Source organism: Aristolochia californica, unplaced genomic scaffold (assembly GCF_029961685.1).
Source record: "Aristolochia californica isolate CCGP_79_NKW_82.1479 unplaced genomic scaffold, dmAriCali1.0.hap1 SCAF_4, whole genome shotgun sequence".
Classification (NCBI taxonomy): domain Eukaryota; kingdom Viridiplantae; phylum Streptophyta; class Magnoliopsida; order Piperales; family Aristolochiaceae; genus Aristolochia; species Aristolochia californica.
Window position 1 is genome coordinate 16267932 of NW_027182103.1, and position 72089 is coordinate 16340020.

Here is a 72089-nt window from a genome sequence, read left to right on the forward strand (position 1 = left end):
TGTAGAAATGTAGAGAGAGAAAATTCCAGAAAGTGTCTATAAGTTTTAGGGATTGTAAACTCTTTTTAGTTTTAACATATCAGGTTCTGTAATCATCGGGAAAAGGGGGAGGCGTGGGATTTTAAACTGAGTGTTGACTCCCAATCCATAAGTCATTCCTTACAAAAATATAGCCTGATACTCTTCATAAATCACTTACAATCATCTATGATCGTTAGCTCAACTTTTTCTAAATGAGAAAAATAATGGCTTGTTTGACTCAGGTAAATATCCCACCGCACGTTCAGTTGTGAATTTAATGTTATTCTCATTAAAAGGTTTGGATCCATAGGTCATTCGTATCTTTAACATGTTTCAAGCATGCAAATCCATTTTTTTAAAACATGTGTAGAAAAATCTCTTTCTTATAAAATTCCGAGCTATTAGGGTTGAACTAGTCGAATTTCCAAAACTTGGATTACAAAAAAATTTTGTTCATTTGTGGTGAGTGAATAAATTTTCTTTACTTACATTTGTTATTGCTTTAAATTCTTTCCATTCATAAAGTCTAAAATTTTCATTTTGATGTGATCTATTTGCCTTTTCTCTTCTTTTTTTTACGAGATCAAGGGAAAGTGAAAACTCAAGTTTTTATTTAAGAAAAAAGTATTTCTAAAATAGAAATGCCCATTGCACAATTGTAGAGAGAGATAATTCTAAAAAGTGTATGTAACTTTTCGGGATTGTAAACTCTATTTAGTTTTTTTATTTCAGGTTCTACAATTGTTGAGAAAAGGGGGAGGCGGGGGATTTACAAAAACATAGCCCTTTACGCATGATAAATAACTTTAAAATCATCTATGATCGTTATGTCATCTTTTTTTAAATGGGCAAAATAATGGTTTGTTTTACTCGGGTAAATACCTCACCGCACGTTCACTTGGGAATTTAATGTTATTCTCCATAAAAGGTTTGGATCCATAGGTCATTTTCATGTTTAACATATTCCAAGCATGCATATCCATTTTTTATAACATGTGTAGAAAAATCTCTTTCTTATAAAATTCTGAACTATTGGTATAGAACTAGAGGAATTTGCCAAACTTGGATAACAAAACTTTTGTGTTCATTTGTGGTGTATGAATAAATTTTCTTTACTTACATTTTTTATCGTTATAAATTCTTTCCATGCATAAACTCAATTTTTTTTATCTATTTGCCTTTTATATCTTTTTTTGTTTATGAGATGAAGGGAAAGTGAAACTTAAGATTTTATTTAAGAAAAAAGTATACATCTAAAATGGAAATGTACAATCCACAAATGTAGAGAGAGATAATTCCAAAAAGTGTCTGTAATTTTTAGGTATTGTAAACACTTTTAAGTTTTTATATTTTAGGAACGGCAACCGTCAGGAAAAAGGGGGAGTTGGGGGATTTTTAATTGAGTGTTGACTCCTAATCCATAAGTCATTCCTTACAAAAATATAGCTCATTACGAATGATAAATCACTTTAATATCATCTATGATCGTTAGGTCAACTTTTTGTAAATGGGAAAAATAATGGCTTGTTTGACTAGGGTAAATATCCCACAGCTCGATCACTTGGGAATTTAATGTTATTCTCATTAAAAGGTTTGGATCCATAGGTCATTTGCATCTTCAAAATGTTTCAAGCATGCATATCCATTTTTTGAAACATGTGTAGAAAAAATCTCTTTCTTATTAAATTCTGAGCTATTATGGTTGAACTAGTGGAATTTTCAAACCAGGAAAACAAAAAATTTGTGTTCATTTGTGGTGAGTGAATGAATTTATTTTAGTTACATTTGTTATTGCTTTAAATTATTTTCATACATCAACTCTAAAATTTTCATTTTGTTGTGATTTTTTTTTTGTACAAGATGAAGGGAAAGTGAAAACTTAAGTTTTGATTTTAGAAAAAAGTTTACAACTAAATTGGAAATGCACAATACACAAATTTAGAGAGAGATAATTCAAAAAAGTGTTTGTAATTTTTAGGGAATTTAAACTCTTTTTAGTTTTTATATTTCAGATACTACAATTGTCAGGAAAAGGAGGCGGAGGATTTTTAAATGAGTGTAGACTCCCAATCCATAAGTCATCCCTTACAAAAATATATCTCATTACACATGATAAAACAATTTAAAATCATCTATGATCGTTAGGTCAACTTTTTGTAAATGGGCAAAATAATGGCTTGTGTGACTCAGGTAAATATCCCACCACACGGTCACTTGGAAATTTAATGCTATTCTCTTTAATAGGTTAGGATCCATAGGTCATTTACCTCTTTAACTTGTTTCAAACATGTATATCCATTTTTTAAAACATGTGTAGAAAAATCTCTTTCTTATAAAATTCAGAGCTATTAGGGTTGAACTAGTTGAATTTCCAAAAATGGATAAGAAAAATTTTGTGTTCATTTGTGGTGAGTGAATAAAATTTCTTTACTTAAATTTGTTATTGCTTTAAATTATTTCCATACAAAAACTCTAAAATTTTCATTTTGTTGTGATCTAAATGGGTAAAATAATGAATTGTTTGACTCAGGTAAATATCCGACCACACGTTCACTTGGGAATTTAATGTTATTCTCTTTAAAAGGTTTGGATACATAGGTCATTTTCATGTTTAACATGTTTCAGGCATGTATATCCATTTTTTAAAAAAATGTATAGAAAAATTTCTTTCTTATAAAATTCTGATTTATTAGAGTTGAACTAGTGGAATTTTCCCAAACTTAGATAACTAAACTTTTGTGTTCATTTGTGGTGTGTGAATAAATTTTTTTTACTTAAATTTTTTATTGCTTTAAATTCTTTCCATACATAATTTCTAAAATTTTCATTTTGTTGTGATCTATTTGGCTTTTATCTTTATTTTTGTTTACGAGAAGAAGGGAAAGTGAAAACTCAGGTTTTGATTTAAGAAAAAGTATACATGAAAATTGAAATGCACAATGTAAAAATGAAAAGATAGATAATTCCAAAAAGTGGCAGTAATTTTTAGGGATTGTAAAATCTTTTAGTTTTTATGTATCAGGTTTTGCAATCGTCGGAAAAAGGGGGAGGCAGGGGATTATTAACTCAGTGTTGACTCCCAATCCATAAGTCATTCCTTAGAAAAATATAGCCGGTTATGCATGATAAATCACTTTACAATCATCTATGATCGTTGGATCAACTTTTTGTAAATGGGCAAAATAATAGCTTGTTTGACTCAGGTAAATATCCCACCGGACGTTCACCTAGGAATTTAAAGTTATTCTCTTTTAAAGGTTTAGATCCATAGGTCATTTGAATATTAAACATGTTTCAAGCATGCTTATCCATTTTTTAAAACATGTGTAGGAAAATCTCTTTCTTATAAAATTCCAAGCTATTAGGGTTTAACTAGTGGAATTTCACAAACTTGGTTAACATAACTTTTGTGTGCATTTGTGGTGTGTGAATAAATTTTCTATACTTACACTTGTTATTGCTTCAAATTCTTTCCATAAATAAACTCTAAAATTTTCATTTAGTTGTGATCGATTTGCCTTTTATCTCTTTTTTTGTTTACTAGTTGAAATGAACGTGAAAACTCAATTTTTGATTTAAGAAAAAAGTATACACCTAAAATTTAAATGCACAATGCAAAAATGTAGAGAGAGATAATTCCAAAAAGTGTTTGTAATTTTTTTATATTGTAAACTCTTTTTTTTTATGTATATCATGTTCTGCAATCATCTAGAAAAGGTGGATGCAGGGGATTTATAACTGAGTGTTGACTCCCAATCTATAAGTCATCCCTTAAAAAAATATAGCCAGTTATGCATGATAAACCACTTTACAATCATCTAAGATTGTTAGGTCAGCTTTTTGTAAATAGGCAAAATAATGGCTTGTTTGACTTGGGTAATAATCCCACCGCACGTTCACTTGGGAATTTAATGTTATTATCTTTAAAAAATTTTGATCCATAGGTCATTTGCATCTTTAACCTGTTTCAAGCATGCATATCCATTTTTTAAAACATGTGTTGAAAAATCTCTTTCTTATAAAATTCTAAGCTATTAGGATTGAACTAGTTGAATTTTCCCAAACTTAGAAAACTAAAGTATTGTGTTCATTTGTGGTGTGTGAATAAATTTTCTTTACTTAAATATGTTATTGCTTTAAATTCTTTCCATGCATAAACTCTAAAATTTTCATTTTGTTGTGATCTATTTGCCTTATATCTCCATTTTTGTTTACGAGAAGAAGGGAAAGTAAAACTCTTGTTTTGATTTAAGAAAAAAGTATACATCGAAATTGAAATGCACAATGTAAAAATGTAAAGAGAGATAATTCCAAAAAGTTGCAGTAATTTTGAGGGATTGTAAACTCTTTTTAGTTTTTATATATTAGGTTCTGCAGTCGTCGGGAAAAGGACGAGGCAGGGGATTATTAACTGAGTGTTGACTCCCAATCCATAAGTCATTCTATACAAAATATAGTCCGTTACACATGATAAATCACTTTACAATCATCTATGATCGTTAGGTCATCTTTTTTTAAATGGGAAAAATAATGGCTTGTTTGACTCGAGTAAATATCCCATCGAATGTTTACTTGGGAATTTATTGTTATTATCTTTAAAAGGTTTGAATCCATAGGTCATTTGCATCTTTAACATGTTTCAAGCATGCATATCCATTTTTAAAAACATGTGTAGAAATATCTCTTTCTTACAAAATTCCGAGCTATTAGGGTTGAACTAGTAGAATTTCCCAAGCTTGGTTAACAAAACTTTTTTGGTCATTTATTTCCATAAATAAACTCTAAAATTTTCATTTTGTTGTGATCTATTTGCCATTTATCTCTTTTTTTGTTTATGAGATGAAGGGAAAGTGAAAACTCAAGTTTAGATTTAAGAAAAAAGTACACAACTAAAATTGAAATGTACTATGCACAAATTTAGAGAGAGATAATTCCAAAAAGTGGCTTTAATTTTTAGCGATTGTGAACTCTTTTAATTTTTATATATCAAGTTCTGCAATCGTCTGGAGAAGGGGGAGGTGGGGGATTTTTAACAGAGTGTTGACACCCAATCCAAAAATTATTCCATACAAAAATATAGCCCGTTACACATGATAAATCACTTTTTAATCATCTATGATCATTAGGTCAACTATTTGTAAATGGACAAAATAATGGCTTGTTTGACTTGGCTAAATATCCCATCACACGTTCACTTCAGAATTTAATGTTATTATCTTTAAAAGGTTTGGATCCATATGTCATTTGCATCTTTAACATGTTTACTGCACGCATAGCCATTTTTAAAACATTGTAGAAAAATCTCTTTCTTATAAAATTCCGAGCTATAAGGGTTGAACAAGTGGAATTTCCCAAACTTGGATAACAAAACTTTTTTGTTCATTTGTGGTGTGAATAATTTTTCTTTACTTACATTTGTTATTTTTTTTAATTCTTTCCATACATAAACTCTAGAATTTTCATTTTGTTATGATCTATTAGCCTTTTATCTCTTTTTTAGTTTACAAGATGAAGGGAAAATGACAACTCATGTATATATTTAAGAAAAAAGTGTACATTTAAAATGAAAATGCACAATGCACAAATGTAGAGAGAGATAATTCCAAAAAGTGTCTATAGTTTTTAGTGATTGTAAACTATTTTTATTTTTTATATATCAGGTTTTGCAATCGTCGAAAAAATCGGGAACCGGGGGACTTTTAACTAAGTGTTGACGCCCAATCCATAACTCATTCCTTACAAAAATATAGCCCGTTACGTATGATAAATCACTTTACAATCATCTATGATCGTTAGGTCAGCTTTTTGTAAATGGGGAAAATAATGGCTTGTGTGACTCAGGTAAATATCCCACTGCACCTTCACTTGGGAATTTAATGTTATTCTCTTTAAAAGGTTAGGATCCATAGTTCATTTGCATCTTTAACATGTTTCAAGCATGCATATCCATGTTTTAAAACATGAGTAGAAAAATCTTTTTCTTAAAAAATTCAGAGCTATTAGGGTTGAACTAGTGGAATTTCCCAAGCTTGGATAACAAAACTTTTGTGTTCATTTGTGGTGTGTTAATAAATTTTATTTACTTACATTTGTTATTGTTTTAAATTCTTTCCATACATAAACACTAAAATTTTCATTTTGTTGTCATCTTTTTGCCTTTTATCTCTTTTTTTGTTTACGAGATGAAGGGAAGGTGAAAACTCAAGTTTTGATTTAAGAAAAAAGTATACATCTAAAATGGAAATGCACAATGCAGAAATGTAGAGAGAGATAATTCCAAAAAGTGTCTGTAATTTTTAGGGATTGTAAACTCTTTTTTTTTATATATCAGATTCTACAATCGTCGGGAAATGGAGGAGGCAAAGGATTTTTAACTTAGTGTTGACTCCCAATCCATAAGTCATTCCTTAAAAAAAAATAGCCCGTTGCACATGATAAATCACTTTACAATCATCTATGATCGTTAGGTCAGATTTTTGTAAATGGGCAAAATAATGGCTTGTTTCACTCAGGTAAATATCCCACCGCACGTTCACTTGGAACCTTAATGTTTTTCTCTTTAAAAGGTTTGGATGCAAAGGTCATTTACATCTTTAACATGTTTTAAGCATGCATATCCATTTTTTAAAACATGTGCAGAAAAATCTCTTTCCTATAAAATTCCGAGCTAATAGGGTTATACTAGAGGAATTTTGCGAAAGTTGGTTAACAAAACTTTTGTGTTCATTTGTGGTGTGTGAATAAATTTTCCTCACTTACATATGTTATTGCTTTAAATTCTTTCCATACATAAACTCTAAAATTTACTTTTTGTTGTGATCTATTTGTCTTTTATCTCTTTTTATGTTTACGAGATGAAGGGAAAGTGAAAACGTAAGTTTTGATTTAAGAAAAAAGTTTACATCTAAAATGGAAAAGCACAATGCATAAATGTAGAGAGAGATAATTCCAAAAAGTGTTTGTAATTTTTAGGGATTTTAAACTATTTTTTGTTTTTATATATCATGTTTTGCAATCGACGGGAAAATGGGGAGCCAGGGGATTTTTAACAGAGTCTTGACGCCCAATCTATAAGTCATTCCTTACAAAAATATAGCCCGTTATGCATGATATATCCCTTTACAATCATCTATGATTGTTAGGTCAGCTTTTTGTAAATGGGCAAAATAATGGCTTGTCTGACTCGGGTAAATATCCCACTGCACCTTCACTTGGGAATTTAATGTTATTCTCTTTAAAAGGTTTGGATCCATAGGTCATTTGCATCTTTAACATGTTTCAAGCATGCTTATCCATTTTTTAAAACATGTGTAGAGAAATCTCTTTCTTAAAAAATTCTGAGCTATTAGAGTTATACTTGTCGAAATTCCCAAGCTTGGCTAACAAAACTTCTGTGTTGATTTGTGGCGTGTGAATAAATTTTATTTACTTACATTTGTTATTGCTTTAAATTCTTTCCATACATAAACTCTAAAATTTCCATTTTGTTGTGAGCTATTTGCCTTTTATCTCTTTTTTTGTTTACTAGATGAAGGGAAAGTTAAAATGTAAGTTTTGATTTAAGAAAAAAGTATACATCTAAAATTGAAATGCACAATGCAGAAATGTAGACAGAGATAATTCCAAAAAGTGTTTGTAATTTTTAAGGATTGTAAACTCTTTTAAGTTTTTAAATATTAGGTTTTGCAATTGTCGGGAAAAGGGGGAGGCGGGTGATTTTTAACTAAGTGTTGACTCCCAATCCATAAGTTATTCCATATAAAAATATAGACTGTATGCATGACAAATCACTTTACAATCATCTATGATCGTTAGGTCAACTTTATGTAAATGGGCAAAATAATGGCTTGTTTGACTCGGGTAAATATCCCACCGAACGTTTACTTGGGAATTTAATGTTATTATCTTTAAAAGGTTTGGATCCATAGGTCATTTGCATCTTTAACATGTTTCAAGAATGCATATGCATTTTTAAAACCATGTGTAGAAATATTTCTTTCTTATAAAATTCTGAGCTATTTGGGTTGAACTAGTGGAATTTCCCAAACTTGGTTAACAAAAGTTTTCTGGTCATTTGTGGTGTGTGAATAAATTTTCTTTACTTACATTTGTTATTTCTTTAAATTTTTTCCATACATAAACTCTAAAATGTTCATTTTGTTGTGATCTATTTGCCATTTATCTCTTTTTTTGTTTACGAGATGAAGGGAAAGTGAAAAATCAAGTTTAGATTTAAAAAAAAGGTATACAGCTAAAATTGAAATGCCCAATGCACAAATGTAGAGAGAGATAATTCCAAAAAGTGTCTATAATTTTTAGCGATTGTAAGCTCTTTTTAATTTTTATATATCAAGTTCTGCAATCGTCGGGAGAAGGGGCAGGTGGGGGATTTTTAACTGAGTGATGACTCCCAATCCATAAATCAATCCTTAGAAAAATATAGCCCGTTACACATGATAAATCACTTTACAATCATCTATGTTCAGTAGGTCAAATTTTTGTAAATGGGAAAAATATTGGCTTGTCTAACTCGGGAAAATATCCCACTGCACCTTCACTTGGGAATTTAATGTCATTCTCTTTAAAAGGTCTGGATCCATAAGTCATTTACTTCTTTAACATGTTTCAAGCATGCATATCCATTTTTAAAACATGTGTAGAGAAATCTCATTCTTAAAAAATTTTGAGCTATTAGGGTTGAACTAGTGGAATTTCCCAAGCTTGAATAACAAAACTTTTGTGTTCATTTGGGGTGTGTGAATAAATTTTATTTACTTACATTTGTTATTGCTTTAAATTCTTTTCATACATAAACACTAAAATTTCCATTTTGTTGTGATATTTTTGCCTTTTATCTCTTTTTTTTTTTACGAGATGAAGGGAAAGTGAAAACTCAGGTTTTTATTTAAGAAATAATATACATCTAAAATGGAAATGCACAATGCAGAAATGTTGAGAGAGATAATTCCAAAAAGTGTTTGTAATTTTTAGGTATTGTAAACTCTTTTTATTTTTTATATATTAGGTTCTGCAATCGTCGGGAAATGGGGGAGGCGGGGGATTTTTGACTGAGTGTTGACTCCCAATCCATAAGTCATTCCTTACAAAAAAATAGCCCGTTACGCATGATAAATCACTTTACAATCATATATGAAAGTTAGGTCAGCTTTTTGTAAATAAAAAAAATAATGACTTGTTTGACTCAGGTAAATATCCGCACATTCACTTGGGGATTTAATGTAATTCTCATTAAAAGGTTTGGATCCGTAGATCATTTGCTTCTTTAACTTGTTTCAAACATGTATATCCATTTTTTAAAACATGTGTAGAAAAATCTCTTTCTTATAAAATTCCGAGCTTTTAGGGTTCAACTAGTGGAATTTTCCCAAACTTGGATAGCAAAACATTTGTGTTCATTTTTGGTGTGTGGATATATTTTATTTACTTCAGTTTTTTATTGCATTAAATTATTTCCATATATAAATTCTAAAATTTTCATTTTGTTGTGATCTATTTGCCTTTTATCTCTTTTTTTGTTTACGAGATGAAGGGAAAGCAAAAACTCAAGTTTTGATTTAAGGAAAAAATAAACATCTAAAATGGAAATGCACAATGCACAAATGTAGAGAGAGATAATTTCAAAAAGTGTCTGTAATTTTTAGGGACTATAAACTATTTTTAGTTTTTATTTATCAGGTTCTGCAATCGTCGGGAAAATGGGGAGGTGGGGAATTTTTAACCGAGTGCTGACTCCCAATCCATAAATCATTCCTTGAAAAAATGTAGCCAGTTACACATGATAAATAACTTTACAATCATCTATGATCCTTAGGTCAGCTATTTGTAAATGGACCAAATAATGGCTTGTTTGACTTGGGTAAATATCCCACCACACGTTCACTTGGGAATTTAATGTTATTATCTTTAAAAGGTTTGGATCCACAGGTCATTTGCATCTTTACCATGTTTCTGGCATGTATAGTCATTTTTATAACATGTGTAGAAAAATCTCTTTCTTATAAAATTTCGAGCTATTAGGGTTGAACAAGTGGAATTTCCCAAACTTGGATAAAAAATTTTTTTTGTTCATTTGTGGTGTGTGAATAAATTTTCTTTAGATACATTTTTTATTTCTTTAAATTCTTTCCATGCATAAACACTAAAATTTTCATTTTGTTGTGATCTATTTGCCTTTTATCTCTTTTTATGTTTACGAGATGAAGGGAAAATGACAACTCAATTTTTTATTTAAGAAAAAAGTATACATCTAAAATGGAAATGCACAATGCAAAAATGTAGAGAGAGATAATTCCAAAAAGTGTCTGTAATTTTTAGGGATTGTAAACTATTTTTAGTTTTATATATCATATTTTGCAATCGTCGGGAAAATGGGTTGCCGGGGGATTTTTAATTGAGTGTTGACTCCCAATCCTTAAGTCATTCCTTACAAAAATATAGCCCGTTATGCATGATAAATCCCTTTACAATCATCTATAACGTTAGGTCAACTTTTTTTAAATGGGCAAAATAATGCCTTGTCTGACTCAGGTAAATATCCCACTGCACCTTCACTTGGGAATTTAATGTTATTCTCTTTAAAAGGTTTGGATCCATAGGTCATTTGCATCTTTAACATGTTTCAAGCATGCATATCCATTTTTTAAAACATGAGTAGAAAAATCTCTTTCTTCAAAAATTCATAGCTATTAAGGTTGAATTAGTGGAATTTCCCAAACTTGGTTAACAAAACTTTTCTGGTCATTTGTGGTGTGTGAATAAATTTTATTTACTTACATTTGTTAATGTTTTAAATTCTTTCCATACATAAACTCAAAAATTTTCGTTTTGTTGTGATCTATTTGCCATTTATCTCTTTTTTTGTTTACGAGATGAAGGGAACGTGAAAACTCAAGTTTAGATTTAAGAAAAAAGTATACATATAAAATTGAAATGCACAATGGACAAATGTAGAGAGAGATCTTTCCAAAAAGTGTCTGTAATTTAGCGATTTTAAACTCTTTTTTATTTTTATATATCAAGTTATGCAATCGTCGGGAGAAGGGGAGGTGGGGGGTTTTTAACTGATTGTTGACTCCCAATCCATGAATCATTCCTTACAAAAATATAGTCCATTATACATGATAAATCACTTTACAATCATCTATGATTGTTAGGTCAGCAATGTGTAAATGGGCAAAATAATGGCTTGTTTGACTTGGGTAAATATCCCACCACACGTTCACTTGGGAATTTAAGGTTATTATCTTTAAAAGGTTCGGATCCATAGGTCATTTGCATCTTTACATGTTTCAGGCATGCATAGCCAATTTTTAAAACATGTGTAGAAAAATCTCTTTCTTATAAAATTCCAAACTATTAGGGTTGAGCAAATGGAATTTCCCAAACTTGGATAACAAAACTTCTCTGTTCATTTTTGGTGTGTGAAAAAATTTTCTTTACTTACATTTGTTATTTTTTAAAATTCTTTCCATACATAAACTCTAAAATTTTCCTTTTGTTTTGATTCATTTGCTTTTTATCCCTTTTTTTGTTTACAAGATGATGGGAAAATGACAACTCTAGTTTTGGTTTAAGAAAAAAGTATACATCTAAAATGGAAATGCACAATGAACAAATGTAGAGAGAGATAATTCAAAAAAGTGTGTGTAATTTTTAGGGATTGTAAACTATTTTTAGTTTTTATATATCAGGTTTTGCAATCGTCGGGAAAATGGGAAGCTGGAGGATTTTTAACTGAGTGTTGATGCCCAATCCCTAAGTCATTCCTTAAAAAAATATAGCCCGTTATGCATGATAAATCACTTTACAATCATCTATGTTGGGTAGGTGAGTTTTTTGTAAATGGGCAAAATAATGGCTTGTCTGACTCGGGTAAATATCCCATTGCACCTTCACTTTGGAATTTAATATTATTCTCTTTAAAAGGTTTGGATCCATAGGTCATTTGCATCTTTAACATGTTTCAAGCATGCATATCCATTTTTTTAAACATGTATAGAAAAATCTCTTTCTTAAAAAATTTTGAGCTCTATTAGGGTTGAACAAGTGGAATTTCCCAAACTTGGATAACAAAACTTTGTGTTCATTTGTGGTGTGTGACTAAATTTTATTAACTTACATTTGTTATTGCTTTAAATTCTTTCCATACATAAACTTTAAAATTTCCATTTTGTTGTGATCTTTTTGCCTTTTATCTCTTTTTTTGTTTATGAGATGAAGGGAAAGTGAAAACTCAAGTTTTTATTTAAGAAACAAGCATACATCTAAAATGGAAATGCATAATGCAGAACGATAGAGAGAGATAAGTCCAAAAGTGTCCGTAATTTTTAGGGATTGTAAACTCTTTTTAGTTTTTGTATATCAGGTTCTGCAATCGTTGGGAAATGGGGGAGCGGGGGATTTTTAACTGAGTGTAGACTCCTAATCCATAAGACATTCCTTACAAAAATATAGCCCATTATGCCTAATAAATCACTTTACAATCATCTAAGATAGTTAGGTAAGCTTTTTTTAAATGAGCAAAATAATGGGTTGTTTGACTCGGGTAAATATCCCATCGAACGTTCACTTGGGGATTTATTTTTATTCTCATTAAAAGGTTTGGATTCATAGGTCATTTTCATCTTCAACAAGTTTCAAGCATGCATATCCATTTTTTAAAACATTTGTAGAAAAATCTCTTTCTTATAAAATTCCGAGCTTTTAGGGTTGAACTAGTGGAATTTGCCCAAACTTGGATAACAAAACATTTGTGTTCATTTGGGGAGAGTGAATATATTTTCTTTACTTATGTTTGTTATTGCCTTAAATTCTTTTCGTACATAAACTCTAAAATTTTCATTTTGTTGTGATCTATTTGCCTTTTATCTATTTTGTTTTTTACGAGATGAAGGGAAAGTGAAAACTCAAGTTTTGATTTAAGAAAAAAGTATACATCTAAAATGGAAATGCACAATGCACGAATGTAGAGAGAGATAATTCCAAAAAGTATCTGTAATTTTTTGGGATTGTAAACTCTTTTTAGTTTTTATATATCAAGTTCTGCAACCGTCAGGAAAAGGGGGGGCGGGGGATTTTTAACTTAGTGTTGACTCCCAATCCATAAGTCATTCCTTTCAAAAATATAGCCCATTACCCATGATAAATCACTTTATAATCATCTATGATCTTTAGGTCAGATATTTGTAAATGAGCAAAATAATGGCTTGTTTCACTCGGGTCAATATCCCACCGCATGTTCACTAGGGAATTTAAAGTTATTCTCTTTATATGGTTTGGATCCATAGGTCCTTTGCATCTTTAACATGTTTCAAGCATGCATATCCATTTTTTAAAACATGTGTAGAAAAATCTCTTTCTTATAAAATTCCGAGCTAATAGGGTTAAACTAGTGGAATTTTCCCAAACTTGGATAACAAAACTTTTGTGTTCATTTGTGGTGTGTGAATAAATTTTCTTTACTTACATTTGTTAATGGTTTAAATTCTTTCCATACATAAACTCCAAAATTTTCATTTTGTTGTGATCTATTTGCCTTTTATCTCTTTTTTTGTTGACAAGATTAAGCGAACGTGAAAACTTAAGTTTTGATTTAAGAAAAAAGTATACATCTTAAATTGAAATGCACAATGCACAAATTTAGTGAGAGATAATCCCAGAAAGTGTTTGTAATTTTTAGGGATTGTAAAATCTTTTTAGTTTTTAAATATTTTGTTCTGCAATCGTCAGGAAAAGAGGGAGGCGGGAGATTTTTAACTCAGTATTGACTCCCAATCCTTAAGTCATTCCTTACAAAAATAATAACCGTTATGCATGATAAATCACTTTAAAATCATCTATGATCGTTAGGTCAGATTTTTGTAAATGGAAAAATAATGGCTTGTTTGACTCGGGTAAATATCCCATTGAACGTTCGCTTGGGAATTTAATGTTATTATCTTTAAAAGGTTTGGATCCATAGGTCATTTTCATCTTTAACATGTTTCAAGCATGCATATCCATTTTAAAAAAACATGTGTAGAAAATCTCTTTCTTGTAAAATTCAGAGCTATTAGGGTTGAAGTAGTGGAATTTCCCAAACTTGGTTAACAAAACTTTTCTGTTCATTTTTGGTGTGTGAATAAATTTTCTTTCCATACATAAACTCTAAAATTTTCATTTTGTTGTGATCTATTTGCCATTTATCTCATTTTTTGTTTACAAGATGAAGGGAAAGTGAAAACTCAAGTTTAGATTTAAGAAAAAAGTATACATCTAAAATTGAAATGCACAATGCAGTAATGTAGAGAGAGATAATTCCAAAAATTCTATGTAATTTTTAGCGATGGTAACTCTTTTTAGTTTTTATACATCAGGTTCTGTAATCGTCGGGAAAAGGGGGAGGCGGGGGATTTTAAACTGAGTGTTGACTCCCAATCCATAAGTCATTCCTTACAAAAATATTTCCCAATATAGTTGATAAATCACTTACAATCATCTATGATCGTTAGCTCAACGTTTTCTAAATGGGAAAAATAATGGCTTGTTTGACTCGCGTAAATATCCCACCGCTCGTTTACTTGAGAATTTAATGTTATTCTCTTTAAAAGGTTTGGATCCATAGGTCATTTGCATCTTTAACATGTTTTAAGCATGAATATTCATTTTTTAAAACATGTGTAGAAAAATTCAAAGCTATGAGGATTGAACTAGTGGAATTTCCCAAACTAGGATATCAAAAAATATTTGTCCACTTGTGGTGTGTGAATAAATTTTCTTGACTTACATTTGTTATTGCTTTAAATTCTTTCCATAAATAAACTCTAAAATTTTCATATTCTTGTGATCTATTTGACTTTTCTCCTTTTTGTTTTTTACGAGATGAAGGGAAAGTGAAAACTCAAGTTTTGATTTAAGAAAAAAGTATATCTAAAATGGAAATGCCCAATTCACAAATGTAGAGAGAGATAATTCTAAAAAGTCTTTGTAATTTTTTGGGATTATAAACTCTTTTTAGTTTTTTCATATCAGGTTCTGTAATCGTTGGGAAATGGGTGAGGCAGGGGATTTTTAACTGAGTGTTGACGCCCAATCCATCAGTCATTCCTTACAAAAATATTGCCCGTTAAGCATGATAAATAACTTTACAATCATCTATGATTGTTAAATCATCTTTTTGTGAATGGGCAAAAAAATGGCTTGTTTTACTCGGATAAATATCCCACCGCATGTTCACTTGAAAATTTAATGTTATTCTCAATAAAAGGTTTGTATCCATAGGTCATTTTCATGGTTAACATGTTTCAAACATGCATATCTATTTTTTATAATATGTGTAGAAAAATCTCTTTCTTATAAAATTCTGAGGTATTAGGGTTGAACTAGTGGAATTTGCCAAACTTGGATAACAAAAGTTTTGTGTTATTTTGTGGTGAATGAATAAATTTTTTTTACTTACATTTGTTATTGCTATAAATTCTTTCCATACATAAACTCTAAAGTTTTTTTTTTTTTTTATCTATATGCCTTTTATACATTTTTTTTGTTTACGAGATGAAGGGATAGTGAAAACACAAAATTTGATTTAAGAGAAAAGTATATATCTAAAATGGAAATGCACAATACACAAATGTAGAGAGAGATAATTCCAATAAGTGCCTGTAATTTCTAGGGATTTTTAATTGAGTGTTGACTCCCAATCCATAAGTCATTCCTTAGAAAAATATACCTCGTTACGCATGATAAATCACTTTAATATCATCAATGATTGTAAGGTCAGCTTTTTGTAAATGGGAAAAATATTGGCTTGTTTGACTCAGGTAAATATCCCACCGCTCGGTCACTTGGGAATTTAATGTTATTCTCTTTAAAAGGTTTGGATCCATAGGTTATTTGCATCTTTAACATGTTTCAAGCATGCATTTCCATTTTTTGAAACAAGTGTAGAAAAATCTCTTTCTTATAAAATTCTGATCTATTAGGGTTGAACTCATGGAATTTCCAAAACTGGAAAACAAAACTTTTGTGTTCATTTGTGGTGAGTGAATATATTTTCTTTAGTTACATTTTTTATTGCTTTAAATTATTTTCATAAATAAACTCTAAAATTTTCATTTTGTTGTGATCTTTTTGACTTTTATCTCTTTTTTTGTTTAAGAGATGAAGGGAAAGTGAAAACAAAAGTTTTATTTTTGAAAAAAGTGTACATCTAAAATGGGAATGCACAATAGACAAATGTAGAGAGAGATATTCCAAAAAGTGTCTGTAATTTTTAGGGATTGTAAATTTTGTTTCGTTTTTATATTTTTGGTACTGTAATCGTCAGGAAAAGGGGGAGGCGGGGGCTTTTTAACTGAGTGTAGACTCCCAATCCATAAGTCATTCTTTAAAAAAATATATCTCGTTACGCATGATAAAACACTTTAAAATCATCTATGATCCTTAGGTCAGCTTTTTGTAAATGGGGAAAATAATGGCTTGTGTGACTCGGGTAAATATCCCACCGCACGGTCACTTGGGAATTTTATGTTATTCGCTCTAAAAGGTTTGGATCCACAGGTCATTTGCCTCGTCAACATGTTTCAAGCATGCATATCCATTTTTTTTAAAACATGTGTAGAAAAATCCCTTTCTTATAAAATTCCGAGCTATTAGAGTTGAACTAGTTGAATTTCCAAAACTAGATAAGAAAACTTTTGTGTTCATTTGTCGTGAGTGAATAAATTTTCTTTATTTACATTTGTTATTACTTTAAATTATTTCCATAAATAAACTCTAAAATTTTCATTTTGTTGTGATCTATTTGCTTTTTATCTCTTTTTTTATTTATGAGATTAAGGGAAAGTGAAAACTCAAAGTTTTGATTTAAGAAAAAAGTATACATCTAAAATGGAAATGCACAATGCACAAATGTAGAGAGAGATAATTCCAAAAAGTGTAGGGAATTTTTAGGGATTGTAAACTGATGTAGAATTTAGTTACATTGGCTTTTATACCTCTCAAGCGTACGATTCATTCATGTAATTTAGCAGGAAGCGAGGGTCATATCCACAGGGAGGACTGAATTTTGTGTATTCTTCAGTCAACTAGCCTTACCAAATATGATGAATTAATATGAACTAAACACTAATTATATCCTAAATTATCAAGCAATCATCTGGTTAACTACTTGCACAATAGGAAACGTCAGCTCTGGATTTTACGGTGATTCGTCCCTCTCTTGAGCGCCACGTAACCACGGATCCGATTTCTCAATCCTTGCATCTAGACCCTCTCGGGCGCATAGAGTGAAAGACAGAAAACGGATTAAAATACCAAAATCCAACCTAAATTATATTCCTACCCTAACTAGCTAATTTAATCAAATATCCGAAAAACAAATATTCAATAAACATTAATTATCAAATCAGATTCAATAAACATTCAAAACCTAAGTTCAAACTATATAAAAAATGAAATTCCAAAATGAAATGAAATTCCAAAATGATGAATTACTCCCCTTCTCCTTCCTCTCGCTCGGGCAGCAACTCATTCTCACGGGTGCTGCAATTTCCCAAAATCAATGGCTTCGGGTAGCAAGAGTGAGTAGCCGGAGGTAGAGACGACGTCGGCAAGAAAGGTTAGAAGCCGACAGACGGAGGTACCGTCCGGCGAAGAAAGAAACAGAACTCAAGTTCTCTAACCGGCTCTCTCGAGTCTCGGTCGGAGTCGGAATAGCTCCGGGAATGGTCGGAAATATGTAATAGACGTCGAAGGATGGTCGGAATGCGGAATTGGCACCGAAGAAGCCCTCTCGGATCACCTCCCAGCCTGGCGAGCAGAAACTAGCACTGTCGAACTCACCTCCACGGAGACTCTCTCGAGCTCTCCTCGGGTTTGTTCTCGGTTGTTGGACGGCGGTGGATGACGGTGGAGCGGCGAAAGACAGTGGCGTGGCGAACGACGGTGGGAAACTCCTCTCGGGTCTTCCCCTGTTTTCGGTCTACGGTCGTGCTCTGCTTTGGTCGATCCTCTCTGTTTTCTCTTGATGCTCCTCCCTCCCCTTTGACGCTCCTCCTTTTCTTTAATACCATCTTATTTTTTTTAAAACGATTTGCCCTAAAAATCACCTCCATTTCACTAAGGGCATTTTGGTAAATATCTCCTTCTCCACCAAAATTCTCTTGAAATTCCATAATTGAATCTATAAAAAGCGTTTTAGGAAGAAATAAACCTTAAAAAAATGAAATATATTTTAGGAGAGAAAAATATGCAATATCGACAGTGATTAATGCCAAATTGAATAAATGCTCATTTCAATTGAAAACCGATAAATAACCACCTATAACACAATTATAAAGGTTATTCTATTATAATTAACCTAGTTCTCATGTCAGAATATGGCATCTATCACACCCCCAAACCTAAATCTTTGCTAGTCCCTAGCAAAACAACAATCGAACCAAAATTAAGCCTAGGAAAACAAAATGCCACTTTCGTAGGGAGCACGATTGCATTTAGCGCATGCAACAAGTCGTTAAACCCCTACTCTACAGTAGTGGACGAGTTATGTCTCGTGAGGGTTTGCATGGTATTTACCCACAAAATTCATCTAAATCAATAATATAAAAAGAAAAACTGAAGAAAATTTACTCCTCATTAGCATATGACTAACACTTAGTATCGTAAAATATCTAAAAATCATATGAGATCTTGCGCAATTTGAAAACCGGTGTAAAATATAGCCTATTACCAATCCAAATACACTCATTGTTACTCCACCTGAACCAATGTTACCCATATGCTATTACTTCAACAGAACAAAGAGGCAACAAATAACAATAAAATCCTGGTCACATCACAATTAAGAGAAAATAGTAGAGTAAGCCTGTTGTCTGACAATCTCACAAAAGAAATATACCAATTTCGATCTTGACCTGTAACTTCTTTCAAATTACAATTCATCATCAAAGTTAAGGAAACTCATTGCTTCCAGATTTAAAACCATTTTACGCTATTACCAGCGCACTTTTGCTATTACCAGCGTAATTTTTGTTTCACTGAATACTTTTGGTATTACCACCATTTTGTATTCGTCTTCACTGCACATGCACTTATTTTTAAGTAACCGACTGTTCTGGTGCATGTCCCTGGGTTTGGCCAGGCTGTTTCTGAAGTTATCTGTCTTTTGCAAGCAAGAGCATTTCCATTTGCATTCATACATTACAACAAGGAATTTCACTGAGGTATAAAAAGGAATGAGTTCAAACAGGCATACAAGACTATTCAGACTAACATAGATCAATACTAGATTTACATGTTCTCGTTTGCAACTAAGTTCCAAGTCTAATGCACTAGTAAGTTATCCCACTGAATTCTCATGGATCACAACAAATGATATCAGATTTCTAATAGGCATATTCTACATAGTTTTACGAAAAATTTTGAAACACATTTGAGCAACTTATTTTAACTCTACTAATGTTAACCATGTACTACGAGGAGTAATTTGAAAACCATGAACAGAAATCAAAAGAAAATTATTGCTAAGACATAAAAGAGTCGTTTCCTCCCCCCAAACCTAAACCTGACATTGTCCTCAATGGGGAAAAGTTAAAACACCAGAACGACTACAAAAAGGAATAACAACTTAGCTAGTTATACTCCAGGAGGGTGAGGGTTAAGCTCCCTCAGGGCTCCTAAATTCATTGGTGGGACCATATGTGTTTGGTCATCAACAATAATACCGAAAAGTCAATAAAGACCCCCAGGAATGATACATAGTCTCCCTCGAAGAAGGTTTACTCGTATCAGCCGTACCCGTAGGTAATCATCTGTAGATGAAACCGCTATCCCTCATCACACTTTGAAGAAATCTCCGTGTGACTGGCCACTGAAGGCAGCAAGAATCACGCGTTGAACACAAGTCCTTAAGTTACTCACCATAAGGTTTTCATTCAATACTTCAAGATCGAACTGGTCAATCCCAGAACGGTTGTTTGAGTACAGACCTCTCAAACTAGGGACCAAAAGTCTAGTCATCGACTACCGGAACCATTTATGCTCTCAGCCGGCAAGAGAGTACCCTGAGTCCATGATGGGGCCGGCATCGCCGGGGGACCTCCAATCAATCAAGACCAGAGTACACCAAAGGTTATCCCAAATAAGAATGAATACACCAAAAAAAATGAAAATAAAATTGTAATGTACAAAGGGATAGAAACGTGGGGATTGCCCACGATGTGCTAAGTTTATAGTCGTAAGCCAGACTTTGACACATTCAAGATGAAATGACAGGTTCCTCCAAGAAAATCACCATCACCTCCTCCGGTGTGGGGACATTCTCAAGATACGGTTTGAGCCTCTGACCGTTAACTTTGAAGACCGACCCGTTTCCGTGATTGTGGATCTCAATAGCGCCATGAGGAAACACCTGTGTGACTTCAAATGGACCGGACCATCTGGATCTTAGCTTCCCCGGAAACAAATGCAATCGTGAGTTACAAAGTAAAACATTCTGCCCAACAGTAAAAGACTTGCGAAAAATAGATTTATCATGTAAAAGCTTTGTTCGCTCCTTATACAGTTTGGCATTCTCATAAGCATCATGACGTACCTCCTCCAACTCATTCGATTGCAATTTTCTCTCCTCACCCGCTTGAGTTAAATCAAAATTCAAAGCCTTAATGGCCCAATAAGCTCTATGCTCAAGCTCAACAGGTAGATGACATGCTTTGTCGAACACTAGGCGAAATGGAGACATCCCAATAGGAGTCTTATAAGCGGTTCGATAGGCCCATAAAGCATCGTCCAATCGAATGGACCAATCTTTCCTATCAAAGCGTAACCTCTCCAAAATCCGTTGGATCTCCCTATTAGAGATTTCCACTTGACCACAAGTTTGCGGGTGGTATGGAGTGGACACCCGATGAGTGATGGAATATTTCTTCAATAAGGTCTCAAATGCTCTATTAAAAAATGAGATCCCCCATCACTGATGATCGCTCTCGAGGTACCAAACCGATTAAAGATATTTTCTTTTAAAAACTTTACCACCACTCTGTGATCGTTTGTCTTACATGCAATAGCTTCAATCCATTTAGAGACATATTCAACAGCAACAAGGATGTATTGATAGCCGAACGAGACAGGAAAAGGACCCATGAAGTCAATACCCCACACATCAAACAATTCAACAATAAGAATGGGGTTAAGAGGCATCATGTTCTTCCTAGACAAACAACTAGTTCGTTGGCATTTATCACACACCTGAAAAAAATCATGGGCCTCTCTAAATAATGAAGGCCAATAGAAACCATATTGCAAGACTTTAGCCGCGGTCTTTCTAGCACCAAAATGTCCACCACATGCGTGGGAATGACAAAATTCAAGAATGTTGGCAAAGTCTTGCTCATGTACACAACGCCTAATGACTTGGTCAGAACACACCTTGAACAAATAAGGGTCATCCCAAAAAAAAATTTTGACTTGGGAAAAGAATTTCAACCGATCTTGTTTACTCCAATAATCAGGAATCTTATGAGTTACAAGAGAGTTGACTATGTCAGCAAACCAAGGCAACTGGGATACTTGGAGAAGTTGTTCATCAAGGAAGGAATCATTTAAAGGAAGGAATCCTTCCTGAGGTGCTACACAGATCCTAGATAGATGATCAGCAACAACATTCTCACAACCCTTCTTATCTCAAATCTCAAGGTCAAATTCTTGCAATTGCAAGATCCATCTAATCAAGCGAGGTTTAGTGTCCTTGATGGATAATAAGTACTTCAAAGAAAAATGATCAGTGAACACTATAACCTTTGACCCTAACAGATATGATCCGAATTTGTTCAAGGCAAACACAACAGCTAGCAACTCCTTCTCAGTGGTAGTGTAATTCAATTGAGCATCATGAAGAGTGCGGCTAGCATACTGAATGAAAAAGGGCATTTTATCCGTCCCAAAACAGCCTCCAATGCATAGTCAGAGGCATCACACATCAACTCAAAAGGCAAAGACCAAATAGGGGGTTGGACAATGGGTGCAGTGGACAAACATTTCTTCAGTGTCTCAAAAGCATGAATACAAGCATCATCAAAGGCAAAAGCAACATCTTGAGCAAGTAAATTCGTCAAAGGACGAGAAACTTTGCTAAAGTCTTTAATGAAACGCCTATAGAACCCAGCATGGCCAAGGAAAGAACGCACCCCCTTCATAGAAGTAGGTGGTGGCAGATTGGCAATTAGGTCAACCTTGGCTTTGTCCACTTCTACACCCCGCTCAGACACTACATGTCCTAAAACAATTCCTTCTTTTACCATGAAGTGGCATTTCTCCCAATTCAAGACTAAATTGGACTTAATGCAACAGGACAATACGAGTGAAAGATTGTGCAGACATGTATCAAAACTAGAGCCAAACACAGAAAAGCCATCCATAAAGACCTCTAAAAAGTCACCAATCATGTCGAAAAAGATACTCATCATGCACCGTTGGAAAGTGGCAGGCGCATTGCATAAACCAAAAGGCATGCGTCTGTAAGCATAGGAGCTAAACGGACACATGAATGTGGTCTTTTCCTGGTCTTCTGGAGCAATGGGAATTTGATTGTAGCCGGAGTATCCATCTAAGAAGCAATAAAAATTGTGGCCGGCCAATCGCTCTAGTACCTGATCAATGAAAGGTAGTGGGAAGTGATCCTTCCTAGTGGCGGAATTAAGTTTTCTATAGCCAATGCAGACATGCCACTTGGTGGTAGTTCTTGTGGGAATCAATTCACCACTCTCATTTTTCATTATCGTTATCCCCCCTTTCTTAGGGACAACTTGAATTGGACTCACCCAGGTGCTATCGGAAATAGGGTAAATGATTCCTGTCACAAGCAACCTGATGACTTCTTCTCTCACAACCTCCAGCATATGGGGATTTAACCTACATTGCATCTCACGTGAGGCTTTAGTCCCCTCCTCCAAATGAATATGATGCATGCATATGGAGGGGCTAATCCCTTTTAAGGCATCAAGAGTCCACCCCAATGCCTCTCTGTGTGCTTGTAAAACTTCAGTCAATTGTTCCTCCTGCTCAGTACTCAAATCAGAGGAAATAATGACTGGCAATGAGTTCATGGGCCCCAAGAACACATACTTCAACGTGGGAGGAAGTGGCTTAAGATCTAGCTTGGAAGTTTCAAGAGGTTTGTCCAAGTCAAGATGAAGATCCTGTGGATGATCAGTTGTGATAACCTCATAAGCTTCCTCCAACATGGGTACAAAATTGAGTAAAGAATCAACCTCTCGGAAATATGTTTCCTCATCAAAATAGTCCATGTCTAAAGATGTTATGCAAGACTCAAAAGATTCAAGAGTGGATTCGTCATCAAGCATAATAGTTTCTATCTTAAATGCAGGACTCAGATCATCAGACTCAAGTGGGTGGTGCCCGGTATTAAATACATTCAATGAGACCTTAAAATTTCCAAAAGACAACTCCAACTCACCACTTTTACAATGAATGATAGCATTAGATGTGGCTAAGAAGGGACATCCTAGGATGATAGGAATTTGGTTGGTCACATTGACTACTGGTTCTGTATCAAGAACAATGAAATCAACCGAGAACAGAAATTTGTCCACTTTTATCAAAACATCTTCAACTATTCCTCGTGGTATCTTGACAGAACGGTCAACTAGTTGAAGTCTGATGGGAGTAGGCTTCAATTCCCCCAAACCTAATTGCTGGTACACAAAGAAAGGAAGCAAATTCACACTTGCCCCTAAGTCAAGAAGAGCTCTCTGGATGGTATGTTCACCAATGACACATGAAATTGTGGGACATCCAGGATCTTTAACTTTAGGAGGAGTGTTGTGCTTTAGAATTGAGCTTACATTCTCAGTAAGAAAGACCTTTTGTTTAGCATATTGTTTTCTCTTCTGTGTACAAAGGTCTTTAAAAAATCGGGCATAGACAGGGACTTGCCTAATAGCATCAAGAAGTGGAATGTTAATGTGAACCTTACTAAACAGTTCCAACATTTCATGCATGCTATCTCCTTTCCTAGGTGGGCCCGATAACCTCTACGGATAAGGAGCTAGTGGGACTTGGTTAGGGATCTGCTTGGCTGTTGGTGGAGAACTTGGACCTTCTTCACCCAATGATGTGTCCCCATTGTCATCCTTTGACTCCTTCGACTTAGTGGTCCCTACCCCATTGTTCAACTCATGACCACTCCTAAGGGTGGTTATGGCTTTGGCTTGTTCATGGTGGGGTTTGGAACTCAACCCACTCTCATGTGTGCTTTTCGGGTTAGGAATGGTTTCACTCGGGAGTCTATTTTGTGCTTGTTCACTCATGTGGCTGGCCAACTAACTCACTTGCATTTCAAGTTTAGCAATGGAGGATTGTGTATTCTTCATGAATAATTGAAGTGTATCCTCAAGTGAAGGTGTTTTTGGAATCATTTGCTGTTGAGTGAAGTGTGGGCGTGGAGCTTGGGGTTGAGTAAACCCTGGAGGACCCCAAACCTATGGGCCCTTGGACCATGAGAAATTTGGGTGCCTAGCCCAACCCGGATTATATGTTTCTAAAAAAGGATCGTTCCGGTTTGGTCTATGAAAATTCTGGACTGCATTCAAGTCCTCAATGAGCTCTGGGTAGGATGAACTAGATGGACACATTTGTGTGGGATGAGATGAACCAGAGCATATGGCACAGACAGTAGATGGGTTAGGAGCAGGTGAACTCTTGGACACCATAAGGGCATCAATTTTTCTAGTCAACCCCTCAATCTTGGCCATGAGCATAGGTGTTTCACTAACCTCGTAGAGACCCCCTCTTTTGGATTCATGGGATCTCCTATCAACATTAAATGACGAACCCCATTGCTGAGATTGATCACTCAACGTTTCAAAAAAGTCTCACGCCTCACTAGCACTGTTACCCATCAAACTCCCACCACTCGTTGCATCTACCATAGATCTAACCTGGGGTGTAAGACCTTGATAAAAGTATGGCACTAAATGCCATTTCTCAAACCCATGATGCGGACACCTACGGATCAAATCCTTCCATTTCTCCCAAGTCTCATAAAAGTGTTCACCCTCCTGCTGCATAAAGTTGGAGATTTCTCTTATGAGGGCTGTAGTTCTCTGAATGGGAAAGTACTTGGACAAAAATTTCGTGACTAAGGTGTCCCATGAAGTAATGCTGCCCACCTCTAAGGAATTAAGCCAAGACTTGGCCATATCCTTAACTAAAAATGGAAAAAGTCTTAACCGGATAGAGTCATCTGAGAAATTCTGGAATTTGAAAGTTGCACAAATATCTAAGAATTCCTTGATGTGGTAATATGGGTCCTCCTTCTCCAACCCATAGAATGTAGGGAGGAGTTGAATCACACCCGGTTTCAACTCATAACTGGCGGCAGTAGTGGGTGGCAATATAATGCAAGAAGGTGATGTGAAGTAGGATGGGAAAGAATAATCCCTCAGGGCTCTACGGTCATCTGCTGCAAGTAACTGTAATGGTTCACCCTGATTTGCCATGGTAGCTCCTAACTTGACTTCGGGTGTTTTCCTACAAATCCGTTCTACCTCGTCAACAAAGGGAGCTAGGGAGCGGCGCCCGTGCATAAAAACACAAAAAGAAACAAAACGAACAATCAAATTAAGCTAACAAACTCACTACTAAAAATATGAACTAACTAGAAGAAATAAAAATAATTCCATACAAAATCACCAAGCTAAAATTATGAAAGAAAAAAATAAAAATAAAAATAAAATAAAAATAAATCTAACCTAAGACCATGGAGAACAAAGAAATACACTTAATACGTGCCTCCCCGGCAGCGGCGCCAAAAACTTGATGTAGAATTTAGTTACATCGGCTTTTATACCTCGCAAGCGTACGAATCGTTCATGTAATTTAGCGGGAAGCGAGGGTCATATCCACAGGGAGGACTGAATTTTGTGTATTCTTCAGTCAACTACCCTAACCAAATATGATGAATTAATATGAACTAAACACTAATTATATCCTAAATTATCAAGCAATCATCGAGTTAACTACTTGCACAACAGGAAACATCAACTTTGGATTTTACGGTGATTCGTGCCTCTCTCGAGCGCCACGTAACCACGGATCCAATTTCTCCATCCTTGCTTCTAGACCCTCTCGGGCGCATAGAGTGAAAGACAGAAATTGGATTAAAATACCAAAATCCAATCTAAATTATATTCCTACCCTAACTAGCTAATTTAATCAAATATCTGGAAAACAAATATTCAATAAACATTAATTATCAAAATCAGATTCAATAAACATTCAAAACCTAAGTCTCATGGCTGCTATATAAAAAATGACGAATTACTCCCTTTCTCCTTCCTCTCGCTCGGGCCTAACTCGTTCTCACGGGTGCTGCAATTTTCTGAAATTAATGGCTTCGGGTAGCAAGAGTGAGTGGTCGGGGTAAGAGACGACGCCGGCGACGAAGGTTAGAAGCCGACGGACGGAGGTAACGTCCGATGAAGAATGAAATAGAACTCAAGTTCTCTAATCGGCTCTCTCGAGTCTCGGTCGGAGTCGGATTAACTCTGGGAATGGTCGGAAATATGTAATAGATGCCGAAGGATGGTCGGAATGCGGAATTGGCACCGGAGAAGCCCTCTCAGATCACCTCCAGGCCTGGCGAGCAGAAACTAGCACTATCGAACTCACCTCGATGGAGACTCTCTCGAGCTCTCCTTGGGTTTGTTCTCGATTGCTGGACAGTGGTGGACGGCGATGGACGATGGTGGCGCGGCGAAAGACAGTGGCGCGGCGAACGACAATGGGAAACTCCTCTCGGGTCTTCCCCTATTTCTGGTCGACGGTCATGCTCTGTTTTGGTCGATCCTCTCTGTTTTCTCTTGACGCTCCTCCCTCCCCTTCGACGTTCCTCCTTTTCTTTAATACCATCTTATTTGTTTTAAAACGATTTGCCCTAAAAATCACCTCCATTTCACTAAGGGCATTTTGGTAAATATCTCATTCTCCACCAAAATTCTCCTGAAATTCCATAATTGAATCTATAAAAAGTATTTCAGGAAGAAATAAACCTTAAAAACAATGAAATATAATTCAGGAGAGAAAAATATGCAATATCGACAGTGATTAATGCCAAATTCAATAAATGCTCATTTCATTTGAAAACCGATAAATAACCACCTATAACACAATTATAAAGGTTATTCTATTATAATTAACCTAGTTCTCATGTCAGAATATGGCATCTATCATAAACTCTTTTTAGTTTATATCTATCAGGTTCTATAATCGTCAGGAAAAGGGGGAGGCGGGGGATATTTAACTGAGTGTTGACTCCCAACCCATAGGTCATTCCTTACAAAAAAAAATAACCCATTTTGCATGATAAATTGCTTTACAATCATCTATGATCGTTAGGTCATCTTTTTATAAATGGGCAAAATAATGGGTTATATGACTCTGGTAAATATCCCACCGCACATTAACTTGGGAATTTATTGTTATTCTCTTTTTAAGGTTTGGATCCATAGGTCATTTGCATCTCTAACATGTTTCAAGCATGCGTATCAATTTTTTAAAACATGTGTAGAAAAATCTCTACCTTATAAATATCCAAGCTATTAAAGTTGAACAAGTGGAATTTCACAAACTTGGATAAAAAAACTTTTGGGTTCATTTGTGGTGTGTGAATAAATTTTCTTTACTTACATTTGTTAGTGCTTTAAATTCTTTCCAAACCTAAACTCTAAAATTTTCATTTTGTTGTGATCTATTTGCCTTTTATCTCATTTTTTTTACTAGATGAAGGGAAAGTGAAAACTAGAGTTTGTATTTAAGAAAAAAGTTTAGATCTAAAATGGAAATGCCCAATGCAAAAATGTAGCGAGAGATAATTCCAAAAAGTGTCTGTAATTTTTAGGGATTGTCAAATCTTTTTTGTTTTTATATATCAGATTCTGCAATCTTAGGGAAAATGGGCAGGTGGGGGTTTTTAACTGAGTGTTGACACCCAATCCATCAGTCATTCCTTACAAAAATATAGCCCGTTACGCATGATAAATCACTTTAGAATCATCTATGATCATTTTGTCATCTTTTTGTAAGTGGGCAAAATAATGGTTTGTTTGACTCGGGTAAATATCCTACCGCACGTTCATTTGGGAATTTGATCTTATTCTCTTTAAAAGGTTTGGATCCATAGATTATTTTCATGTTTAACATGTTTCCAGCATGTATATCCAATTTTTAAAACATGTGTAGAAAAATGTCTTTCTTATAAAATTCCAAGCTATTGGGTTGAACTAGTGGAATTTTCCAAACTTGGATAACAAAACTTTTGTGTTCATTTGTGGTGTGTGAACAAATTTTCTTTACTTACATTTGTTATGGTTTTAAATTCTTTTCAAACATAAACTGAAAAATTTTCATTTTGTTGTGATCTATTTGCCTTTTATATCTTTTTTTGTTTATGAGATGAAGGGAAAGTGAAAACTCAAATTTTGATTTATTAAAAAAGTACACATGTAAAATGGAAATGCACAATGCACAAATGTGGAGAGAGATAATTCCAAAAAGTTTCTGTAATATTTAGGGATTGTAAATTCTTTTTAGTTTTTATATATCAGGTTCTACCATCGTCGGGAAATGGGGGAGGCGGGGGATCTTTAACTGAGTGTTGACTACAAATCCATAAGTCATTCCTTTAAAAAATATTGCCCGTTACGCATGATAAATCACTTTACGATCATCTATAATCGTTAGGACAACTTTTTTTAAATGGGCATAATAATGGCTTGTTTGACTAAGGTAAATATCCCACCGCACGTTCACTTGGCAATTTATTATTATTCTCATTACAAGGTTTGGATCCATAGGTCATTTGTATCTTTAACATGTTTCAAGCATGCATATCCTGTTTTTAAAACATGTGTAGAAAAATCTCATGTTTTGATTTAAGAAAAAAGTATACATCTTAAATGGAAATGCACAATGCACAAATGTAGAGAGAGATAATTCCTAAAAGTGTCTGTAATTTTTAGAGATTGTAAACTCTTTTTAGTTTTAATATATCAGGTTCTCTTATTGTTAGGAAAAGGGGGAGGCGGGGGATTTTTAACAGAGTGTTGACTCCCAATCCTTAATTCATTCCTTACAAAAATATATCCCATTACGCATGATAAATCACTTTACAATCATCTATGATCGTTAGGTCAGCTTTTTGTAGATGGGAGAAATAATGGCTTGTTTGACTAGGGTAAATATCCCACTGCACGTTCACATGGGAATTTATTGTTATTCTCTTTAAAAGGTTTGGATCCGTAGGTCATTTTCATCTTTGACATGTTTCATGCATGCATAACTATTTTTCAACTAGTGGAATTTCCCAAACATGGACAACAAAACTTTTGGGTTCATTTGTGGTGTGAATTTTCTTTACTTACATTTGTTACTGCTTTAATTTTTTCCTTACATAAAATCTAAAATTTTCATTTTGTTGTGATCTATTTGCTTTTTCTCTTTTTTTTTTTACGAGATGATGGGAAAGTGAAAACTCAAGTTTTGATTTAAGAAAACAGTATATATCTAAAATGGAAATGCCTGATGCACAAATGTAGAGAGAGATAATTCTAAAATGTGTCTGTAATTTTGAGAGATTGTAAAATCTTTTTAGTTTTTTTTATCACGTTCTCCAATCATCGGAAAAGGGGGAGGTGGAGGATTTTTAATTGAGTGTTGACACCCAATCCATCAGTCATTCCTTACCAAAATATAGCGCATTACGTATGATAAATCACTTTACAATCATCAATGAACGTTATGTCATCTTTTTCTAAAAGGGCAAAATAATGGCTTGTTTGACTCGGGTAAATATCCCACCGCACGTTCACTTGGGAATTTAATGTTATTCTCTTTAAAAGGTTTGGATCCATAAGTCATTTTCATGTTTAACATGTTTCAGGCATGCATATCCATTTTTTAAAAAATGTGTAGAAAAATCTTTTTCTTATAAAATTTCGAGTTATTAGGGTTGAACTTATGGAATTTCCCAAACTTGGATAACAAAACTTTTGTGTTCATTTCTCGTGTGTAAATAAATTTTCTTTACTTACATTTTTTATCGTTTTAAATTTTTTCCAAACATAAACTGTAAAATTTTCATTTTGTTGTGATCTACTTGCCTTTTATATCTTTTTTTGTTTAATAGATGAAGGGAAAGTGATATTTCAAATTTTGATTTAAGAAAAATGTATACATCTAAAATGGAAATGCACAATACAAAAATGTACAGAGAGATAATTCCAAAAAATGAATATAATTTTAGGGATTGTAAACTCTTTTTAGTTTTTATATTTTAGGTACTGCAATCGTCGGGAAAAGGGGGAAGGGGATGATTTTTAACTGAGTGTTGACTCCTAATATATAAGTCATTCCTCACAAAAAAATATATCCCATTACACATGATAAATCACTTTAAAATCATCTATGATCGTTTGTTCAGCATTTTGTAAATGGGCAACATAATGGCTTGTTTGACTTGGGTAAATATCCCACATAACATTCACTTGGGATTTTAATGTTATTCTCTTTAAAAGGTTTGGATCCATAGGTCATTTGCATCTTTCGCATGCTTAAGCATGCATATCCATTTTTTAGAACATGTGTAGAAAAATCTCTTTCTAATAAAATTCCGAGCTATTAGGGTTGAACTAATGGAATTTCCAAAACTGGATAACAAAACTTTTGTTTTCATTTGCAGTGAGTGAATAAATTTTCTTTACTTACATTTGTTAATGGTTTAAATTATTTCCAAACATAAACTCTAAAATTTTCATTTTGTTGTGATCTATTTGCCTTTTATCTCTTTTTTTTGTTTACGTGTGAAGGGATAGTGAAAACTCAAGTTTTAATTTAATAAAAAAGTATACATCTAAAATGGAAATGCACAATGCATAAATTTAGAGAGATATAATTCAAAAAAGTGTTTGTAATTTTTAGGGATTGTAAACTCTTTTTAGTTTTTATATATCATGTTCTGCAATCGTCAAGAAAAGGGGGAGGCGAGGGATCTTTAACTGAGTGTTGACTACCAATCCATAAGTCATTCCTTATAAAAATATAGCTCATTAGGCATGATAAATCACTTTTCAATCATCTATAATCATTAGGTCAGCTTTTTGTAAATGGACAAAATAATGGCTTGTTTGACTCGGCCTAATATCCCACTGCATGTTCACTTGGGAATTTATTGTTATTCTCTTTAAATGGTTTGGATCCATCGGTCATTTGCATCTTTAACATGTTTCAAGCATGCATATCCATTTTTTACAACATGTGTAGAAAAATATCTTCCTTATAAATATTCGAGCTATTAGGGTTGAACTAGTGGAATTTCCCAAACTTGGATAACAAAACTTTTGTGTTGATTTGTGGTGTGTGATTAAATTTTCTATACTAACATTTGTTAATGCTTTAAATTCTTTCCATACATAAACTATAAAATTATTATTTCGAAGTGGTCTTTTTGCCTTTTTTCTATTTTTTTTACGAGATGTAGGGAAGTAAAAACTTATGTTTCTATTTAAGAAAAAAGTATACATCTTAAATGGAAATGCACAATGCACAAATGTAGAGAGAGATAATTCCAAAAAGTGTCTGTAACTTTTAGAGATTGTAAACTCTTTTTAGTTTTTATATATCAGGTTCTGTAATCGTTGGGAAAAGGGGGAGGTGGGGGATTTTTAACTGAGTGTTGACTCCCAATCCTTAAGTTATTCCTTACAAAAATATAGCCCATTACGCATGATAAATCACTTTACAATCATCTATGATCGTTAGGTTAGCTTTTTCTAAATGGGAAAAATAATGGCTTGTTTGACTCGGGTAAATATCCCACCGCACGTTCACTTGGAAATTTATTGTTATTCTCTTTAAAAGGTTTGGATCCATAGGTCATTTTCACCTTTGACATGTTTTAAGCATGCATAACCATTTTTGAACTAGTGGAATTTCCAAATCATGGATAACAAAACTTTTGGATTCATTTGTGGTGTGTGAATAAATTTACTTTACTTACATTTGTTATTGCTTTAAATTCTTTCCTTACATAAACTCTAAAATTTTCATTTTGTTGTGATCTATTTGCTTTTTCTCTTTTTTTTTTTACGAGATGAAGGGAAAGTGAAAACTCAAGTTTTGATTTACGAAAAAAGTATATATGTAAAATGGAATTGCCTGATGCACAAATGTAGAGAGAGATAAAACTAAAAAGTGTCTTTAATTTTGAGGGATTGTAAACTCTTTTTATATTTTTATATCACGTTTTGCAATCGTCGGGAAAAGGGGGAGGCGGGGGATTTTTAACTGAGTGTTGACACCCAATCCATCAGTCATTCCTAACAAAAATATAGCCTATAACACATGTAAATCACCTTACAATCATCAATGATCGGTAAGTCATCTTTTTCTAAATGGGTAAAATAATGACTTGTTTGACTCAGGTAAATATCCCACCACACGTTCACTTGGGAATTTAATGTTATTCTCTTTAAAAGGTTTGGATACATAGGTCATTTTCATATTTGACATGTTTCAATCATGCATATCAATTTTTTTAAAAATGTATAGAAAATTTTCTTTCTTATAAAATTCTGAGTTATTAGGGTTGAACTAGTGGAATTTCACAAACTTGGATAACAAAACTTTTGGGTTCATTAGTGGTGTGTGAATAAATTTTCTTTACTTACATTTTTATTGCTTTAAATTCTTTCCAAACATAAAATCTAAAATTTTCATTTTGTTGTGATCTATTTGCTTTTTATCTCATTTTTTTTTACGAGATGAAGGGAAAGTGAAAACTCAAGTTTGGATTTAAGAAAAAAGTTTAGATCTAAAATGGAAATGCCCAATGCACAAATGTACAGAGAGATAATTCCAAAAAGTGTCTGGAATTTCTAGGGATTGTCAACTCTTTTATGTTTTTATATATTAGATTCTGCAATCTTCGGGAAAAGGCAGAGGCGTGGGTTTTTAACTGAGTGTTGACACCCAATCCTTCAGTCATTCCTAGCAAAAATATAGCCCGTTACGCATGATAAATCACTTTACAATCATCTATGATCGTTTTATCATCTTTTTGTAAATGGGCAAAATAATGGCTTGTTTTACTCGGGTAAATATCCCACCGCATGTTCACTTGGGAATTCAATCTTATTCTCTTTAAAAGGTTTGGATCCATAGGTCATTTTCATGTTTAACATGTTTCCAGCATGTATATCCATTTTTTAAAGCATATGTAGAAAAATCTCTTTCTTATAAAATTCCAAGCAATTAGGGTTGAACTAGTGGAATTTCCCAAACTTGGATAACAAAACTTTTGTGTTCATTTGTGGTGTGTGAATAAATTTTATTTACTTACATTTGTTATGGTTTTAAATTCTTTTCAAACATAAACTGAAAAATTTTTATTTTGTTGTGATCTATTTGCCTTTTATATATATTTTTGTTTATGAGATGAAGGGAAAGTGAAAACTCAAATTTTGATTTAAGAAAAAAGTACACATGTAAAATGGAAATGCACAATGCACAAATGTAGACAGAGATAATTCCAAAAAGTTTCTGTAATATTTAAGGATTTTAAAGTCTTTTTAGTTTTTATATATCAGGTTCTACCATCGTCGGGAAAAGGGGGAGGCGGGGGATCTTTAACTGAGTGTTGACTACAAATCCATAAGTTATTCCTTTAAAAAATATAGCCCGCTACGCATGATAAATCACTTTACAATCATTTATAATCGTTAGGACAATTTTTTGTAAATGGGCAAAATAATGGCTTGTTTGACTCGGGTAAATATCCCAACACACGTTCACTTGGGAATTTATTGTTATTCTCATTAAAAGGTTTGGATCCATAGGTCATTTTGCATCTTTAACATGTATCAAACATGCATATCCTGTTTTTAAAACATGTGTAAAATCTCATGTTTTGATTTAAGAAAAAAGTATACATCTTAAATGGAAATGCACAATGCACAAATGTAGAGAGAGATAATTGCTAAAAGTGTCTTTAATTTTTAGAGATTGTGAACTCTTTTTAGTTTTTATATATCAGGTTCTCTTATTGTTAGGAAAAGGGGGAGGCGAGGGATTTTTAACTGAGTGTTGACTCCCAATCCTTAATTCATTCCTTACAAAAATATATCCCATTACGCATGATAAATCACTTTACAATCATCTAGGATTGTTAGGTCAGCTTTTTGTAGATGGGAAAAATAATGGATTGTTTGACTCAGGTAAATATCCCACCGCACGCTCACATGGGAATTTATTGTTATTCTCTTTAAAAGGTTTGGATCCGTAGGTCATTTTCATCTTTGACATGTTTCAAGCATGCATAACCATTTTTCAAGTAGTGGAATTTCCCAAACATGGACAACAAAACTTTTGGGTTTATTTGTAGTGTGTGAATAAATTTTCTTTACTTACATTTGTTACTGCTTTAAGTTCTTTCCTTACATAAACTCTAAAATTTTCATTTTGTTGTGATCTATTTGCTTTTTCTCTCTTTTCTTTTTATGAGATGATGGGAATGTGAAAACTCAAGTTTTGATTTAAGAAAACAATATATATCTAAAATGGAAATGCCCGATGCACAATTGTAGAGAGAGATAATTCTAAAATGTGTCTGTAATTTCGAGGGATTTTAAAATCTTTTTAGTTTTTTTATCACGTTCTCCAATCGTCGGAAAAAGGAGAAGGTGGAAGATTTTTAATTGAGTGTTGACACCCAATCCATCAGTCATTCCTTACCAAAATATAGCGTGTTACGTATGATAAATCACTTTACAATCATCAATGATCGTTATGTCATCTTTTTCTAAAAGAGCAAAATAATGGCTTATTTGACTCGGGTAAATATCCCACCGCACGTTCACTTGGGAATTTAATGTTATTCTCTTTAAAAGGTTTGGATCCATAGGTCATTTTCATGTTTAACATGTTTCAGGCATGCATATCCATTTTTTAAAAAATGTGTAGAAAAATCTCTTTCTTATAAAATTCTGAGTTATTAGGGTTGAACTTATGGAATTTCCCAAACTTGGATAACAAAACTTTTGTGTTAATTTGTGGTGTAAATAAATTTTCTTTACTTACATTTGTTATCGTTTTAAATTCTTTCCAAACATAAACTCTAAAATTTTCATTTTGTTGTGATCTACTTTCCTTTTATATATTTTTTTGTTTAATAGATGAAGGGAAAGTGAAAGCTCAAATTTTGATTTAAGAAAAATGTATATATCTAAAATGGAAATGCACAATACAAAAATGTACAGAGAGATAATTCCAAAAAGTGAATGTAATTTTAAGGGATTGTAAACTCTTTTTAGTTTTTATATTTCAGGTACTACAATCATCGGGAAAAGGGGGAGGGGGACGATTTTTAACTCAGTGTTGACTCCCAATATATAAGTCATTCCTCACCAAAATATAGCCCATTACACATGATAAATCGCTTTAAAATCATCTATGATTGTTTGTTCAGCATTGTGTAAATGGGCAACATAACGGCTTGTTTGACTCGGGTAAATATCCCACATAACATTCACTTGGAATTTTAATGTTATTCTCTTTAAAAGGTTTGGATCCATAGGTCATTTGCATCTTTAGCACGCTTCAAGCATGCATATCCATTTTTTAGAACATGAGTAGAAAAATCTTTTTCTTATAAAATTCCGAGCTATTAGGGTTGAACTAGTGGAATTTCCAAAACTAGATAACAAAACTTTTGTTTTCATTTGCAGTGTGTGAATAAATTTTCTTTACCTACATTTGTTAATGGTTTAAATTATTTCCAAACATAAACTCTAAAATTTTCATTTTGTTGTGATCTATTTGCCTTTTATCTCTTTTTTTGTTTATGAGATGAAGGGATAGTGAAAATTCAAGTTTTGATTTAAGAAAAAAGTATATATCTAAAATGGAAATGCACAATGCATAAATATAGAGAGAGATAATTCAAAAAAGTGTCTGTATTTTTTAGGGATTGTAAACTCTTTTTAGTTTTTATATATCAAGTTCTGCAATCGTCAGGAAAAGGGGGAGGCGGGGGATCTTTAAGTGAGTGTTGACTACCAATCCATAAGTCATTCCTTACAAAATTATAGCCCATTAGTCATGATAAATCACTTTGCAATCATCAATAATCGTTAGGTCAGCTTTTTGTAAATGGGCAAAATAATGGATTGTTTGACTCGGGCTATTATCCCATCGCATATTCACTTGGGAATTTATTGTTATTCTCTTTAAATGGTTTGGATCCATCGGTCATTTGCATCTTTAACATGTTTCAAGCATGCATATCCATTTTTTACAACATGTGTAGAAAAATATCTTCCTTATAAATATCCAAGCTATTAGGGTTGAACTAGTGGAAATTCCCAAACTTGGATAACAAAAATTTTGTGTTAATTTGTGGTGTGTGATTAAATTTTCTATACTAACATATGTTAATGCTTTAAATTCTTTCCGTACATAAAATATAAAATTATTATTTCGAATTGATCTTTTTGCCTTTTTTCTATTTTTTTTTATTACGAGATGTAGGGAAAGTGAAAACTCATGTTTCTATTTAAGAAAAAAATATACATCTTAAATGGAAATGCACAATGCAATAATGTAGAGAGAGATAATTTCAAAAAGTGTCTGTAATTTTTAGGGATTGTAAATTCTTTTTAGTTTTTATATATCAGGTTCTTCAATCGTCGGGAAGAAGGGGAGGCAGGGGATTTTTAACTGAGTGTTGATTCCCAATCCATAAGTCATTCCTTAAACAAATATAGCCCATTACACATTGTAAATCACTTTAAGATCATCTATGATCGTTAGGGTAACTTTTTGTAAATGGGCAAAATAATGGCTTGTTTAACTCGGGTAAATATCCCACCACACGTTCACTTGGGAATTTAACGTTACTCTCTCTGAAAGGTTTGGATCCATAGGTCATTTGCATCATTAACATGTTTCATGCATGCATAACCGTTTTTTAAAGCATGTGTAGAAAAATCTCTTTCTTATAAAATTCCGAGCTATTAGGGTTGAAATAGTGGAATTTCCAAAACTGGATGACAAAACTTTTGTGTTCATTTGTGGTGAGTGAATAAATTTTATTTACTTAAATTTTTTATTGCTTTAAATTATTTCCTTACATCAACTCGAAAATTTTCATTTTGTTGTGATCTATTTGCCTTTTATCTCTTTGTTTGTTTACGAAATGAAGGGAAAGTGAAAACTCAAGTTTTGATTTAAAAAAGAAGTATACATCTAAAATGGAAATGCACAATGAAAAAATGTAGAGCGATATAATTCCAAAAAGTTTTTGTAATTTTCAGAGATTGTAAACTCTTTTTAGTTTTTACATATCAGGTTCTATAATCGTCGGGAAAAGGGGGAGGCATGGGATTTTTAACTGAGTGTTAACTCCCAATCCATAAGTCATTCCATAAAAATTATAGCCCGTTACGCATGATAAGTCACTTTAAGATCATCTATGATCGTTAGGGCAACTTTTTGTAAATGGGCAAAATAATGGCTTGTTTGACTCGGGTAAATATCCCACCGCACGTTCACTTGAGAATTTAACATTACTCTGTTTGAAAGGTTTGGATCCATAGGTCATTTGCCTCATTAACATGTTTCAAGCATGCATAACCATTTTTTAAAACATGTGTAGAAAAATCTCTTCCTTATAAAATTCCGAACTATTAGGGTTGAAATAGTGGAATTTCCAAAACTGGATAACAAAATTTTTGTGTTCATTTGTGGTGAGTGAATAAATTTTCTTTACTTATATTTTTTATTACTTTATATTATTTCCATACATCAACTCGAAAATTTTCATTTTTTTGGGATCTATTGGCCTATTGTCTCTTTTTTTGTTTACGAGATGAATGGAAAGTGAAAACTCAAGTTTTGATTTAAGAAAAAAGTATACATCTAAAATGGAAATGCACAATGCAAAAATGTAGAGAGAGATAATTCCAAAAAGTGTCTGTAATTTTTCGAGATTGTAAACTCTTTTTAGTTTTTATATATCAGGTTCTGTAATCGTCTGGAAACGAGGGAGGCGGGGGATTTTTAACTGAGTGCCGTGTTCCAATCCATAAGTCATTCCTTAAAAAAATATATCCCGTTATGCATGATAAATCACTTTAAGATCATCTATGATTGTTAGGGAAACTTTTTGTCAATGGGCAAAATAATGGCTTGTTCGACTATGGTAAATATCCCACCGCACGTTCACTTTGGAATATAATATTATTCTATTTAAAAGGTTTGGATCCATAGGTCATTTGCCAGTTTTACATGTTTCCTGCATGCATATCGATTTTTTAAAAAATGTGTAGAAAAATCTCTTTCTTATAAAATTCCGAGTTATTAGGGTTGAACTAGTGAAATTTCCCAAACTTGGATAATAAAACTTTTATGTTCATTTGTGGTGTGTGAATAAATTTTCTTTACTTAAATTTGTTATCATTTTAAATTTTTTCAAACATAAACTCTAAAATTTTGATTTTGTTGTTATCTATTTGCCTTTTATATCTTTTTTTGTTTACGAGATGAAGGGAAAGTGGAAACTCAAATTTTGATTTAAGAATAAAGTATACATCTCAAATGGAAATGCACAATACAAAAATGTAGAGAGTGATAATACCAAAAAGTTTTTGTAATTTTTAGGGATTGTAAACTTTTTTCAGTTTTTATATTTCAGGTACAACATCATCGAGAAAAGGGGGAGGGGGAGGATTTTTAACTGAGTGGTGACTTCCAATCTATAAGTCATTCCTCACAAAAATATAGCCCGTTACACATGATAAATCACTTTAAAATCATCTATGATCGTTTGTTCAGCTTTTTGTAAATGGGCAAAATAATGGCTTGTTTGACTCGAGTAAATATCCCACATCACGTTCACTTGGGATTTTAATGTTATTCTCTTTAAAAGGTTTCGATCCATAGCATTTGTATCTTTAACATGTTTCAAGCATGCATATCCAATTTTTAGAACATGTGTAGAAAAATCTCTTTCTTATAAAATTCCGAGCTATAAGGGTTGAACAAGTAGAATTTCCAAAACTGGATAACAAAACTTTTGTTTTCATTTGCAGTGAGTGAATAAATTTTCTTTACTTACATTTGATAATGCTTTAAATTATTTACAAACATAAATTGTAAAATTTTCATTTTATTGTGACCGATTTGCCTTTAATCTTTTTTTTTTGTTTACGAGATGAAGGGATAATGAAAACTCAAGTTTTGATTTAAGAAAAAAGTTTACATCTATAATGGAAATGCACCATGCACAAATGTAGAGAGAGATATTTCCAAAAAGTGTCTGTAATTTTTAGGGATTGCAAACTCTTTTTAGTTTTTATATATCAAGTTCTGCAATCGTCAGGAAAAGGGGGAGGTGGGGGTTCTTTAACTAAGTGTTGACTACCAATCCATAAGTCAATCCTTACAAAAATATAGCCCGTTACGCATGATAAATCACTTTGCAATCATCTATAATCGTTAGGTCAGTTTTTTGTAAATGGGCAAAATAATGGTTTGTTTGACTCGGGCAAATATCCCACCGCACGTTCACTTGGGAATTTATTGTTATTCTCTTTAAAAGGTTTGGATCCATAGGTCATTTGCATCTTTAACATGTTTCAAGCATGCATATCCATTTTTTAAAACATGTGTTGAAAAATCTCTTCCTTATAAATATCTGAGCTATTAGGGCCCAAACTTGGATAAAAAAACTTTTGTGTTGATTTGTGGTGTGTGAATAAATTTTCTTTACTAACATTTTTTATTGCTTTAAATTCTTCCCATACATAAACTCTAAAATTTTTTTTTTTTAGTGACCTATTTGCCTTTTTTCTATTTTTTTATGAGAAGTAGGGAAAGTGAAAACTCTTGTTTTGATTTAAGAAAAAAATATAGATCTTAAATGGAAATGCACAATGCACAAATGTAGAGAGATAATTCCAAAAAGTGTCTGTAATTTTTAGTGATTGTAAACTCTTTTTAGTTTTTATATATTAGGTTCTGCAATCGTCGGGAAAAAGGGGAGGAGGGGGATTTTTAACTGAGTGTTGACTACCAATCCATAAGTCATTCCTTTAAAAAATATAGCCCATTACGCATGATAAATCACATACAATCATCTATGATCGTTAGGTCAACTTTTTGTAAAAGGGAAAAATAATGGTTTGTTTGACTCGGGTAAATATTCGGTTGCACGTTCACTTGGGAATTTAATGTTCTTCCCTTTAAAAGTTTGGATCCATAGATTATTTGCATCTTTAACATGTTACAAGCATTCAAATCCATTTTTTAAAACTTGTGTAGAAAAATCTCTTTCTTATAAAATTCCGAGCTATTAGGGTTGAACTAGTGGAATTTCCCAAACTTGGATAACAAAAAGTTTGTGTTCATTTGTGGTGTGTGAATAAAATTTCTTTACTAACATTAGTTATTTCTTTAAATTCCCTCCAAATATAAACTCTAAATTTTTTATTTTGTAGTGATCTATTTGCCTTTTTTCTATTTTTTTTACGAGATGTAGGGAAAGTGAAAACTCATGTTTTGATTTAGGAAAAAGGTATAAATCTAAAATGGAAATGCAAAATGCACAAATGTAGATAGATATAATTCCAAAAAGTGTCTGTAATTTTTAGGGATTGTAAACTCTTTTTAGTTTTTATATATCAGGTTCTACAATCGTCGGGAAAAAGGGGAGGCGGGGGATTTTTAATTGAGTGTTGACTCCCAATCCATAAGTCATTCCTTACAAAAATATTGCCCGTTACGCATTGTAAATCTCTAATTGTTAGGTCATCTTTTTGTCAAAGTAAAAAATAATAGCTTGTTTTACTCGGGTAAATATCCCGCCACACGTTCACTTGGGAATTTAATGTTATTCTCTTTAAAAGGTTTGGATCCATAGATCATTTGCATCTTTAACATTTTTCAAGCATGCATATCCATTTTTTAAAACATGTGTAGCAAAATCTCTTTCTTATAAAATTCCGAGCTATTAGGGTTGAACTAGTGGAATTTCCCTAACTTGGATAAGAAAAATTTTGTGTTCATTTTAACTTTGTGAATAAAATTTCTTTACTTACATTTCTTACTGCTTTAATCTCTTTCCATACAAAAACTCTAAAATTTTCTTTTTGTTGTGATCTATTTGCCTTTTTCTCTCTTTTTTTTACGAGATGAAGGCAAAGTGAAAACTCAAGTTTTGATGAAAGAAAAAAGTATACATCTAAAATAGAAATGCACAATGCACAAATGTTGAGAGAGATAATTCCAAAAAGTGTCAGTATTTTTTTGGGATTGTAAACTCTTTATAGTTTTTTTATATCAGGTTCTGCAATCATCAGGAATAGGGGGAGGCGGGGGATTTTTAACTGAGTGCTGACTCCCAATCCATAAGTTAACCCTTACAAAAATATATCCCGTTACGCATCATTAATCAATTTACAATCATCTTTCATCCTTATGTCAGCTTTTTGTAAAAGGAAAAAATAATGGCTTGTTTGACTCGAGCAAATATCTCACCGCATGTTCTCTTGGGAATTTAATGGTATTCTCTTTAAATAGTTTCGATCCATAGGTCATTTGCATCTTCAACATGTTTCAAGCATGCATATCCATTTTTTAAAACGTGTGTAGAAAAATCTCTTTCTTATAAAATTCCGAGCTATTAGGGTTGAACTAGTGAAATTTCCCAAACTTGGATAAGAAAACTTTTGGGTTCATTTGTGGTGTGTGAATAAATTTTATTTACTTACATTTGTTATTCCTTTAAATTTTTTCCTTACATAAACTCTAAAATATTCATTTTGTTGTGATCTATTTGCCTTTTCTCTCTTTTTTTTACGAGATGATGGGAAAGTGAAAACTGAGGTTTTGATTTAAGAAAAAAGTATATATCTAAAATGGAAATTCATAATGAAAAAATGTAGTGAGAGATAATTCTAAAAAGAGTCTGTAATTTTGAGGGATTGTAAACTCTTTTTATTTTTTTATATTCGGTTCTGCAATCGTTGGGAAAAGGGAGAGGCGGGGGATTTTTAATTGAGTGTTGACACCCAATCCATCAGTCATTCCTTACAAAAATATAGCCCATTACGCATGATAAATCGTTAGGTCAAATTTTGTTAAATGGGAAAAGTAATGGCTTGTTTGACTCGGGTAAATATCCCGGCGCACGTTCACTTGGGAATTTAATGTTAATCTCTTTAAAAAGTTTAGATCCATAGATCATTAGCATATTTAACATGTTTCCAACATGCATATCCATTTCTTAAAACATGTGTAGAAAAATCTATTTTTTAAAAACTTACGAGCAAGTACAAGTTGAATTTCCCTAACTTGGATAACAAAATTTTGTGTTCATTTAAGGTTAGTGAATAAATTTTCTTTACTTAAATTTTTTATTGCTTTAAATTCTTTCCATACAAAAACTCTAAAATTTTCTTTTTGTTGTGATCTATTTACCTTTTCTCTTTTTTTTACGAGATGAAGGGAAAGTGAAAACTCAAGTTTTGATGAAAGAAAAAAGTATACATTTAAAATAGAAGTGCACAATGCATAATTCTAGAGAGAGATAATTCCAAAAAGTGTCTGTGTTTTTTAGGGATTGTAAACTCTTGATAGTTTTTTTATATCAAGTTCTGCAATCATCGGGAAAAGGGGGAGGCGGGGGATTTTTAATTGAGTGCTTACTCCCAATCCATAAGTCATTCCTTAAAAAAATATAGCCATTACGCATGATAAATCACTGCACAATCATCTATGATCGTTAGGTTAGCTTTTTGTAAATGGGCAAAATAACTGCTAGTTTGACTCGGGTAAATATCCCAACGAACGTTCACTTGGGAATTTAAGGTTATTCTTTTTAAAAGGTTTGGATCCATAGGTCATTTGCATATCCATTTTTCCAAACATTCGTAAAAAAATCTCTTTCTTATAAAATTCTGAGCTATTAGGGTTGAACTAGTGGAATTTCCCATACTTGGATAACAACACTTTGTGTTCATTTGTGGTGTGTGAATAAATTTTATTTACATACCTTTTTTATTTTTTTAAATTCTTTCCATACATATACTCTAAAATTTTCATTTTGTTGTGATTTATTTGCCTCTTACCTCTTTTTTTGTTTACGAGATGAAGGGAAAGTGAAAACTCAAGTTTTGATTTAAGAAAAAAGTATACATCTAAAATGGAAATGCAAAATGCACAAATGTAGAGAGAGATAATTCAAAATAGTGAATATAATTTTTAGGGATTGTATAATCTTTTTTGTTTTTATATATCTGATTCGGTAATCGTCGTGAAAGGGGGAGGAGGGGATTTTTTAACGGAGTTTTGACTCCCAATTTATAAGTCATTCCATAGGAAAATATAACCCATTACGAATAATAAATCACTTTACAATCAACTATGATCGTTACGACAACTTTTTGTAAATAGGCAAAATAATGTCTTGTTTGAGTCGGGTAAATGTCCCACCGCACGTTCACTTGGGAATTAAATGTTATTCTCTTTAAAAGGTTTGGATCCATAGGTAATTTTAATATTTAACATGCTTCAACCATGCTTATCCATTTTTTAAAACTTCCATAGAAAAATCTCTTTCTTAGAAAATTCCGTGCAGTTTGGGTTGAACTAGTGGAATTTCCCAAACTTGGATAACAAAACTTTTGTGTCAATTGTGGTGTGTGAATAAATTTTCTTTAATTAAATTTTTTGTTGCTTTAAATTCTTTCCATACATAAACTCTAAAATTTTCATTTTGTTGTAATGTATTTGCCTTTTATCTCTTTTTTTGTTTACGACATGTAAGGAAAGTGAGTTCTCAAGTTTTGATTTAAGAAAAAAGTATACATCTAGAATGGAAATGCACAATGCACAAATTTAGAGAGATATAATTCCAAAAAGTGTCAGTAATTTTTAGGGATTGTAAACTTTTTTTAGTTTTTATATATCAGTTTCTGTTATCGTTGGGAAAAGGGGAGGCGGGGGATTTTTAACTGAGTGTTGACTCCCAATCCATAAGTCATTCCTTACAAAAATATAGCCCGTTACGCACGGTAAATCACTTTACAATCATCTATGATCTTTAGGTTAGCTTTTTGTAAATAGGCAAAATAATGGCTTGTTAGACTTGGGTAAATATCCCATCGCATGTTCACTAGGGAATTTAATGTAATTATCTTTAAATAGTTTGGATCCATAGGTGATTTGCATCTTTAACATGTTTGAAGCATGTATATCCATTTTTTAAAACATGTGTAGACAAATCACATTCTTATAAAATTCCGAGCAATTAGGGTTGAACTAGTGGAATTTCCCAAACTTGGATAACAACCCTTTTGGGTTCATTTGTGGTGTGTGAATAAATTTTGTTTACTTTCATTAGTTATTACTTTAAATTCTTTCCCGACATAAACTCTAAAATTTTAAGTTTGTTGTGATCTATTTGCCTTTTATCTCTTTTTTTGTTTATGATATGAAGGGAAAGTGCAAACTCTAATTTTGATTTAAGAAAAAAGTTTACATCTAAAATAGAAACGCACAATGCACAAATGTAGAAAGAGATAATTCCAAAAAGTGTTTGTAATTTTTAGGGATTGTCAACACTTTTAAGTTTTAATATATCAGGTTCTACGAACGTCGAGAAAAGGGGAGACAAGGAATTTTTAACTGAATGTTGACCCCCAATCCATAAGTCATTCCTTACAAAAATATAGCCTGTTACGCATGATAAATCACTTTACAATCATCTATGATCGTTAGGTCAGCTTTTTGAAAATGGGCAAAATAATGAGTGTTTAACTCGGGTAAAAATCCCACTACATGTTCACTTGGGAATTCAATGTTACTCTCTTTAAAAGGTTTGGATCCATAGCTCATTTGCATCTTTAAGATGTTTCAAGCATGCATATCCATTTTTAAAACATGCGTAGAAAAATCTCTTTCCTATAAAATTCCGAGCTATTAGGGTTGAACTAGTGGAATTTCCCAAACTTGGATAACAAAACTTTTGTGTTCATATGTGCTGTGTGAATAAATTTTCTTTACTTACATTATCTATTGCTTTTAATTCTTTCCATACATAAACTCTAAAATTTGCATTGGGTTGTGATCTATATGTCTTTTATCTCTTTTTTTTTTTGTTTACAAGATGAAGGGAAAGTGAAAAATCAAGTTTTGATTTAAGAAAAAAGTATAAATAAAAAATGGAAATACACAATGCACAAATGTAGAGAGAGATAATTTCAAAAAGTGTCTGTAATTTTTAGGGATTGTAAACTCTTTTTAGTTTTTATATATTAGGTTCAGCAATTGTCGAGAAAAAGGGGAGGCGGGGGATTTTTAACTGAGTGTTGACTCCCAATCCATAAGTCATTCCAAACAAAAATATAGCCCGTTACGCATGATAAATCACTTCACAATCATCTATGATCTTAAGGTTAGCTTTTTCTAAATGGGCAACATAATGGCTTGTTTGACTCGGGTAAATATCCCAAACGTTCACTTGGGAATTTAATGTTATTTGCTATAAAAGGTTTGGATCCATAGGTCATTTGCATCTTTAACATATTTCAAGCATGAATATCCATTTTTTAAAACATACGTAGAAAAATGTCTTTCTTATAAAATTCCAAGCAATTAGGGTTGAACTAGTGGAATTTCCCGAACTTGGATAACAACACTTTTCTGTTCATTTGTGGTGTGTGAATAAATTTTTGTACTTACATTTGTTATTGCTTTAAAATATTTCTATACATAAACTAAAATTTTCATTTGCTTTTTATCTATTTTTTTCGACATGAAGGGAAAGTGAAAACTCATGTTTTGATTTAAGAAAAAAGTATACATCTAAAATGGAAATGCACAATGCACAAATATAGAGAGAGATAATATTCCAAAAGTATTTGTAATTTTTAGGGATTGTAAACACTTTATAGTTTTTATATTTCAGGTTCTGCAATCGTCAGGAAAAGGGGGAGGCGGAGGATTTTTAACAGAGTGTTGACTCCCAATCCATAAGTCATTCCTTGCAAAAGTATAGCCAGTTACGCATGATAAATCACTTTACAATCATCTATGATCATTAAGTTAGCTTTTTGTAAATGGGAAAAATAATGGTTTTTTTAACTCGGGTAAATATCCTACTGCATGTTCACTTGGGAATTTAATGTTATTCTCTTTAAAAGGTTTGGATCCATAGGTCTTTTGCATGTTTTACATGTTTCTAGCATGCATATCCATTTTTTAAAACATGCGTAGAAAAATCTCTTTCTTATAAAATTCCGAACTATTAGGATTGAACTAGTGGAATTTCCCAAACTTGGATAACAAAACTTTTGTGTTCATATGTGGTGTGTGAATAAATTTTCTTTACATACATTTTTTATTGCTTTAAGTTCTTTCCATACATAAACTCAAAAAATTTTGTTTGGTGTTGATCTATTTGCCTTTTATCTCTTTTTTTTTTTTATGAGATGAAGGTAAAGTGAAAATTCATTCCTAACAAAAATATAGCCCATTACGCATGATAAATCACTTTACAATCATCTATGATAGTTAGGTCAGCTTTTTCTAAATAAACAAAATAATTGCTTGTTCGACTCGGGTCATTATCCCCCCCACAAGTTCACTTGGAAATTTAATGTTATTGTCTTTATAAGGTTTGGATCCAAAGGTCATTTGTATCTTTAACGTGTTTCAAGCATGCGTATCCATTTTTAAAAATATGTGTAGAAAAATCTATTTTTTATAAAATTCCGAGCTATTAGGGTTGAACTAGTGGAATTTTCCAAACATGGATAACAAAACTTTTGTGTTCATTTGTGGTGTGTGACTAAATTTTCTTTACATACATTTGTCATTGCATTAAATTATTTCCATACATAAACTCTAAAAGTTTCGTTTTGTTGTGATCTATTTGCCTTGCATCTCTTTTTTTCTTTACGAGGTGAAGGGAAATTGAAAACTCAAGGTTTGATTTAAGAAAAAAGTATACATCTAAAATGGAAATGCACTATGCACAAATGTAGAGAGAAATAATTCCAAAAAGTGTCTGTAATTTTTAGGGATTGTGAACTCTTTTTAGTATTTATATATTAGGTTTTGAAATCGTCGGGAAAAAGGGGAGGCGGGGGATTTTTAACTGAGTGTTGACTCCCAATCCATAAGTCATACCTTACAAAAATATACCTCGTTACGCATGATAAATCACTTTACAATCATCTATGATCGTTAGGTCAGCTTTTTGTAAATAGGCAAAATAATCGTTTGTTTGACTCGGATAAATATCCAACTGCACGTTCACTTTTGAAATTAATGTTATTCTCTTTAAAAGGTTTGGATCCATAGGTCATTTGCATCTTAAACATGTTTCAAGCATGCATATCCATTATTTAAAACATGTGTAGAAAAATCTCTTTCATATAAAATTCCGAGATATAAGGGTTGAACTAGTGGAATTTTCCAAAACTTAGATAACAAAACTTGTGTACATTTATGGTGTGTGAATAAATTTTCTTTACTTAAATTTGACATTTATTTGAATTCTTTCCACACATCAACTCTAAAATTTTCATTTTGTTGTGATCTATTTACCTTTTATCTCTTTTTTTGTTTACGATATGAAGGGAAACTGAAAACTCTAGTTTTGACTTAAGAAAAAAGTATACATCTAAAGTGGAAATGCACAATGCACAAATGTAGAGAGAGATAATTCCAAAAAGTGTCTATAATTTTTTGGAATTGTAAACTCTTTTTATCTTTTATATATCAAGTTTTGCGATCGTCAGGAAAAGGGCGTGGCAGGGGCTTTTTAACTGAGTCTTGACTCCCAATCCATAAGTCATTCCTTACAAATATATAGCCCATGACGCATTACGAATCAATTTACAATCATCTATGCTCGTTAGGTTAGCTTTTTGTAAATAGGCAAAATAATGGCTTGTTTGACTCGGGTAAATATCCCACCGCACATTCACTTGGGAATTTAATGTTATTCTCTTTAAAAGGTTTGGATCAATAGGTCATTTGCATCTTTAAAAAATTTCCAGAATGCATATCCAATTTTTAAAACATGTGTAGAAAAATCTCTTTCTTATAAAATTCCGAGCAATTTGGGTTGAACTTGTGGTATTTAGGGTTGAGGGTTTATGGTTTAGGGTCAATAAATTTTTGTGTTCATTTGTGGAGGTGTGTCAATAAATATTTTTGCAGACATATTTTATTTTTTTAAATTCTTTCCATACATAAACTCTAAAATTTAAATTTTTTTGTGATCTATTTGGCTTTTATCTCTTTTCTTTGTTTACGAGATGAAGGGAAAGTGAAAACTAAAGTTTTGATTTAAGATAAAAGTATACATCTAAAATGAAATTTCAGAATGCACAAATGAAGAGAGAGGTAATTCAAAAAAGTGTCTGTAATTTTTTGGGATTGTAAACTCTTTTTTGTTTTTATATATCAGGTTCTGTAATCGTCGGGAATAGGGGCAGGTGGGGGATTTTTAACTGAGTGTTGACTCCCAATCCATATGCTATTCCTTATAAAAATATAGCCCGTTACACATGATAAATCACTTTACAATCATCAATGATCATTATGTTAGTTTTTTGTTAATGGGCAAAATAATGGCTTGTTAGACTCGGGTAAATATCACACCGCACATCCACTTTGGAATTTAATGTTATTCTCTTTAAAAGGTTTGGATCCATAGGTCATTTGCATCTTTAACATGTTTCAAGCATGCATATCCATTTTTTAAAACATGCGTAGAAAAATATCTTTCTTATAAAATTCTGAGCTATTAGGGTTGAACTAGTGGAATTTCCCAAACTTGGATAAAAAAACTTTTGTGTTAATTTTTGGTGTGTGAATAAATTTTCTTTACTTACATTATTTATTGCTTTAAATTATTTCCATACATAAACGCTAAATTTTTCATTTTGTTGTGATCTATTTGCCTTTTATCTCTTTTTTTGTTTACGAGATGAAGGGAAAGTGAAAACACATGTTTTGATTTAAGAATAAAGTGTACATCTAAAATGGAAATGCATAGTGCACAAATGTACAGAGAGATAATTCCAAAAAGTTTCTGTAATTTTTAGGGATTGTAAACTCTTTTAAGTTGTTATATATCAGGTTCTGCAATCGTCGGGAAAAAGGGGAGGTGTGGGATTTTTAATTGAGTGTTGACTCCCAATCCATAAGTCATTCCTAAAAAAAATGTAGCGCGTTAAACATGATAAATCACTTTACAATCATCTATGATCGTTAGGTCAAGTTTTTGTAAATGGGGAAAATAATGGCTTGTTTGACTTGGGTAAATATCCCACCGCACATTCACTTGGGAATTTAATGTTATTCACTTTAAAAGGTTTGGATCCTTAGGTCATTTTCATCTTTAACATGTTTCAAGCATGAATATCCATTTTTTAAAACGTGCAAAGATAAATCACTTTCTTGTAAAATTCTAAGCTATTAGGGTAGAACCAAGGGAATTTTCAAAACTTGGATAACAACACTTTTGTGTTCTTTTTTGCTGTGTGAAAATTTTTTTTTCTTACATTTTTTATTTCTTTAAATTCTTTCCTTACATAAACTGTAAAATTTAAATTTCGTTTTTATCTCTTTTTTTGTTTTCAAGATGAAGGAAAAATGAAAATTCAAGTTTTTATTTAAGGAAAAAGTATACATCTAAAATGGAAATGCACAATGCACAAATGTAGAGAGAGATAATTCCAAAAAGTTTCTGTAATTTTTTTGGGATTGTAAACTATTTTTAGTTTTTATATATCAGGTTCAACAATCGTCGGGAATAGGGGGATTTGGGGGAGTTTTAACTGAGTGTTAACTCCCAATCCATAAGTCATTCCTTACAAAAATATAGCCTATTACGCATGATAAATTAATTTTCAATCATCTATGATCGTTAGGTCTGCATTTTGTAAGTGGGCAAAATAATGGCATGTTGGACTAGGGTACATGTCCCACCGCACGTTCACATGGGAATTTAATGTTATTCTCTTTAAAAGGTTTGGATCCATAGGTCATTTGTATCTTTAACATGTTCAAGCTTGCATATCCATTTTTTAAAACATGTATAGGAAAATCTCTTTCTTTTAAAATTCCGACCAATTAGGGTTGAACTAGTGGAATTTCCCAAACTTGGATGACAAAACTTTTGTGTTCATTTGTGGTATGTGAATATATTTTCTTTACTTACATTTTTTATTGATTTAAATACTTTCCATACATAAACTCTAAAATTTTCATTTTGTTGTGATCTATTTGCCTTTCATATCTTTTTTTATTTACGAGATGAAGGAAAAGTGAAAACTCAAGTTTTGATTTAACAAAAAAGTATACATCTATAATGGAAATGCAAAATGCACAAATGTAGAGAGGGATAATTCCAAAATGTGTTTGTAATTTTTAGGGATTGTAAACTCTTTTTAGTTTTTATATATCAAGTTTTGCAATCGTCGAGAAAAGGGGGAGGCGGGGGATTTTTAACTGAGTGTTGACTCCCAATCCATAAGTCATTCCTTACAAAAATATATCCCAGTATGCATGATTAATCACTTTATAGTCATCTATGATCATTAGGTCATCTTTCTGTAAAAGGGCAAAATAATGGCATGTTTGACTCGGGTAAATATCCCACTACACGTTCACTTGGGGATTTAACGTTATTCTCTTTGAAAAGTTTTCATCCATATATCATTTGTATCTTTACTTGTTTCAAGCATGCATATCTATTTTTAAAAATATGTGTAGAAAAATCTCTTTCTTATAAAATTTCAAGCTATTAGGGTTGAACTAGTGGAATTTCCCAAACTTGGTTAACAAAACTTTTCTGTTCATTTGTGGTGTGCGAATAAATTTTATTTACGTACATTTGTCATTGCTTTAAATTCTTTTCATACATAAACTCTAAAAGTTTCATTTTGTTGTGATCTATTTGCCTTTTATTTCTTTTCTTGTTTACGAAATGAAGGGAAATTGAAAACTCAAGTTTTGATTTAACAAAAAAGTATACATCTATAATGGAAATGCAAAATGCACAAATGTAGAGAGAGATAATTCCAAAAAGTGTCTGTATTTTTTAGGGATTGTAAACTATTTTTTGTTTTTATATGTCTTGTTCTGAAATCGTCGGGAAAAGGGGGAAGCGGGGGATTTTTAACTGAGTGTTGACTCCCAATCAATAAAGTCATTCCTTACAAAAATATAGCCCATTACGCAGGATAAATCACTTCAAAGTCATCTATAATCGTTAGGTCAACTTTTTTTAAATGGGCAAAATAATGGCTTGTTTGACTCGGATAAATATCCCACCGCACGTTCACTTGGGAATTTAATGTTAGTCTCTTTAAAAGGTATGGATCCATAGGTCATTTGGATCTTTAACATGTTTCAAGCATGCTTATCCATTTTTTAAAATTTGAATAGAAAAATCTCTTTCTTATAAACTTCCGAGCTTTTAGGGTTGAACTAGTGGAATTACCCAAACTTGGATAACAAATTTTTTGTGTTCATTTTGTGTGTGTGAATAAATTTTCTTTACTTACATTTGTTATTGCTTTAAATTCTTTCCATCCATAAACTCTAAAATTTTCATTTAGTGGTGATCTATTTGCCTTTATCTCTTTTTTTTTTAAGTGATGAAAATAAAGTGACAACTCATGTTTTGATTTAAGAAAAAAATTTACATCAAAATTGGAAATGCATTATGCATAAATGTAGTGAGAGATAATTCCAAATGTGTCTATAATTTTTTGGGACTGTAAACTCTTTTTCATTTTTATTTACAGCTTTTGCAATCGTCGAGAAAAGGGGGAGGCGGGGGATTTTCAAACTGAGTGTTGACTCCCAATCCATAAGTCATTCCTTACAATAACATAGCCTGTTACGTATGATAAATCACTTTATAGTCATCTATAATCGTTAGGTCAACTTTTTTTAAATGGGCAAAATTATGGCTTGTTTGACTCGGGTAAATATCCCACCATACGTTCACTTGGGAATTTAATGTTATTCTCTTTAAAAGGTTTTGATCCATAGGTCATTTGCTTCTTTAACATGTTTTAAACATGCATATCCATTTTTTAACACATGTGTAGAAAAATCTCTTTCTTATAATATTCTGAGCTATTATGGGTGATTTAGTGGAATTTCCTAAACTTGGACAACAAAAATTTTGTGTTCATTTGTGGTTTGTGAATAAATTTTCTTTACTAAAATTTTTTATTTCTTTAAATTCTTATCATGCATAAACTCTAAAATTTTCATTTTGTTGTGATCTATTTGCCTTTGAGCTCTTTTTTTGTTTACTTGATGAAGGGAAAGTGAAAACTCAAGTTTTGATTTAGGAAAAAAGTACACATCTCAAATGGAAATGTAGAATGCATAAATGTAGAGAGAGATAATTCCAAAAAGTGTCTGTAGTTTTTAGGGATTTTAAACTCTTTTTAATTTTTATATATCAGGTTCTACAATCGTCAAGAAAAGGGGGAGGCGGGGATTTTTAACTGATTGTTAACTCCAATTCCATAAGTCCTTCTTTGGTAAAATATAGCCCGTTACACATGATAAATCACTTTATAGTCATCTATGATCATTCGGTCAGCTTTTTGTAAATGGGCAAAATAACGTCTTGTTTGACTCGGATAAATATCCCACAAAACGTTTACTTGGGAATTTAATGTTATTCTCTTTAAAATTTTTGGATCCATAGGTCATTTGCATCTTTAACATGTTTCAAGCTTGCATATCCATTTTTTCAAAACATTTGTAGAAAATTTTCTTTCTTATAAAATTCTGAGCTATTAGGGTTGAAGTAGTGGAATTTCCTAAACTCTGATAACAAAACTTTTGTGTTCATTTGTGGTGTGTGAATAAATTTTCTTTACTTACATTTGTTATTTCTCTAAATTCTTTCTATGTATGAACTCTAAAATTTTCATTTTGTTGTGATCTATTTGCCTTTTAACTTTTTTTTCTTTTACGAGATGAAAGGAAAGTGAAAACTCAAGTTTTGATTTAAGAAAAAAGTATACATCTAAAATGGAAATGCACAATGCACAAATGTAGGGAGAGATAATTTTAAAAATTTTATGCAATTTTTAGGGATTCTAAACTCTTTTTAGTTTTTAGCATCAGGGTTTGCAATATTCAGAAAATTGGGGAGACAGTGGATTTTTAACTGAGTATTGATGCCCAATCTATATGTCATTCCTAACAAAAACAAAGCCCATTAGGCTTGATAAATCACTTTACAGTCATCTATGATTGTTTGGTCAGCTTTTTCTAAATGGGCAAAATAATGGCATGGTTGACTCGGGTAAATATCCCACCGCATGTTCACCATGGAATTTAATGTTATTCTATTTTAAAGGTATGGATCCATAGGTCATTTTCATATTTAACATGTTTCAATCATGCATATCCATTTTTTAAAACATCCATAGGTCATTCTGAATTATTAGGGTTGAACTTGTGGAATTTCCAAAACTTGGATAACAAAACTTTTGTGTTCATTTGTGGTGTGTGAATAAATTTTCTTTACTTATATTTTTCATTGCTTTAAATTCTTGCCTTACATAAACTCTAAAATTTTTATTTCGTTGTGATCTATTTGCCTTTTGTTTCTTTTTTTGTTTATGAGATGAAGGGAAAGTGAAAACTCAAGTTTTGATTTAAAAAAAATGTATACATCTAAAATGGAAATGCAAAACGCACAAATATAGAGAGAGATAGTTCAAAAAAGAGTCTATAATTTTTAGGGATTGTAAACTCTTTTTAGTTTTTATATATCAGGTACTGCAATCATCAGGAAAAAGGAGAGGCGGGGGATTTTTAACTGAGTGTTGACTAACAACCCAATAAGTCATTCCTTACAAAAATATGGCCCGTTATGCATGATAAATCACTTTGCAATCATCTATGATTGTTAGGTCAGCTTTTTGTAAATGGGTAAACTAATGGCTTGTTTGACTCGGGTAAATATCCCTTCGCACGTTCGCTTGGGAATTTAATGTTATTCTCTTTAAAAGGTTTGGATCCATAGGTCATTTTCATCTTTAACATGTTTCAAGCATGCTTATCCATTTTTTTAAACATGTGTAGAAAAATCTCTTTCTTCTAAAATTCTTAGCTATTACGGTTCATCTAGTGGTTTTTCCCAAACTTGGATAACAAAATTTTGTGTTCAATTGTGGTGTGTGAATAAATTTTCTTTACTTACACTTGTTATTGCTTTATATTATTTCCATACATAAACTCTAAAATTTTCATTTTGTTGTGATCTATTTGCCTTTGATCTCTTTTTTTGTTTACGAGATGAAGGGAAAGTGAAAACTCAAGTTTTTGATTTAAGAAAAAAGTTTACATCTAAAAAGGAAATTCACAATGCCGAAATGTAGAGAGTGATAATTCCAAAAAGTTTCTTTAATTTTAGGGATTTTAAACTCCTTTTAGAATTTATATATTCGGTTCTGCAATCGTCGGGAAAAGGGAGAGGTGGGGGATTTTTAACCGAGTGTTGACTCCCAATCCATAAGTCATTCCTTACAAAAATATAGCTCGTTACGCATGATAAATCACTTTACAATGATCTATGATCGTTAGGTCAACTTTTTGTAAATGGGCAAAATAATGGCTTGTTTGACTCGGGTAAATATCCCACCGCACTTGGGAATTTAATGTTATTCTCAATAAAAGGTTTGGATCCATAGGTCATTTGCATATTTAACATGTTTCAAGCAAGCATATCCATTTTAAAAAACGTGTAGAAAAATCTCTTTCTTATAAAATTCTGAGCTATTAGGTTTGAACTGGTGGTTTTTCCCAAACTTTATAACAAAAATTTTGTGTTAATTTGTGGTGTGTGAATAAAAATTCTTTACTTACTTTTGTTATCGCTTTCAATTCTTTCCAAACCTAAAATCAAAAAATTTTCATTTTGTTGTGATCTATTTTCCTTTTATCTCTTTTTTTTGTTTGTTTACGAGATGAAGGGAAAGTGAAAACTCAAGTTTTGATTTAAGAAAAAGGTATACATCTAAAATGAAAATGCACAATGTAGAAATGTAGAGAAAGATAATTACAAAAAGTGTCTGTAATTTTTTGGGATTTTAAACTCTTTTTAGTTTTTCTATATCAGTTTCTGCAATCGTCGCGAAAAGGGGGAGGCGGTGGATTTTTAACTGAGTATTGACTCCCAATCCATCAGTCATTCCTTAAAAAAATATAGCCCGTTACGCATAATAAATCACATTATAATCATATATGATTGTTAGGTCAGCTTTTTCTCAATGGGCAAAATAATGGCTTGTTTGACTCGGGTGAATATCCCACCGCACATTCACTTGGGAATTTAGTGTTATTCTCTTTAAAAGGTTTGGATCCATAGGTCATTGGCATTTTTAACATGTTTCAACCATGCATATCAATTTTTTAAAACATGTGTAGAAAAATCTCTTTCTTATAAATTCTGAGTTGTTAGTGTTGAACTAGTGGAATTTCCAAAACTTGTATAAAAAAACTTTTGTGTACATTTGCGGTGTGTGAATAAATTTTATTTACTTACATTAGTTATTGCTTTAAATTCTTTCCATACATAAACTCTAAAATTTTCATTTTGTTGTGATCTTTTTGGCTTTTATCTCTTTTTTTGTTTACAAGATGAAGGGGAAGTGAAAACTCAAGTTTTGATTTAATAAAATCGTATACATCTAAAATGTAAATGCACAATGCACAAATGTAGAGAGATAATTCCAAAAAGTGTCTGTAATTTTTAGGGATAGTAAACATTTTTAAGTTTTTATATATCAGGTTCTGCAATCGTCAGGAAAAGGGGGATGTGGGGATTTTTAACTGAGTGTTGAATCCCAATCCAACAGTCATTCCCTACAAAAATATAGCATCTTACGCATCAGAAATCACTTTGCAATCATCAATGATAGTTTGGTCAGCTTTTTCAAAATGGGCAAAATAATGGCTTGTTTGACTCGGGTAAATTTCCCACTGGACGTTACCTTGGTAATTTAATTTTATTCTCTTTAAAAGGGGTGGATCCATAGGTCATTTGCATCTTTAACATGTTTCCAGCAAGCATATCCATTTTAAAAAACATGTGTAGAAAAATCTCATTCTTATAAAATTCTGAGCTGTTACAATTGAACTAGTGGAATTTCCCAAAACTTGGATAACAAAACTTTTGTGTTCATTTGTGGAGTTTGAATAAATTTTCTTTACTTTAATTTTTTTATTTCTTTAAATTCTTTCCATACATAAACTCTTAAATTATCATTTTGTTGCGATCTATTTGCCTTTTATCTCTTTATTTGTTTACTAGATGATGGGGAAGTGAAAACTCAAGTTTTGATTAAAGAAAAATGTATACATCTAAAATGAAAATGCACAATGAAGTAATGTATAGAGAGATAATTCCCAAAAGTTTCAGTAATTTTTAGGGATTGTAAACTCTTTTAAGTTGTTATATATCAGGTTCTGCAATCGTCGGGAAAAGGGGGAGGTGTGGGATTTTAACTAAGTGTTGACTCCCAATCCATAAGTCATTCCTAAAAAAATATAGCCCGTTATGCATGATAAATCACTTTACAATCATCTATGATCGTTAGGTCAACTTTTTGTAAATGGGGAAATAATGGCTTGTTTGACTCGGGTAAATATCCCACCGCACGTTCACTTGGGAATTTAATGTTATTCACTTTAAAAGGTTTGGATCCTTAGGTCATTATCATCTTTAACATATTTCAAGCATGAATATCCATTTTTTAAAATGTGCGTAGAAAAATCTCTTTCTTGTAAAATTCTGAGCTATTAGGGTTAAACCAGTGGAATTTCCTAAACTTGGATAACAACACTTTTGTGTTCATTTGTGCTATGTGAATACTTTTTTTTTCTTACATTTTTTATTTCTTTAAATTCTTTCCATACATAAACGGTAAAATTTAAATTTTGTTGTGATCTATTTGCTTTTTATCTTTTTTTTTTGTTTACGAGATGAAGGGAAAGTGAAAACTCAAGTTTCTATTTAAGAAAAAAGTATACATCTAAAATGGAAATGCACAATGCACAAATGTAGAGAGAGATAATTCCTAAAATTTTATGTAAATTTTTTGGGATTGTAAAATCTTTTTATTTTTTATTTTTCAGGTTCTGCAATCATCAGGAATAGGGGGAGGCGGGGGAGTTTTAACTGAGTGTTATCTCCAAATCCATAAGTCATTCCTTAAAAAAATATAGCCTGTTATGCATGATAAATTACTTTACAATCATCTATGATTGTTAGGTCTGCATTTTGTAAATGGGCAAAATAATGGCATGTTGGACTAGGGTACATGTCCCACCGCACGTTCACTTCAAAATTAAATGTTATTCTCTTTAAAAGGTTTGGATCCATAGGTCATTTGTATCTTTAACATGTTTCAAACATGCATATCCATATTTTAAAACATGTATAGAAAAATCTCTTTTTTTTAAAATTCTGAGCAATTAGGGTTGAACTAGTGGAATTTCCCAAACTTGGATGACAAAACTTTTGTGTTCATTTGTGGTATGTGAATATATTTTCTTTACTTACATTTGTTATTGCTTTAAAGTCTTTCCCTACATAAACTTTAAATTTTTCATTTTGTTGTGATCTATTTGTCTTTTATATCTTTTTTTGTTTACGAGATGAAGGGAAAGTGAAAACTGAAGTTTTGATTTAAGAAAAGAGTATACATCTAAAATGGAAAGGCACAATGCACAAATGTAGAGAGAGATAATTGTGTCTGTAATTTTTAGGGATTGTAAACTTTTTTTAGTTTTTATATATCAGGTTCTGCAATCGTCGGGAAAAGGGGGAGGCGGGGGATTTTTAACTGAGTCTTGACTCCCAATCGATAAGTCATTCCTTACAAAAATATAGCCCGGTATTCATGATTAATCCCTTTACAGTCATCTATGATCATTAGGTCAGCTTTCTGTAAATGGGCAAAATAATGGCTTGTTTGACTCGGGTAAATATCCAACCGCACGTTCACTTGGGAATTTAATATTATTCTCTTTAAAAGGTTTGGATCCATAGGTCATTTGCATCTTTAATATGTTTCAAGCATGCATATCCATTTTTAAAAACATGTGTAGAAAAATCTATTTCTTATAAAATTCCGAGCTATTAGGGTTGAACTAGTGGAATTTCCCAAACTTGGATAACAAAACTTTTGTGAACATTTGTGGTGTGTGAAAAAATTTTCTTTACTTAAATTTGTTAATGCTTTAAATTCTTTCCATACATAAACTCTAAAATTTTTATTTTTTTGTGATCTATTTGTATTTTATCTCTTTTTTTGTTCACAAGATGAAGGGGAAGTGAAAACTCAAGTTTTGATTTAAGAAAAAAGTATGCATCTAAATTAGAATTGCACAAGGCACAAATGTATAGAGAGATAATTCCAAAAAGTGTCTGGAAGTTTTAGGGATTGTAAACTCTTTTTAGTTTTTATATATCAGGTTTTGCAATCATCAGGAAAAGGGAGAGGCAGAGGATTTTTAACTGAGCGTTGACTCGCAATCCAAAATTCATTAGAAATTCACAATGCACAAATGTAGAGAGAGATAATTCTAAAACGTTTCTGGAAGTTTTAGGGATTGTAAACTCTTTTTAGTTTTTATATATCAGGTTTTGCAATTGTCGAGAAAAGGGGGAGGTAGAGGATTTTTAACTGAGCGTTGACTCGCAATCCAAAATTCATTCCTTATAAAAAATAGTTCCCATTATGCACGATAAATCACTCTAGAATCATCTATGATCGTAAGGTCAGCTTTTTGTAAATGGGGAAAATAATGACTTGTTTGACTCGGGTAAATATCCCATCGCATTTTCACTTGGGCATTTAATGTTATTCTCTTTAGAAGGTTTGGGTCCATAGGTCATTTGCTTTTTTAACATGTTTCAAGCATGCGTAACCAATTTTTCAAACATGTGTAGAAAAATCTCTTTCATATAAAATTTCGAGCTATTAGGGTTGAACTAGTTGAATTTCCCAAACTTGGTTAACAAAACTTTTGTGTACATTTGTGTTGTGTGAATAAATTTTCTTTACTTACATTTTTTTATTGCTTTAAAATCTTTCCATACATAAACTCTAAAATTTTCATTTTTGGTCTATATGGCTTTTATCTCTTTTTTTTTACAACATGATGGGGAAGTGAAAACTCAAGTTTTGATTTAAGAAATAAGTCTACATATAAAATGTAAATGCACAATGCACAATTTTAGATAGAGTTAATTCATAAAAGTGTCGATAATTTTTAGGGTTTGAAAAAATTTTATTATATATAAATCAGGTTCTGCAATCGTCGGGAAAAGAGGGCGGTGGGGGTTTTTTAACTCAGTGTTGACTCCCAATCCATAAATCATTTCTTAGAAAAATTAAGCCCGTTATGCATCATAAATCAGTTTACATTTATCTAAGATCGTTAGGTCAGCTTTTTATAATTTTGAAAATAATGGCTTGTTTGACTCATGCAAATATACCACCCCACGTTCACTTGGGAATTTAATGTTATTCTCTTTAAAATGATTGGATCCATAGGTCATTTGAATCTTTAACATGTTTCAAGCATGCATATCCATTTTTTAAAATATGTGAAGAAAAATCTCTTATTTATAAAATTCTGAGCTATTTGGGTTGAACTAGTGGAATTTCCCAAACTTGGATAAAAAAAATTTTGTGTACATTTGTGGTGTGTCGATAAATTTTCTTTACTTACATTTATTATTTCATTAAATTCTTTCCATATATAAACTCTAAAAGTTTCCTTTTGTAGTGATCAATTTGCCTTTTATCTCTTTTTTTATTTAGAAGATGATGGGGAAGTGAAAACTCAAGTTTTGATTTAAGAAAAATGTATACATCAAAAATGTAAATGCACAATGCAAAAATGTGGAGAGAGATAATTCCAAAAAGTTTCGGTAATTTTTAGGGATTGTAAACTTTATTTAGTTTTTATATATCAGGTTCTACAATCGTCGATAAAAGTGGTAGGTGGGGCATTTTTAATTGAGTGTTGACTCCCAATCCATAAGTCATTCCTTATAAAAATATAGCCCGTTACGCATGATAAATCACTTTACAATCATCTATGATCGTAAGGTCAGCTTTTTGTAAATGGGTAAAATAATGGCTTATTCTCTTTAAAAGGTTTAGATCCATAGGTCATTTGCATCTTTAACATGTTCCAAGCTTGCATATCCATTTTTTAAGACATGGGTAGAAAAATCTATTTCTTATAAAATTCTAAGCTATTAGGGTTGAACTAGTGGAATTTCCCTAACTTGAATAACAAAATTTTTTGTTCATTTGTGGTGTGAGAATAAATTTTCTTACCATACATTTGTTATTGCTTTAAATTCTTTCCATATATAAACTCTAAAATTTTCATTTTGTTGTGATCTATTTTCCTTTTATCTCTTTTTTTTCCGTTTACGAGATGAAGGGGAAGTGAAAACTCAAGTTTTGATTTAAGAAAAAAGTAAACGTCTAAAATGGAAATGCACAATACAAAAATGTAGAAAGAGATAATTGCAAAAACTGTCTGTAATTTTTAGGGATTGTAAACTCTTTTTAGTTTTTACATAAAAGGTTCTGCAAATGTCAGGAAAAGGGGGAGGCGGGGGATTTTAAATTGAGCGTTGACTCCCAATCTAGAAGTCATTCCTTACAAAATTTTGCCCGTTACGCATGATAAATCACTTTACAATCATCTATGATCGTTAGGTCCGCTTTTTGTAAATGGGCAAACTAATGCCTTGTTTGACTCAGGTAAATATCCCACCGCACGTTCACTTGGGAATTTAATGTTATTCTCTTTAAAAGTTTTGGGTCGATAGGTCATTTGCTTCATTAACATGTTTCAACCATGCATATCCATTTTTTAAAACATGTGTAGAAAAATCTATTTTTAATAAAATTCCAAGCTATTATGGTTGAACTTGTGGAATTTCCCAAACTTCGATAACGAAAATTTTGTGTTGATTTGTGGTGTGTGAATAAATTTTCTCAACTTACATTTGTCATTGCTTTAAATTCTTTTCGTACATAAACTGTAAAATTTTCATTTTGTTGTGATCTATTTGCCTTTTATCTTATTTTTTGTTTACGAGATGAAGGGAAAGTGAAAACTCACATTTTGATTTAAGAAAATAGTATATATCTAAAATGGAAATGCACAAAGCACAAATGTAGAGAGTGATAATTCCAAAAAGTGTCTATAATTTTTAGGGATTGTAAACTCTTTTTAGTTTTTATATATCTGGTTTTGCAATCATCGGGAAAAGGGGGAGGCAGGGGATTTTTAATTGAGTGTTGACTCTCAATCCATAAGTCATTCCTTACAAAAATATAGCCCGTTATGCATGTAAATCACTTTACAACCATCTATGATCGTTAGGTCATCTTTTTTATAAATGGGCAAACTAATGGCTTGTTTGACTCGGGTAAATATCCCACAGAAGGTTCACTTGAGAATTGAATGTTATTATCTTTCAAAGCTTTGGATCCGTAGGTCATTTGCATCTTTAACAAGTTTCTACCATGAATATCCAGTTTTTAAAACATGTGTAGAAAAATCTCTTTCCTATAAAATTCCAAGCTGTCTGGGTTGACTAGTGGAATTTCCCAAACATGATTAACAAAACTATTGTGTTCATTTGTGGTGTCTGAATAAATTTTCTTTACTTACATTTTTTATAGCTTTAAATTCTTTCCATACATAAACACTAAAATTTTCATTTCGTATTGATCATTTTGCCTTTTATCTCTTTTTTTGTTTACGAGATGAAGGGAAAGTAAAAACTCGAATTTTGAATTAAGAAAAAATTATACATCTAAACAGAAATGCTGAATGGACAAATATAGATAGAGAAAATTCCAAAAAGTGTCTATAATTTTTAGGGATTATAAACTTTTTTCAGTTTTTATATATCCGATTTTCTAATCGACGGGGAAAAGGGGGAGGCGGGGGATTTTTAAATGAGTGTTGACTCCCAATCCATAAGTCATTCCTTACAAAAATATAGCCCGTTACACATGATAAATCACTTTACAATCATCCATAATTGTTAGGTAAGCTTTTTGTAAATGGGCAAAATAATGGCTTGTTTGACTCGTGTAAATATCCCACCGGACGTTCACTTGAGAATTGAATGTTATTCACTTTAAAAGGTTTGGATCCATAGGTCATTTTCATTTTTAACATGTTTCAAGCATGCATATCCATTTTTTAAAAATATGTGTAGATAAATCTCTTTCTTATAAAATTCCAAGCTATTAGGGTTGAACTAGTGGAATTTCCCAAAATTGGATAACAACACTTTTGTGTTAAAATGTGGTGGGTTAATAAATTTTCTTTACTTACATATTTTATTGCGTTAAATTCTTTACATACATAAACTCTAAAATTTTCATTTTGTTGTGATCAATTTGGTTTTTATCTCATTTTTTGTTTACGAGATGATGGGAAAGTGAAAACTTAAGTTTTGATTTAAGAAAAAGTATACATCTAAAATAGAAATGCACAATGCAAAAATGTAGAGAGCGATAACTCCAAAAATAGTCAGTAATTTTTAGGGATTGTAAACTGTATTTAGTTTTGATATATATCAGGTTTTGCAATCGTCAGGAAAAGGGGGAGGCGGGGGATTTTTTACCGAGTGTTGACTCCCAATCCATAAGTCATTCCTTACAAAAATATAGTCTGTTACGAAAGATAAATCTCTTTACAATCATCTATGATCGTTAGGTCTGCTTTTTTTCAATGGGCAAAATAATGGCTTGTTTGACTCGGGTAAATATTCCACCGCACGTTCACTTGAGAATTTAATGTTATTCTCTTTAAAAGGTTTGACTCCATAAGTCATTTGCATCTTTAACATGTTTCAAGCATGCATATCCAATTTTTAAAACATGTGTAGAAAAATCTCTTTATTATAAAATTCCAAGCTATTAGGGTTGAACTAGTGGAATTTCCCAAACTTGGATAACAAAACTTTTGGGTTTATTTGTGGTGTGTGAATAATTTTTGTTTACTTACATTTGTTATTGCTTTAAATTTTTTTTCCAAACATAAACTCTAAATTTTTTGTTTTGTTGTGATCTTTTTGGCCTTTTATCTCTTTTTTTGTTTATGAGATGAAGGAAAAATGAAAACTCAAGTTTTGATTTCAGAAAAAAAGTATACATCTAAACTGGAAATGCATAAAGCCCAAATTTAGAGATAGATAATTCCAAAAAGAGTATGTAATTTTTGGGGATAGTAAACACTTTTTTGTTTTTACATATCAGGTTTTACAATTGTCGGGAAAAGGGGGAAGTGGGGATTTTTAACTGAGTGTTGACTACAAATCCATAAGTCATTCTTTAAAAAAATATAGCCCGTTACACATGATAAATCACTTTACAATCTTCTATGATCGTTAGGTCACCTTTTCATAAATGGACAAAATAATGGCTTGTTTGACTTGGGTATATATCCCACCGCACGTTCACTTGAGAATTTAATGTTATTCTCTTTAAAAGGTTTGTATCCATAGGTCACTTGTATCTTTAACATGTTTGAAGCTTGCACATCCATTTTTTAAAACATGTGTAGAAAAATCTCATTTTTATAAAGTTCCAAGCTAATAGGGTTGAACTAGTACAATTTCCCAAACTTGGATAACAAAACTTTACTATTAATTTGTGGTGTGTGAATAAATTTTTTTTACCTTCATTTTTTATTTCTTTAAATTTTTTCAACACATAAAATCTAAAATTTTCTTTTTGTTGTGATCTATTTTTGCCTTTTATCTCTTTTTTTTTATGTGAGATAAAGGGAAAGTGAAAACTCAAGTTTTGATTTAAGAAAAAGTATAAATTTATAATGGAAATGCACAAGGCACAAATGTAGAGAGAGATAATTCCAAAAAGTTTCTTTAATTTTTAGGGATTGCAAACTCATTTTAGTTTTTATATTTTAGGTTTTGCAATTGTCAGGAAAAGGGGGAGGCGAGGGATTTTTAATTGAGTGTTGACACCCAATCTAGAAGTTATTCCTTACCAAAATATAGCACGTTACACATGATAAATCACTATACAATTATCTATGATCATTAGGTCAACTTTTTGTAAATGAGCAAAATAATGGCTTGTTACACTTGGGTAAATATCCCACCACACGTTCACTAGAGAATTTATTCTTATTCACTTTAAAAGGTTTGAATCCATAGGTCATTTGCATCTTTAACATGTTTCAAGCATGCATATCCATTTTTTAAAACATGTGTAGAAAAATATTTTTCTTGTAAAATTCCAAGCTGTTAGGGTTGAATTAGTGGAATTTCCCAAACTTGGATAACAAAACTTTTGTGTTCATATGTGGTGTGTGAATAAATTTTCTGTACTTACATTTGTTATTGCCTTAAATTTTGTCCATACAAAAACTCTAAAATTTTCATTTTTTTGCAATCTATTTTTGCCTTTGATCTATTTTTTTGTGTACGAGATGAAGGGAAAGTGAAAACTTAAGTTTTTATATCATAAAAAAGTATAGAACTAAAAAGGAAATGCACAATGCACAAATTTTGAGAGAGATAATTTCAAAAAGTATCTGTAATTTTTGCTAATGTTAGGAAAAAGGGGAGGCGGGGGATTTTTAACTGAGTTTTGACCCCCAATCAATAAGTCATTCCTTACAAAATTATAGCCTGTTACGCAAGATAAATCACGTTACAATCATCTATGATCGTTAGGTCTACTTTTTTTAAAAGGGAAAAATAATGGCTTGTTTGACTTGGATAAGTATCCCACCGCACGTTCACTTGAGAATTTAATGTTATTATCTTTAAAAGGTTTGGATCCATTGGTCATTTTCATCTTTAACATGTTTCAATCGTGCATATCCATTTTTTAAAACATGTGTAGAAAAATCTCTTTCTTATATAATTCCAAGCTATTAGGGTTGAACTAGTGGAATTTCCCAAACTTGGATAATAAAAATTTTGTGTTCATTTCTGGTGTGTGAATAAAGTTTCTTTACTTACATTTTTTATTGCTTTAAATTCTTTCCATACATAAACTCTAAAATTTTCATTTTGTTGTGATCTATTTTGCTCTTATCTCTTTTTTGGTTTACGGAATGAAGGGGAAGTGAAAACTCAAGTTTTTATATAAGAAAAAAGTATACATCTAAAATGTAAATGCACAATGCACAAAAGTAGAGAGAGATAAATCCAAAATGTGTCTGTATGTTTTAGTGATTGTAAACTCTTTTACGTTTTATATATCAAGTTATGCAATCATCAGGACAAGGGGAGGCAAGGGATTTTTAACTGAGTGTTGACTCTAATCCTTAAGTGATTCCTAACAAAAATATAGCATGTTACGCATGATAAATCACTTTATAATCATCTTTGATCGTTAGGTCAGCTTTTTGTAAATGGGAAAAATAATGGCTTGTTTGACTCAGGTAAATATCCCACTGCACGTTCACTTGGGAATTTAATGTTATTCACTTTAAAAGGATTGGATCCATAGGTCATTTGCATCTTTAACATGTTTTAAGCTACATATCCATTTTTTAAAACATGTGTAGAAAAATCTCTTTCTTACAAATTCCGAGCTATAAAGGTTGAACTAGTGGAATTTCCCAAACTTGGATAACAAACTTTTGTGTTCATTGGTGGTGTGTGAATAAATTTTATATACTTAAATTTTTTATTGCTTTAAATTCTTTCCATACATAAACTCTAAAATTTTCAATTTGTTGTGATCTATATGGCTTTTATGTCTTTTTTTGTTTACGAGATGAAGGGAAAGTGAAAAATCAGTTTTTGATTTAAGAAAAAAGTATACATCTAAAATAGAAATCCACAATGAAAAAATGTGGCGAGAGATAATTGCAAAAAGTGTCTGTAATTTTTAGGGATTGTAAAGTCTTTGTAGTTTTTATATATCAGGTTCTGCAAATGTCGGGAAAAGGGGGAGGCGGGGGATTTTTAACTGAGTGCTGACTCCCAATCCATAAGTCATTCCTTAAAAAATATAGCCCATTACGAATGATAATTCATTTTAAAGTCATCTATGATCGTAAGGTCAGCTTTTTTAAAATGGGCAAAATAATGGTTTGTTTGACTCGCGTAAATATCCCACTGCACGTTCAATTGAGAATGTTATGTTATTCTCTTTAAAAGGTTTGTGTCCATAGGTCATTTGCATCTTTAACATCTTTCAAGCTTGCATATCTATTTTTTAAAACATGTGTAGAAAAATCTCTTTCTAATAAAACTCCGAGCTATTAGGGTTGAACTAGTGGAATTTCAAAAACTTGGATAACAAAGTTTTGTGTACATTTGTGGTGTGTGAATAAATTTTCTTTACTTACATTTGCTATTGCTTTAAATTATTTCCATACATAAACTCTAAAATTTTCATTTTGTTGTGATCTATTTGGCTTTTATCTCTTTTTTTTTTTTACGACATGAAGGGGTAGAGACAACTCAAGTTTTGATTTAAGAAAAAAGTATGCATCTAATATGTAAATGAGCAATGCACAAATGTAGAGAGAGATAATTCCAAAAATATGTCTGTAATTTTTAGGGATTGTAAACTATTTTTAGTTTTTATATACGAGGGACTGCAATTGTTGGGAAAAGGGGGAGGCGGGGGATTTTTAACTGTGTGTTGAATCCCAATCCATAAGTCATTCCTTACCAACATATAGACCGTTACAGATGATAAATCACTTTACAATCATCTTTGATCGTTAGGTCTGCTTTTTGTAAATGGGTAAAATTATGGTTTGGTTGACTCGGGTAAATATCCCACCGCACGTTCACTTGGGATTTTAATGTTATTCTCTTTAAAAGGTTTGGATCCATAGGTCATTTGCATCTTTAGCTTTTTTCAAGCATGCATATCCTTTTTTTAAAACATGTGAAGAAAAATATCTTATTTATAATTTTTTGCGATATTAGGGTTGAACTAGTGGAATTTCCCAAACTAGGATAACAAAAATTTTGTGTACATTTGTGGTGTGTGAAAAACTTTCTTTACTTACATTTGTTATTGCTTTAAATTCTTTCCATACATAAACTCTAAAATTTTCATTTTGTTGTGATCTATTTCCCTTTTATCTCTATTTTTGTTTTCTAGAAGACGGGAAAGTGAAAACTCATGTTTTGATTTAAGAAAAAAAGTATACATCTAAAATGTACATGCACAATGATCAAATGTAGAGAAAGATAATTCCAAAAAGTGTCTGAAATTTTTAGGGATTGTAAACTCTTTTTAGTTTTTATATATCAGGTTCTACAATCGTCGAGAAAAGGGGGAGGTTGGGCATTTTTAACTTAGTGTTGACTCCCAATCCCTAATTCATTCCAAAAAAAAGTATAGGCCGTTATGCATGATAAATCACTTTACAAACGATTTATGATCATTAGGTCAGCTTTTTGTAATTGGGCAAAATAAAGGCTTGTTTGACTCAGGAAAATATGCCACCGCACATTCACTTGGAAATTTAATGTTATTCTCTTTAAAAGGTTTGGATCTATAGGTCATTTACATCTTTAACATGTTTCAAGCTTGCATATCCATTATTTAAAACATGTGTAGAAAAATCTCTTTCTTTTAAAATTCTGAGCTATTAGGGTTGAAGTAGTGGAATTTTCAAAACTTGGATAAAAAAACTTTTGTGTACATTTGAAGTGTGTGAATAAATTTTCTTTACTTACATTTTTTATTTCTTTAAATTCTTTCCATACATAAACTCAAAATTTTTCATTTTGTTGTGATCTATTTGCCTTTTATCTCTTTTTTTTTGCTTACGAGATGAAGGGAAGGTGAAAACTCAAGTTTTTATTTACGAAAAAACTATACATCTAAAATGGAAATGCACAATGGACAAAATGTAGAGAGAGAAAATTTCAAAAATTGTGTATAATTTTTAGGTATTGTAAACTCTTTTTAGTTTTTATATATCAGGTTCTGCAATCGTCGGGAACAGGGGGAGGCAGAGGATTTTTATCTAAGTGTTGACTCCCAATCCATAATTTGTTTGTTAAAAAAATATAGCCTGTTACGCATGATAAATAACTTTACAATCAGCTATGATCGTTAGATCAACTTTTTGTAAATGGGGAAATTAATGGCTTGTTTGACTCGGGTAAATATCCCACCGCACGTTCACTTTGGAATTTAATGTTATTCTCTTTAAAATGTTTGGATCCATAGTTAATTTGCATCTTTAACATGTTTCATGCATGCATATCCATTTTTTAAAACAAATGTAGAAAAATCACTTTCTTATAAAATTCCTAGGTATTAGGGTTGAACTAGTGGAATTTTCCAAACTTATATAACAAAAGTTTTGTGTTCATTTTTAGTGTGTGAATAAATTTTATTTACTTACATATGTTATTTCGTTAAATTCTTTCCATACATAAACTCTAAAATTTTTATTTTTTAGTGATCTATTTGCCATTTATATCTTTTTTTTGTTACGAGATGAAGGGAAAGTGAAAACTCAAAGTTTTGATTTAAGAAAAAAGTATACATCTAAAATGTATGCACAATTCACAAATGTAGAGAAAGATAATTCCAAAAAATTTTGGTAAGTTTTAGGATTTTAAAATCTTTTTAGTTTTTATATATCAGGTTCTGCAATCGTCGAGAACAAGGGGTGGCGGCGGATTTTTAACTAGGCGTTGACTCCCAATCCATAAGTCATTCCTTACAAAAATATAGCCCGTTACTCATGATAAATCATTTTACAATCATCTATGATCGTTAGGTGAGCTTCTTGTAAATGGGCATAATAATGGCTTGTTTGACTTGGGTAAATATCCCACCGCACGTTCACTTGGGAATTTAATGTTATTCTCTTTAAAAGTTTTGGGTCCATAGGTCATTTTCTTATTTAACATGTTTCAAGCACACATAACCATTTTTTAAAACATGTGTAGAAAAATCTCTTTTTTAAAAAAAATTCCAAGCAATTAGGGTTGAACTAGTGGAATTTCCAAAACTTGGATAACAAAAGTTTAGTGTTCATTTGTGGTGTGCGAATAAATTTTTTTAACTTACATTTTTTATTGCTTTAAATCTTTTCAATACATAAACTCTAATATTTTCATTTTGTTGTGAACTATTTTTGCCTTTTATCTCTTTTTTTGTTTACGAGATAAAGGGAAAGTGAAAACTCAAGTTTTTATTTAAGAAAAAAGTATACATCTAAAATGGAAATGTACAAGGCAAAAATTTTCAGAGAGATAATTCAAAAAAATTTCTGAATCTTTTAGGGATTGTAAGCTCTTTTTATTTTTTATATATCAGGTTTTGCAATCATCAGGAAAAGGGGGAGGCGACGGATTTGTAACTGAGTGTTGACACCCAATCCATAAGTCATTCATTACAAAAATATTTCCCGTTATGCATGATAAATCACTATACAATCATTTATGATCATTAGGTTAGCATTTGTAAATGGGCAATATAACGGCTTGTTTGACTCGAGTAAATATCCTACCGCGCGTTCACTTGAGAATTTAATGTTATTCTCTTGAAAAGGTTTGGATCCATAGGTCACTTTCATCCTTAACATGTTTCAAGCATTCATATCCATTTTTTAAAACATGTGTAGAAAAATCTCTTTTTTATAAAATTCAAAGCAATTAGGGTTGAACTAGTGGAATTTCCCAAACTTGGATAACATAACTTTTGTGTTCACTTGTGGTGTGTGAATAATTTTTCTTTGCTTACTTTTGTTATTGCTTTAAATTCTTTCCCTTCATAAACTCTAAAGTTTTCATTTTGTAACGATCTATCTGCCTTTTATCTCTTTTTTTTTTTACGAGATGAAGGGAAAGTGAAAACTCAAGTTTTGATTTATGAAAAAAGTATACATCTAAAATGAAAATTCACAATGAAAAAATGTAGAGATAGATAATTCCAAAAAGTGTCTTTAATTTTTAAAGATTGTAAACTATTTTTAGTTTTTATTTATCTGGTTTTGCAATGGTCGGGAAAAAGGGGCGACCGGGAATTTTTACCTGAGTGTTGACTCCCAATCCATCAGTCATTCCTTACAAAAATATAGCCCGTTATGCATGATAAATCACTTTACAATCATCTATGATCGTTAGGTTTGCTTTTTGTAAATGGGAAAAATAATGGCTTGTTTGACTCGGGTAAATATCCCACCGCACATTCACTTGAGAATTTAATGTGATTCTCTTTAAAAGGTTTGGATCCATAGGTCATTTGCATTTTTAACATGTTTCAAGCATGCGTACCCATCTTTTATAACATGTGTATAAAAATCTCCTTCTTATAAAATTCCAATTTATTAGGGTTGAACTAGTGGAATTTCCCAAACTTGAATAAAAAAACTATTGTGTTCATTTGTTGTGTGTGAATAAATTTTCTTTACTTACACTTGTTATGGCTTTAAATTCTTTCCATTCATAAACTCTAAAATTTTCATTTTGTAAAGATCTATCTGCCTTTTATCTCTTTTTTTGTTTACTAGATGAAGGGAAAATGAAAACTCAAGTTTTGATTTAAGAAAAAAGTATACATCTAAAATGGAAATGCACAATGCACAAATGTAGAGAGAGATAATTTCAAAAAGTGTCTATAATTTCTAGGGATTGTAAACTTTTTTATTTTTATCTATCGGGTTTTGCAATCATCAGGAAAAGGGGGCTGTGGGGGATTTTTAACTGAGTGTTGACTCCGAATCATAAGCCATTCCTTGAAAAAATATAGCCCGTTGTGCATGATAAATCACTTTACAATTATCTATGGTTGTTAGGTCAGCTTTTTGTAAATGGGTAAAATAATGGCTTATTTGACTCGGGTAAATATCCCACCGCACGTTCATTTGAGAATTGAATGTTATTCTTTTGAAAAGGTTTGGATCCATCGGTCATTTGTATCTTTTAACATGTTTCAAGCATGCATACCCATCTTTTATAACATGTGTATAAAAATCTCCTTCTTATAAAATTCCAAGTTATTAAGGTTGAACTAGTGGAATTTCCCAAACTTGGATAACAAAACTTTTCTGTTCATCTGTGGTGTGTGAATAAATTTTCTATACTTAAATTTTTTTTGCTTTAAATTCTTTACATACACAAACTCTAAAATTTTCATTTTATTGTGATCTATTTGCTTATTATCTCTTGGAAAGTGAAAACGCAAGTTTTGATTCAAGAAAAAAGTATACATCTTAAAAATAATTTCACAATGCAAAAATGTCGAGAGAGATAATTCCAAAAAGTGACAGTAATTTTTAGGGATGGAAAACTATTTTTAGTTTTTATATGTCAGGTTTTTCAATTGTAGGGAAAAGGGGGAGGCGGGGGATTTTTAACTGAGTGTTAACTCCCAATCCATAAGTCATTCCTTAAAAAATATAGCTCGTTAAGAAAGATAAAACTCTTTACAATCGTCTATGATCGATAGGTCAACCTTTTTTTAAATGGGCAAAATAATGGCTTGTTTGACTCGGGTAAATATCCCACCGCACGTTCACTTGAGAATTTAATGTTATTCTCTTTAAAAGGTTTGGATCCATAGGTCATTTGCATCTTTAACATGTTTTGAGCTTGCATATCCATTTTTTAAAACATGTGTAGAAATATCTCTTTCTTATAAAAGTTCAAGCTATTAGGGTTGAACTAGTGGAATTTGCCAAACTTGAATAAAAACAAAATTTGTGGTCATTTGTGGTATGTGAATAAATTTTCTTTACTTACATTTTTTATTGCTTTAAATTGTTTTTCCATACATAAGCTCTTAAATTTTCGTTCTGTTGTGATCTATTTTTGCCTTTCATCTTTTTTTTTTTTGTTTACGAGATGAAAGGAAAGTGAAAACACAAGTTTTGATTTAAGGAAAAAGTATACTTCTAAAATGGAAATGCACAATTCT

General features: G+C 31.8%; 1 non-coding gene across 1 annotated transcript; it reads left to right on the plus strand.

Annotated features, from left to right (window-relative positions):
- The first annotated feature begins 25026 nt into the window (after window positions 1–25026).
- On the plus strand, window positions 25027–25133 carry LOC137964355 (small nucleolar RNA R71). The gene has a single exon (XR_011115551.1). It is a non-coding gene; the product is annotated as a small nucleolar RNA R71 (small nucleolar RNA).
- The last annotated feature ends 46956 nt before the right edge of the window (window positions 25134–72089 follow it).